This window comes from Carica papaya, chromosome 1 (assembly GCF_054855325.1).
Source record: "Carica papaya isolate Zhongbai chromosome 1, ASM5485532v1, whole genome shotgun sequence".
Taxonomy (NCBI): Eukaryota; Viridiplantae; Streptophyta; class Magnoliopsida; order Brassicales; family Caricaceae; genus Carica; species Carica papaya.
The window spans coordinates 27,224,066-27,282,591 of NC_142309.1; the positions used below are offsets into that span (position 1 = coordinate 27,224,066).

At 33.5% G+C, this 58,526-nt stretch overlaps 7 protein-coding genes, 1 non-coding gene and 1 pseudogene across 15 annotated transcripts; 2 read left to right on the forward strand and 7 right to left on the reverse strand.

Moving 5' to 3' along the window:
* Nucleotides 1-3,859: 3,859 nt before the first annotated feature.
* Nucleotides 3,860-5,705, reverse strand: LOC148270506 (polygalacturonase-like). Its single transcript, XM_088207038.1, has 4 exons — nucleotides 5,069-5,705; nucleotides 4,664-4,953; nucleotides 4,333-4,561; nucleotides 3,860-4,222 (listed from the first exon to the last, which is right to left on the reverse strand). Exons 1-4 carry the CDS (start codon nucleotides 5,531-5,533, stop codon nucleotides 4,001-4,003), a joined length of 1,206 nt encoding a protein of 401 aa, XP_088063164.1. The 5' UTR covers nucleotides 5,534-5,705; the 3' UTR covers nucleotides 3,860-4,000.
* A 1,594-nt stretch (nucleotides 5,706-7,299) lies between these two features.
* LOC148270507 (polygalacturonase-like) lies at nucleotides 7,300-13,638 on the forward strand (annotated as a pseudogene).
* A 427-nt stretch (nucleotides 13,639-14,065) lies between these two features.
* On the reverse strand, nucleotides 14,066-14,138 carry TRNAE-CUC (transfer RNA glutamic acid (anticodon CUC)). Its single transcript has one exon. It is a non-coding gene; the product is annotated as a tRNA-Glu (tRNA).
* A 502-nt stretch (nucleotides 14,139-14,640) lies between these two features.
* On the forward strand, nucleotides 14,641-26,352 carry CTC1 (conserved telomere maintenance component 1). Of its 3 annotated transcripts, none has more exons than XM_088207049.1 (16): nucleotides 14,646-15,986; nucleotides 16,122-16,240; nucleotides 16,553-16,627; nucleotides 16,719-16,797; nucleotides 16,935-16,997; nucleotides 17,096-17,173; nucleotides 17,306-17,503; nucleotides 17,779-17,880; nucleotides 18,009-18,287; nucleotides 18,472-18,954; nucleotides 19,101-19,715; nucleotides 19,796-19,887; nucleotides 22,851-23,058; nucleotides 23,165-23,279; nucleotides 25,142-25,476; nucleotides 25,964-26,352. In XM_088207049.1, exons 1-16 carry the CDS (start codon nucleotides 14,877-14,879, stop codon nucleotides 26,132-26,134), a joined length of 4,122 nt encoding a protein of 1,373 aa, XP_088063175.1. In that variant the 5' UTR covers nucleotides 14,646-14,876; the 3' UTR covers nucleotides 26,135-26,352. The 3 variants fall into 3 exon arrangements, with proteins under 3 accessions (XP_088063183.1, XP_088063175.1, XP_088063166.1); XM_088207040.1 differs by having other exon boundaries at nucleotides 14,647-15,986; nucleotides 19,092-19,715; XM_088207057.1 differs by lacking the exons at nucleotides 23,165-23,279; nucleotides 25,142-25,476; nucleotides 25,964-26,352 and adding an exon at nucleotides 20,188-20,234 and having other exon boundaries at nucleotides 14,641-15,986; nucleotides 19,092-19,715; nucleotides 22,851-23,015.
* A 3,814-nt stretch (nucleotides 26,353-30,166) lies between these two features.
* Nucleotides 30,167-33,708, reverse strand: LOC110824719 (Thioredoxin superfamily protein). 3 transcript variants are annotated; one of them, XM_022055253.2, is made up of 5 exons: nucleotides 33,521-33,707; nucleotides 33,119-33,161; nucleotides 30,715-31,247; nucleotides 30,434-30,581; nucleotides 30,167-30,361 (listed from the first exon to the last, which is right to left on the reverse strand). In XM_022055253.2, the coding sequence occupies exons 3-5, from the start codon at nucleotides 31,177-31,179 to the stop codon at nucleotides 30,270-30,272; spliced, it is 705 nt and encodes a 234-aa protein (XP_021910945.1). In that variant the 5' UTR covers nucleotides 31,180-31,247; nucleotides 33,119-33,161; nucleotides 33,521-33,707; the 3' UTR covers nucleotides 30,167-30,269. The 3 variants fall into 3 exon arrangements, with proteins under 3 accessions (XP_021910945.1, XP_088063191.1, XP_088063195.1); XM_088207065.1 differs by lacking the exon at nucleotides 33,119-33,161 and having other exon boundaries at nucleotides 33,521-33,708; XM_088207069.1 differs by lacking the exons at nucleotides 33,119-33,161; nucleotides 33,521-33,707 and having other exon boundaries at nucleotides 30,715-30,975; nucleotides 31,086-31,225.
* A 1,502-nt stretch (nucleotides 33,709-35,210) lies between these two features.
* On the reverse strand, nucleotides 35,211-36,234 carry LOC110824748 (uncharacterized). Its single transcript, XM_022055267.2, has one exon. It carries the CDS (start codon nucleotides 36,102-36,104, stop codon nucleotides 35,433-35,435), a length of 672 nt encoding a protein of 223 aa, XP_021910959.2. The 5' UTR covers nucleotides 36,105-36,234; the 3' UTR covers nucleotides 35,211-35,432.
* Nucleotides 36,235-42,820: 6,586 nt separating this feature from the next.
* On the reverse strand, nucleotides 42,821-44,020 carry LOC110824737 (MIZU-KUSSEI-like protein (Protein of unknown function, DUF617)). The gene has a single exon (XM_022055260.2). The coding sequence runs from the start codon at nucleotides 43,675-43,677 to the stop codon at nucleotides 42,985-42,987; it is 693 nt and encodes a 230-aa protein (XP_021910952.1). The 5' UTR covers nucleotides 43,678-44,020; the 3' UTR covers nucleotides 42,821-42,984.
* A 4,911-nt stretch (nucleotides 44,021-48,931) lies between these two features.
* AR781 (DUF1645-domain containing protein) lies at nucleotides 48,932-50,263 on the reverse strand. Its single transcript, XM_022055298.2, has one exon. The coding sequence runs from the start codon at nucleotides 50,238-50,240 to the stop codon at nucleotides 49,164-49,166; it is 1,077 nt and encodes a 358-aa protein (XP_021910990.2). The 5' UTR covers nucleotides 50,241-50,263; the 3' UTR covers nucleotides 48,932-49,163.
* Nucleotides 50,264-52,480: 2,217 nt separating this feature from the next.
* Nucleotides 52,481-56,167, reverse strand: LOC110824790 (transcription factor, putative (Protein of unknown function, DUF547)). 4 transcript variants are annotated; one of them, XM_022055314.2, is made up of 12 exons: nucleotides 55,878-56,167; nucleotides 55,710-55,781; nucleotides 55,245-55,346; nucleotides 55,019-55,135; nucleotides 54,650-54,896; nucleotides 54,413-54,564; nucleotides 53,978-54,336; nucleotides 53,786-53,885; nucleotides 53,615-53,674; nucleotides 53,325-53,408; nucleotides 53,127-53,243; nucleotides 52,481-52,863 (listed from the first exon to the last, which is right to left on the reverse strand). In XM_022055314.2, exons 2-12 carry the CDS (start codon nucleotides 55,767-55,769, stop codon nucleotides 52,564-52,566), a joined length of 1,698 nt encoding a protein of 565 aa, XP_021911006.2. In that variant the 5' UTR covers nucleotides 55,770-55,781; nucleotides 55,878-56,167; the 3' UTR covers nucleotides 52,481-52,563. The 4 variants fall into 4 exon arrangements, with proteins under 4 accessions (XP_021911006.2, XP_021910999.2, XP_021911011.2 ...); XM_022055307.2 differs by having other exon boundaries at nucleotides 53,978-54,345; nucleotides 55,878-56,165; XM_022055319.2 differs by lacking the exons at nucleotides 55,710-55,781; nucleotides 55,878-56,167 and adding an exon at nucleotides 55,530-55,666 and having other exon boundaries at nucleotides 53,978-54,345.
* Between the last annotated feature and the right edge of the window lie 2,359 nt (nucleotides 56,168-58,526).

Below are 58,526 nucleotides of genomic sequence, written 5' to 3' on the forward strand. Positions count from 1 at the left end.
TGGTAAATGAGAAAAGAATATGTTGTATAATGATTGAATTACAAAAGGCGTGATAAGTGCTATGTTTTACAGCTTATATTATTCCATGATTGTGATAATGTTATTATTTTTCTTATATTGTTTTCATAAATTCCACCGAGGTAAGTGGATGGTAAAGGTTTTCATGTTAATAAACGAGTTTATTGTAAATTATGCTCCATTGGTCTTTTTGTGGTTTTCTACCCACCTTTATCTCCGTGACGGTGAGATATCGTGATGTTCTTACTGGGCTAGTGTAGCTCACTCCTTAATTAACCATTTCAGATCAGGAAGACATGGTTCCCGAGCCCGTTCCGCAGGAGGACGACGAATGGGATGCCTAGAGACTCTGTAGTCATACGCATAGTTTATTTTCGAGTTTTCTTTCTTAGTTAGTTTAACCTTTTATATTTTAAGTACGTTTGTTTGGTTTTTCGTGTAAGGGATGTTAACTAAAATTTTGATCTCGCTTCCGCATTCGATATATTTAAATACTCATTTCTTTTTTATATTTTCCGGGGCCGTTACATGTTTTCTATATTGAAAAGTTAGGGTTCAATTTTTTCTAAATCCATTACACTCAGCTAGTGTGAATAATTTGTTTCTTTGTTTATATTAAATTTTATGTGAAATTAAAATAACCCATTACAGATTTTATGATTTTTTAGAGATTAGTGTATAAATTCATATAATATACAAAATGACAAAATTTCTAAATTGATTAAACATATAAGATTTTTTAGATTCAAAAAGATATATGTGGGATAAAATAAGAGAATCATGGCCAACCGTAGTGCTTGGCCATGTGACTGTTTTAACAGTGTGGTGGTCACATGGTAAGAAATGCTGTCAATCCGTATAAAGCCCCCACGAGATATTCTTTTTATCATAATAACCCATATATACATATATGCATGCGGCCACTTATTCGTACAAAATTCAGTACTTCATCAAAATATAGTCCCCCAAAACCCACGGATCAAAATAGGGTTTTGTGAAAATTTGATAATTATGGAATATTTGGCTTAAATATTTTGTTATTATGAAATAATTAAGGATGATATTTAAAAAAACTGACCTTTTCGTATAAAGATGCATGTTTATAGGGAAATAGGTGTGTGTGTGTGTGTGTGTGTGTGTGTGTGTGCATATATATATATATATATATATATATATGTATCAACAGTTATGACAACCAAAAATAAAGCCCAGCCATTGAAGGTTGGAGGGTAACAAGTCAAAGAGTCGAGAAATTTGAAGAAAAATTGAACGGAGCAAAAAAATGTGGGTAGAAAATTGTTGTGGGAGTTAAAAAGGCACATAAAAAATAAGCATCTAATTCAACTCCAAGAACTTTTGAGCCAATTAAGTCAAATGTTTATATGGGTTTGTACCAGAAAACACTTGGTTACTTTCTCATCACCATAAAACGTGTAATTAAATACCACATAAATACATCTATTTTCCACTAATTATAATGCCAAACAGGAATCGTCTCATCTTTTATATTTAAAGTATTTTTACTTGCTACATAAATTATACACACACACACACACACATATATATATATATATATATATCATTAAGTCCTTAGCGAGGAACTATTTTGATATATTTTGGAGGAAGGACTATATCTATCAACATTTAGGTATATCTGGGTAAAGTGCTAAAACCCATTCAAATATTTTAATTTTGTTTGTAATTAAATTTTTAATTCAAATATATATATATATATATATATTGTTAAACTAAAACATAACTAAATTTATGTAAAAAATTGGTAACATGCAGCGATAATACAAATTAATATAGAGATTGTAAAATTGAATTTAACATCATGGCATTTCAAATGGAACTAAAAATAGTATATGTACTTCTAATTTTATTATCTTAATGTGAATTTACAAATAAATTCCATGAAAATTTTAGCTTTCTTATGAGCATATAAGTCTATATGTTATGAAAAATTTATATTAGATTGATGATCGTACATGAGAAACATAGATTCATTTATTAATTAATTATATATATACATATATATACACTTGGTAAGTAATTAAAAGCTCACGCTACTAGGTTTGACAAGAACATAATGTGTTCCAAGTGTAATAACCAACAGTTGTCTCCATAGAAAAATTGAGGAGACAAAATGATTTCAAAAGCATTTGAAATGGTTTATGTTCATGCATTGCTGCTCTATAAATACCCAGGCACACCACCTTTCAAACACATCCCTCTTTACTTACTTAGCAAGCACTGAATTAACTTCTTCTTCTTTTTCTTCTCCTTCCCTTTCTCTCTCTCTCTCTCTCTCTCATATACAAACACACTCATAAACACATATATATTTACTTACATAAAATATAACATCTAGTAACAGATGGCTAGCTTGAAGAAGCTCATTTTAACTGGTATTTTTGTCATAATGATAATTGTTTCTTATGGATTAATTGTGTTGACAGAGGCAAGCAGACCTCTTTTGAAGGAAGGTGGCGAGCTTAATCATGTAAACTTGCGCCACAAAGCTGTGGGTGGACAAGCAGCTGCAACCTTCCCACGAACAATACATGCACCCGATGCGCCCTACGTTGCCGCTGAGACCGACGACCTCCGCCCAACCACTCCTGGGCATAGTCCCGGTGTTGGTCACTCTATCGGACCTTCAAGTCAGGGCCAAGACTAGATCCATCATCTCTCAAGTCAATACTCTTTATAGATTATATATATATCCATTATTATTAATTATCTGTGAAATAATTATTCTACGTAGGTACGTCTGAAATGTTTGATATATATATATATATGCGTATATACCTATGGATTGTGATAATGGTCAATCTAATTATGTGCCATAAAGTAATTTCAACTATTTAGTCGTGTCATGTACTAATTGTAATTTAGGAAATATAATGTAATCAATTATAAGTGGTTGTAAAATATAATGTAAATTGATAAACTATTACTTAATTAAATGATATCATCTTTTAAAAATATTACAAGTTTGAGTTAAATTATATTTTTATTTAAAAATTATGTTATTATAAGTGTTTATATATCATTTAATTAATAAATATATAAATTTTAACTAAAATAAGTATAATGAAATAATAGTTTAAATTATAGTTAAAAGCAAAATACTAAATTAATATCTTAAGTTTTACATTTGTTATAATTTAATTTTATTATAATTAATTTTTTTACGTTATTTATTTATTTCAAATATTTACTTATTTTTTATTTTCTAGCAAAACTTTAAATTAATTATATCATATTTGAGTACTTTAAAAATAGTTCAAAAGAATAAATTTTACTTAATAAATTAATAAAAGTATAAAGTTACTGTTACTATTAATTTATAATTAAATTAACTAGTCCAATAATTCGATTGAGCATTTAAAACAATCTACTAATTGAGCATTTAAAACAAATAAAAATTTAATGGTTTTGTAAATTATTTAAAAATTATCTACTTATTTTTAATTTTTTTTTATTATGATCCATAATTTTACTAAAAATCCGGTTCAACAAAAAACATAAATCCTCTCCCTGGACCCAGCTGCGGTGATGGTAATACAGCATCAGATGAGTCGCCTCAGCATTACGTTCCGCCGCCACCTCCGCACTAATTGCCCTACCACCAGTACCAGAACCACTCCCACACGGACAACACCCCCCAGCAGCACCAACAACAAGCAATTTTAGATGAGACTTCAAGTACTAATTTCTTGACATTTTATTCATTAAAAATGTTTGTTACACATATTCATTGACCTTATACATTGCTATAAATCTCGGCAATGATGCAAATATTCAATTGTAGAGTTTTATGAACACAAGTCTGTTGGAAATTAAATCGGTATGTATTTATTATCAGTAATAAATGTTTATGTTTGGGGTGATTATTTCACAATTTATTTACAAAGAATAAATTATATACTATACAATCAATGATATTTTTTTTTTTTTTTTTAAGATAGTGTAACTAAAAACAATCAACAATTGGTATAACCAATCCAAAAGACTTTCCATCTACATTGGTACAAGATGATTCAGCTGCTTCATCAAAATATGTCAATTTGACGTTTTGAACTCGTATGCCTGTACATGGATGAGAGGAGCTACAATCGAACATTATAGCTATTGGTGTTGTTGATGTTCCTTGAATATCTTGATACGTAACGTCTTTAATTTTTACGCCTGACACCTATTATAATAATTAAGAAAAATTATTAGAACTCTTTTTTAGCAATCAAATAAATATAAATAAATAGCTCTTAAACATTTGAAAAGCAATCATATGGTTAATTTTATTACCTGGTTGGGACAATTCTTATTGTGAGGGCAGTAATTTTGATCGATTATAATTGGATTTTCCACATTTTGCATTCTGCAGCTTAGAAATCGAATTCCCTGAACAAAGCCTGTACTGGGTCTGGCCCATGCTTTTATTCTCAGCCCATTTGTGGTACCAGCAAATACTGTCTGCTTCACTGTCACATTTTGAACTCCTTCCTCTTCAGCATCTTTGCCTAGACTTCCGATGCTGCACAATTATATTAATTTCACAATCAATAAATTTCCATTTTCATTTTCATTTTCTCATTATATAACGTAATAGAAACGTATAGATATCAGGGTAGTGTACCTAATTCCATGGCCAGGGCCGCATACTACTCGCTGAATCCATAGATTCTTGGTACCAGGACCGATGGAGATGCAATCATCACCAGTTTTTATGGTAGAGTTGAAAATGCCTACATCTGTTGATTGCTGGACGTGGATGCCGTCGGTGTTGGGGCTGTTTCCGGCCGCTATGACTTTCACTCCTTCAACTTTCACGTTTTGGCACTTGTTGATCACGATGTGGAACATCTGGCTGTTCAACGACATTAACCCTTTGATTCTAATGTTGTTGGAGTTTGTGAATCTCAGTGTCTACAATTCAACCATCCATTTCCAGTTAAATCATCTAATCACCCTTAAGTCATATGGGGTGTGTGTATATATATGTATATATATATATAGAAAATATATGTATTTATGCAATTACCGTGGCTCCCAGGTCAGAGCAGTTCCCACCCGCAGCCTTGCAAGCCCACAAGTCGGATCCTTTGGCATCGAGTTTTCCGCCGATGATTGAAACTCCGGTAACCTGATTGAAGCTGAGCCAGTTTTCAACCTGAAGAAGCACCCGGTAATCAGGTGGAACCATCAGCGTGCCATCAATTCTAAAAGTGATGTCATTTGTTTTGCAGTTTTCTCCTTTAAACTGCAGAGAACCCAGCAAGTACCTTCCTTTGGGGACGTATATCATGGCTGAATCTGAAGCTCCACATGCCGCATCCCATACCTCCATGAAAGCTTGAGTGGAGTCTGTTTTACCATCTGGCTTGGCCCCGAAGCTCAACACGTTAAGAGACGTTGTTGCAGATGATAGTAATGGTGGGTTCATGCACAAAACTAGAACAAGTAGAGTGATGAAGTTGTAAAGACAAGACGGAAACCATTCTGCCATTCTTGAATGTTATTATGGGTTAGCTAATAGGAATGAGTAAGATATATTAATATTGGAGAAATTAATTAAGGGAAGTTGAAGAGATGAAGGACGTTACAGTAAATGTTTATCGTCGCTGATGATGAGAACTAAGTTGAGTTGAATCTATATTTATAGAGGGTGTATAATGATAGAGGAACGAAATGAAAGAAAAGACTTAAGATGAAGAAGAGAAATACATGGATGGTGTAGGTTTTAAGAATGGCAGAGGATTATCAACGAAATGTAAAATGTAAAGAAAGCGGCGCGCCGTCTATTTGCATGCATGTACTACTTCGGTCATACTCAAACTAAATAGCCTACGTGTTGCGCCAACTCTATCTATATATATATATATATATATTATAGAATCGGGGGCATTTTACTTCTTTTATGCACTTCATATATACATAAAAAATTTAAGTTTGTTAAAAATTTTAAACAAATTACAACTAAAATAGTATTATTGCCTACACCATAACCTAATTTTAAATAAATTACAACTTAAATTATTTTGAACGAAAATATATTTTTTAAACTAATTTAACATAAGAGTCGATTTTAATAACATATAACCACTAGCTAATTCTTAAGAAATCAACAGAAAAAATAATTTTTATATAATCATAAATTAGTCTTAATTAACATGGTTACCATGTTAATTTTCTTTAAGACTAATTGATTATAAAGAAATAGTTTACTATTTAATTAAGAAGAAATATAACTTTTATGTCTTGATTAAACTTCTAAGAAACTCAAAACATACTCCTAAACATTGAACAAAGTCTAATGTACTGTCCTCTCCTCTCAATAAAACCATATATATATATAAATATTTAATTTTTAAAGAGAGAAAAAAAAAGATTAAGGAGGTAAACACAAGCTGTTAACGTAAAGATGGATTAATCACTTCAGGACTGAGTTGGATAGTGAAAAGAAATTGGGAATTACATCTATATATATATATATATATATTTGAACCATAGTTAAGCATGAATATAAAATAAGTATATATTTTATATTTGTTTGTCTTTTTGTCAGTACAAAATATAAATAAATAAAATTTTAAGTTAAAAATATTTTGGCAGATTTGCAAAAAACAAAATAGCAAAATTATATATTTTTTAGTTATTTTGATATGATTAAAATTTATAATTTATACCTTTAATAAATATGTAAATAAATTAATATAAATAAACTCATAGAATCTAATACTTCATGTGCAGTTAATTTAATACAAATTTCATTTAAAACCGCAACGAAAGTTCCAAAATTCTAAAAAAAAAAAATTCTTTTCTTAAATTATAACAATCTTGATAACCCCTAAAATATTTCAGTCTACGTAACTCTCGTAAATATAACATTTTAATTAATAAGGGAAGACTTCATGGATGGATTAATTATTAGTTCACAATTTAATAGCAACGCCGTACGGGGTTCCTCTTGCAAAATGAAGGCTCATCGTGTCTTATGTGTATACATATTATATATATATATATATATATATATATTGGAGGATAGTATTATAAATAGAAAATATTCAATTCAAACTCCCCTCCTAAAAGAAAGAAATGAAGTAAAAATTATAAGTTGGCGACCGCGTACGCTGTGAAGTAGGAAGAAAGTAATAGCCGCAGCTTTCTTCAGATTCCATTGCAGTCTCCATTCTCTCCCTCTAAAACCTTACTATCGTGCATGTATACATATATACATATTCAACTTATATAATTAATATGACTTCCGAAATTATATCTTCTTTTTGCAGTATCATTCACACCCTCCTCCTCCAACATGGCAGGGGGGTTTCTCTTATCTCTTCGCCCTCTCATTACTCCCATTTTCACTCTACTATTGTTGTGGATGAACCCACCATTACCATCATCTGCAACGTCGTCTTTTAACGTGTTGAGCTTCGGCGCCAAACCCGATGGTAAAACAGACTCAACTCCAGCTTTCATGGCGGCATGGGCGGCGGCGTGTGGCGTCTCAGATTCAGCCATGATATACGTCCCCAAATGATGGTACTTGCTGGGGCCTCCGGTGTTTACAGGAGACAAATGCAAAACCAATGACATCACTTTTAGAATTGATAGCACGCTGGTCGCTCCACCAGATTACCGCCTGCTTCTTCATTTGAAACTTGGCTCTATGAAGAACAACTAGCAAGAGTCGACTTAAGAAGACAAGTGTGCCAACTTGTCCAGGTCAGCGAAAAGTCTCAGTCTTCATGCCAACTCATCCCACAGCTCTTAGACAAACACGCATGGCCGACAACTGTTAACTTTGTATCAATCAAGACAATCTGTTTTCTTAACTAGGTATCAGAGCCAGAAAATGGTAAGAGAGAACAGCAACTCCTCAACCTTCAACCCATCACCTCAAAAAATTCAAACTTTGTCTATCAGTTCAATGAACTCTGTGTGTACTTTGAAACTCAATCATGATAACTACCTTCTCTGAAAAATTTTGGTACTTCCAATCATAAGAGTAAACAAACTCGAAGGTTTTCTCACTGGTGTCAAATCAAGTCCACCAGAATACACAGAAAGAATTGTAAAAGGAAGGATTGAAGTTGAAATCATAGTAAATCCAGAATTCAAAGACTGGTTTACACAAGATTAGATGCTACTAAATTGGCTTTACAGCTCGATTGAAACAAACATAGCCTCTGAACTGATGGGGCACTCAACATTAAAACTTCTATGGGATAAAATCCGAGATCTCTTTGCAGTAAAAACACGAGCAAATATAATTTATTACAAAAGAAAATTCATTAAAATGCAAAAAGGCAACTTGAAGATGGAAGAATACCTCAAATCCATCAAAGGAATTGCTGATAACCTTGCTCTAGCAGGACACCTTGTTACACTGGAAGATCTCACCTCTCAAGTTCTCGTTGGCTTAGATTCCTCTAAATACAACTCACTCATGTGCCAATCACGGAAAAAGAAAGCATAAGTTAGGTCAAATTTCAATCTCAACTGCTTAATTATGAAAGACAGTTGTAACAACTCAACATAACAACGACCGCTCTAAACCTCAAACGTCCCTCAGCACATTTCTCTAGCATCAGAAATAACAGAACTCATCTTCTCAATCGATTAACAGAGGAGAAAGACGCAACAGCCCCTTTAACAGAGGAAGTTGTCACAACATCAGAAGAGGAATAAGACTTAGTGGTAACTCCATACCAATATACCAAGTGTGTGGAAAAATTGGACACACTACCGCTCACTGCTATTATCGCTATGACAACAGCTACATGGGAACCATCCCAGAAAACTCCCTAAAGTCCTATCAAAGCTCAGCCTTTTCGGCCACTTCCGAAGACAACCTTGAAGATCCACTTTGGTATGTTGACAGTGATGTTAACAATAATGTAATTGAAGATGCAAACATACTGCAGTCAAAGCAACAATATGAAGAAAGTGAAAGTCTCATGATTGAAAATGGTGAGAAAATACCTATCAGATACATTGGTAAGACAAATATTTACACTCCCAGAAATAGAATTTTAACCTTAAACAAAGTGCTGCATGTACAAAAAATTAATAAAAATTTACTAAGTGTTTCTCAACTTACCTCCTCTAACAATGTTGAAATTATCTTTAACTTATCTCTTGTTTTGTGAAGGACAAGGCCACAGGTAAGGTGCTGCTGCTAAGGAAGCCTAAAGACGATTTATACTGCTTGGGCTCCTCAAGACCAACTTCTCTTTATCATCATTTCTGTCAAGCTTTCATCACTAGCAAAAACAACCAAACTTCTGAATCAAGAACACTGATGTGGCATAGAAGACTCAGACATCCATCTTCAAAAACCTTATCTGTCATCTTAAAAATATGTAAAGAACCATGTAAGTTCAATAAAAATATCTTTTGTGATGCGTGTCAACTGGGCAAGTCCCATCTTCTTCCTTATTCTCTATCTTTATCACATGCAAAAACACCCTTTAAAATTGTTCATACTAATGTCGGGGATCATCTGCTCTCTCTTCACCCTCAGGCCATAAGTATTATGTAATTTTCATTGATGATTATAGTCGGTTCACTGGGCTTTATCCACTGAAACAAAAATCAGAAGTTTTTCAGGCCTTTATTATGTTCAAACACCAAACAGAAACTTAGTTTGAAAAGAAAATAAAGTGTCTTCAATCAGACATGGGAGGAGAATTCACTAGCCTGGCCCAGACTCTTCAAAATAATAGAATTAAGATTAAATATTCATGTCCCTACTCATCAGCTCAAAACGGACGAGCTGAAAGAAAACATCGGCATATAACCGAAACCGATCTCACTCTCCTTACTAAGTTGGGTGTGCCATTGAAATATTGGCTTGATGCTTTTGAAACAACCGTATTCCTAATTAATAGAATGCCTAGACCAATCTTAAATAAGTCCTCGCCACTTGAAAGGTTTTACCACAAAAAACCTGACTACAAACAACTAAAAACTTTTGGGTGTGCCTATTTTCCTTGCCTACGACCATATCAGAATCACAAGCTCACCTTCCACTCAACAAAATATATTTTTCTTGGTTACAGTTCTCTACACAAAGGATACAAATATCTCAGCTCCACTGAAAAGACATATGTATCCATAAATGTTGTCTTCAATAAACTTGAATTCCCCTATCATCATGGTTTCGTGAAAACACATCAACCCGAAATTGTCTCTAGAGTCACATTACCTTCCTGCCTGAATATATCTTCCAACCCTACATTTCTTTTCCCAGAGAGTTCAAATAGATAAGTCGTTGAAGAAACTCTAGCACTAGCTTCCTCCCTTATGGTAGAGTCCTCACCGCAACACTCACCAAGAGATCCTCCGATCAGTGATAATTTATTGTAAAAAGAACCTATGTCTTCTCTCAGTCAGAGCGTAACACCATCAGATCAAGAAGAAGAGAAAGTACAAGCTGAAAATATCTTGACAGAAGCACCAAAACACCAGATGATGACCAAAGCTCAAGTTGGGATATTTAGACCGAGGAACCTGCCACAAGACTTCCAGTTATTCAAATCAGTCATCGTAAGAGATCTTACAACACCTACTTCGATCACTGAAGCAACCAGAATTCCCCACTAAAATTTGGCAATGGAAGAAGAAATATCTACCCTCATGAATAATTAGACATGGAAACTAGTTCATCATCATCCTGAAATGAACCTAGTTAGCAACAAATGGGTTTACAAAATCAAGACCAATGTCGATTGAAGCTTTTAACGGTGTAAAGCTAGACTAGTAGCAAAGGGTTTTCATCAAACACTTGGGATAGACTTCCATCAAACCTTTAGCCCAATAATTAAGTCATAAACCCTTCGAGTGATTCTAGTTTTAACAGTAACAAACGGGTGGAATATCAAATAGGTGGATGTGAACAATGCATTCCTAAATGGAGAATTAAGAGAGACAGTTTTCATGAAGCAACCTGAAGGCTTCGAAGATCCCAAATACCTTAACTATGTTTGTCAACTTAATAAAGCTCTCTATGGACTCAAGCAAACTCAAATAGCATGGTTTAGCAAGCTCAAAACCTCATTGTTCGAATGGGGCTCAAAAACTCACAAACAGATACGTCTCTCTTTTTCTTCCTTACAGAGATAACCAAACTCTTCATCCTAATCTATGTTGATGATATAATTGTTACAGGAAACAAACCAGAGATGATGCTAAGTGTCATCAACCAACTTCACAATTTATTTACACTCAAAGATCTTAGAGACATTCATCTCTTCCTCGGCATTGAAGCAATACGGGATGACACTGGCCTCTTCCTTACTCAAACAAAATACATTGAAGAACTTCTTAAAAGAAGCAACATACTCTTTGCTAAACCATGTCCGACACCGTCAGTAATCGGCAACAACTTATTCACCAGAGAAGAAGAAGAACTGAAAGATCAAACTCCCTATCGAAAAATGATAGGATCTATTCAATATCTAACTCACATAAGGCCGGGTATATCGTTCATTATCAACAAACTTAGCCAATTCATACAAAAACCAACTGATCTTCACATGAAAATCTTGAAAAGAGTTATCCGATATCTAAAAGGAATGACTGATGTCAGACTCCATATAAACCCAGTGACAGACTAAACATTGTTCGGTAATCGGATGCCGACTGGGCCTGCTCGAAGGATGATCGCCGCTCAACCTCGGGTTACTGCATCTATTTTAGAGAGAATTTGATCTCCTGGAGTTCAAAGAAGCAGAATGTTATATCAAGGTCAAATGATGAATCTGAGTACAAGGCCCTGGCTCATCTTGCTTGTGAAATCACCTGGCTGAAGTCCTTACTCAAAGAGATAAACATCACTGCTCCACAAACTCCGATAGCTTGGTGCGATAATATGAGTGCTACGGCTCTTGCAAGCAATCCTGTTTTTTATTCACGAATCAAACATATTGAAGTTGATTTTCACTTCGTTCGTGACCAAGTGACAAAAGGAGCTCTCGATATTAGATACGTGTCCTCATGTGATCAGACCGCCGATTGCTTCACCAAGGCCCTGTCACAAACACAGGTTAAGTATTTCAGGGAAAAACTTGGACTGGTTCATCGACTGCTTCCCTTGACAAGTTTGAGGGGGAATGTGAAGAACAACTAGCAACAGTAGACTCAAGTGTGCCAACTTTTCAAGATCAGCGAAAAGTCCCAATCAGCATACCAACTCATCTCACAGCTCCCACACAAACACGCATGGCCGAAAACTATAATACAATCAACCTCCTGATATAACAGAATCGTCCCTCACTGAAAACTGTTAAAGCTGCATATATTTTCTGGTTTCTTCCGCGTTAATTGACAGTGAAAGTTTGTTGTTTTTCTTGTGTTATTCTTATGTTCATCCTTGTTTCCCTATAAAGAGCTGTATAGCTCTATAAATGTATCACCACTGCTAACAAAATTGCCATGAATGAAAACCAAACTGATGTGAATTGTCCAACTTTTATATCAACCAAGACAATCTGTCTTCTTAACTGGCTCAGCTTCCATCAAGTTATCGGCGTTTCAATCATTAGCGAAAAATTTGATGTTAAAGGCTCCGACTTGTGGGCTTTCAAAACTGCACGAGGCAACTACTACGACCAGGGAGCCACGGTAATTACATACATACATATACTTTTTATTATATCATGTAACTCAAGGTGGGTAGATGAGTCGAGTTGAGTGAAAATGGTTGATCAATTATAAACTTTGAGCTTCACAAACTCCAAGAACATTAGAATGAAAAGAGTATTGTCATTGAACAACCAAATGTTCCATATTGTGATTAATTGATGCGAGAACGTGAAAATGGAAGAAGTGAAAATCATGGTTGCGGCGAACAGCCCAAATACTGATGGCATTCACGTCCAACAATAAAACAATGTAATCATCTTCAATGCTTCCATCAAAACCGGTGATGACTGCATCTCTATGGGCCCTGGCGCCAACAACTTATGGATTGCGCGAGTCACCTGTGGCCCTGGCCATGGTATTAAGTACCATCTCATCTCTTACCTCATGGTCTGATCGTAGTTATTAATAATCCGTACGAAAATGGTTTGTGGAATTAGTCAAAAATATCTTAGCTTTTTTAAAAGTAAGAGAAACAAAGTTAAACTTTAACTTAATTACAAGTGGTTCCGATGGTGCAGCATAGACAGCTTGGCGAAATATGCAGAAGAGGAAGGAGTAGAGAATGTAACAGTGAAGGGAACAGTTTTTGCGGGCACTACAAATGGGCTGAGAATTAAGTAATGGGCTAGGCCCAACACTGGTTTTATAAGAGAAGTCCATTTTACAAATGCCAGGATGCAATACGTCGAAAATCCTATTATCTTCTATCAAAATTACTGTCTTCATTACCTAACCCAGACAGGTACTATTTTATTATGAATATTAAAAAATATATTACATTTCTTACTCTATAAATTAATAAAAAAATTAATTAAAAAAATAATATTGATATTATGAATTATAATTTAGGGATCAAGTGTAAAAATCAGAGATATAACATAAAAAAAATTCGAGGAATATCAACAACGCCATTAGCTGTAACATTTAATTGTAGTCCGAGTTCTCCATGTAGAGGGATAAGAATGTAGAATATTAATTTGACATATTTTGATCAGATGGCTGAATCGTCATGTGCAAATCTAAATGGAAAAATATTTAGATTAGTTCTACCGATTGTTAATTGTTTATGATTAATTTAATATTATATTCTATTATGTTATAAGCAATTTTTTTATTTTTATTTTTAAATTAGTGATTATACAACAGTAAATATTAATCGGATTAAATGTATTGATTTAAAATTCAGAAATGTAATTTACACATGTTCAATTTAAACATTTTGATTTTTTTGAATATATAAATATTTCATTAATGTTAATAGTATGTAATTCAGATGCTTTTTAATATTTTGCCATCAAGTTGATAACTTAATTGAGTTCAAATTTATTCTTACGTCACTATTTCATTTAACATACCCACATATTGTTTGAAAATAAAAAGATTAGCTTTCCGTTGCCGGGACTTGAACCCGGGTCTCTCGGGTGAGAGCCGAGTATCCTAACCAACTAGACTACAACGGAATGTGATTAAAGAAGATATTATTTAAAGTAGGTTCTAGTTGCTAGTGATCCATAAATGAATACAAGAGGTTCGTTAATTTGTTTTATATAATTCTTAATTATTGGTGATGGAATTTAAAACAGGCATGTTCATTAAATCCTTTCGAGAGATCAATGAAAAAGTTCAATACTATTAATATCAAATACTCGTATCAGAATCTATAGTTAAATATCAAATACTATTAATCTGAAACAGTATATAACAAATATATAGACCCTTCACTTCTCTAATTTTTTTGCTGCATGGATCGTCCTGGAATGCAGCCATTGTTGTTGTAGTCTGCACCGTTTCGGATTACTAGAGAATGGGTTGTTGAGCTGCACATATGGGCCGACCTGGGTTTCATGTAAAGGGCTGCTTATGGGTCCAATGGGTCTCAGGCAAGTTTTGGGGTTTCCTATAATGATTTCAAAAATACAAATTTAAGGCATTAACTAATTTAAACAAAGATAAATAATAAAAATATTATTTTAACCTCATAATTTTTTGAGACGGTGGTCGTCATCTCGGTTCGGGTGTGGTTCAATATCGAGTTCCCGCGCTGCTGCCTCGCGTCATTTCTTTCTTCTCATTACTCTCTCTCATCTCCATCGGAAACAGTTTCAGTGCAGCAAGCAAGGTTGCGAGTTTCACAAAATTTCCTCCTTTACATCTTGATTCTTTCTACGATTAATACTTTTCTTTAGTAGGAGTACTCCATGGATGAACATTTGACAGTTCAAAACGGAAAACCAAAGTTTCTCACCATCTTGCAGTTAATCCAGGATGGCCGTGCTCTTACGGCCACATCATCTCTTCACTTCTCTCTCGGTCCTCATTTTCATCCATCGTCCTACAAATCAGTTCCTCGAGAACGGCAATCATGTCCCGGCCCCAGCAATGCAGGTCCTACCACCCCTCAAATCTTGGCCCCTTTGAACCAGCCGGCAATGTTAATCGGAATCCTAACACTCCCCACCCTGACCCTGAAATGCCCTAACAGAAGCTGCCTGCAGTTCTCGGACAATTCATCAACGATTTGCTGCGACATTATCGATTTCGACGCTCGCGTTATCGGTAAGAGAATTCGCGTACTGGCTTGGAATTTCATTCCCTCGAATCACCACGGTGGGTTCTTGGAGATCATCGAATGGAAATTACTAAATTCCGGAGTTGAACTTGGTAGGTCTTCGAGAGTAGAATCGTTCCCGCTATTGTCTGGTTCTTCCTGTGCGAGCGAATACAATTCCAAACACAGTTATTTTGTTCACGGCACCTTAGAATCAATCAGCCCTGTTTCGGTTGTTCCCTGTTCGTTCGGCAAGAGCAATAAAGTAGGGGATTCAAGTGCTCCGGTGAATATTCGAGGATTTCTAGTGAGAATTATTGCTTGTGAATGTAACTTATGTGCTTCAAGAGAGTTGATGGCGGTTTTGCATGACTCGACTTTCCGTCATTCGTTTACTAAACCATTGTTTATTTACTTTTGTGGTTCTGCTTCGTGTTGGCATCCTGTGATTACGAAGCTCGTTGGTGGTGTTGTTTCACTGTCTCGGTTGAAGAAAAAGTTGATCTTCATGGGAAAAGATGAGTCTCAATTGATGTTTGTAACTACGGAGAATTCTATTTTGCATCTGCCTAGTTCGTTTAAGAAACGGCTACCATACTTGGAAACTGTTGTTAAGGGGAAAGGTGAATCTAGTAACTACACTGGCATTATCAAAGGCGTGTACATGGAAGGCATGGTTATTGAATTGGATAAAGAGGCGTGGCTCTTACTGAGCGACAGGTTTCTTATACCACCGCATAGTCTCCGAGTGGGTGCTGTTGTAAGTACAATCGATTCTCTGTATTATTATTTTAGATAGTCGCAGATCATGATATAAATGGTTTTTGTTGCTTGGAATATAAGTGAAACGCTATCATTTTGAACTTTTTTCTGGTTTTCCTTTCTATTTTCTTAGGTATCTGTGAGAAATGTGCATTTTGTGAAACCTAAATTTTCTTGGACAAAAGTTCTTATACTCGGCGCTTGCTTCAGGACTAGTATAATGGTAGAATCATTCTCTCCTTTGGAGACAGAGTAAGGATTGCTGAAACTTTTTTCATGTTTCATATCCACTAGTATTTCCTAAATGCACGAGCTTACACTGAACTTTTGGATTTCTTATCCAAATTGAATTGCTCATTCCATTCTATACAATTGGGTGTACTTTGTGGACATGGCTGTTCCATGAAAAATGGAGCAAACTGGCCAATATTACTTATTGTGGTCATGAGCTGACTTTCTTTCCTTGTCCTTTTGAGTTTTGTTTAGAGTGCCATTAGAAACTTTCTTTCTTCAAGGCTGATCAACATGTCCTTTTATATAAGTTTCTCCTATTCAATATCACAGGCATTATATAGTTTCACAATCACAAGATTCGTTAGCAAAGTTCATCGAATCATTGGCTTTTCCTGCCAGATTTTGGTACGATATTATTATTCTAGTAAAAAGGCTTATGGTTCTCATTTGATTTTTATTCTCCTGTTGATTCACTTATCAGATGGTTGGCTTTCAGGGCACTGCTTGTCATTTCATGTTTCCGGAAAAAGTTTGCTGGTATCTTATCTGAGAAGGAGATCTTTGGATCAGAAAATGTGATTACCTGCTCTGGGTGTTGTATTGTGTTTCAAGTAGTTTGTTGTTTGTTCTTCTACCTTATAGCCTTTCTTTCTTGTCTGTTATCTTGTTGGTTCTTTTTTAACGTTATGTGGATATTGCAAGGTGTTATCAGAAGGAAGGACTGGCTAAGATGTATATTAACTCACATTTATCATCATCAATGTTTCAAGATCGGGTAAACTGTTAAGTAGGTGTTAGATAAATGATGGCAAATATATTCTGCTGATCTGGTAGTTATCCAGCCTAATGTGGTTTTTTTTAATTTCTTTGCAGCATGGAGTATTTGTAGAATTCTGCAGGCATGAATCATGTGGATGTAATAGTGAAATATATTGTTCAAACCTGAAATTGGTAAGCCTATGGTACGACTTCTTTCTTTCAGTGCAGTTAGATACACATGTTTTCTTAGTGGCTCCTCAATTTATGAATTTGGTGCCCTGTTGTATTCTTGGCAAATATCCCGAGTCATTTTGTTGTTTTCAGGTGGTACCTTTCTCGACTTTTATCCATCATGGTGAGGCTAAATGGATGAAAATGCTACTAAGATCTGAGAAAAATAATATATTTTGTGACAACAATTGCTCTAGGTTATTTTCATTAGAAGAGAAATCTTATAGCCCATCAAAAAGGAGGATTCTAATAAGTGAAGACCTTGGTTTCGTGTTACTTGGGCATTTAAAGGTTAGTAATTGTTAATTCCATTATTGTATCTTCAGTTTGGTTTTGGAATTTCTTTGTGCTGTTGTTACTCAATACCAGTTTGGTCAAACTCATATTTAGATTCACAGCCAAGTCTTGGCAGTCCATTTGTATGTTATTTTTTCACAGCTTTAAGAAATTGTAAACATGGAAAGGAGGGTGTCAGAGGGTATTTCTGAGTTTCTGGCTGTCACTACTTTTTCTGGATGAAGATATGATCTTTAAGATTTTAAGCATCGGTTTTATTGATTTAGTAGATTGCAGCTTCTGGAAGGCTGCAGTTGCTTGATGGGACTGGAAGCATTGATGTCATTATATCAGACCTTCGACCTGCTTGGGAGGAGAACAGCATTTATGAGGTTCTTTAACTCAAGTTTATTATCTGTTCACTAGCTGTTGCTGCTGGTGGAGTGGGATCACCTGCTATTAATATCTGTATATTCTTTTGCATATCTCTGGAATAATTGCCTTTTCTCTTGGCTTTCAGCTCCTTGACTATAGACTAATAGTTGACGGCATACCTGAACTGGTGGATCATTTGAAGTTGCTTCGAAAGTCGATCACTTGTAGGAGTGTCTTTCATTGCCTTCCCGTTACAAGAGAGAGGGCGGCCTCACCAATGTTCATTGATCTTTCCTTGAGGGGCTCAAAATGCAGGAATATTCCCTTCTATTCTTCTCTGGAATGGAAAAACGATTTATGTGAATTTGAAAGTGGAGCTTTTCATCTATTTTTGGTGACACACAAATTTCCAGCTCTTCTCAATGTATGTTAAACCTCAGAAATCAGTAACATTCACAAGATGCTTCAAATGATTTATGTTTAACTTATCACATTGACCATAAAAATACTAACTACATTTAGAAGCTGAGAAGTTTTTGTTTAAATAGGATTGCCACCTTTTACTTTCACTTGTTATTGATTGTTCAAATTTGTTTTCCCACTTTCAGAGTGGTCAAATGAGATCAAACATATCTAGTACATTTGTCGAGGCCATTATCTTGCCATGGGATCTCACTCTAGCTGGGAAAGATGGAGCTGTGCATTTAGCCAAGTTTTCAAGGAACCAGATAAGTGAACAAATGGAACATTATGCAATTGAAAGTAATGAACATGCTCCCATTAAGAAGCAAAGAACTTCTAACTTGACTGATAAAGAGTTAACTTCAGGTTTCTTGAATGATAATCTTGGGAGTGAGTTTAAGACCTCATGCTCTTATGGAGATGATACTCAAACGCATGGATGTGGAAACTTAAGTAATTCTCGTGAAATACGATGCATGGCCACTGTCAGATGTGTTAATAACAGTAATCTGGTAACTTCAGGAATTTTATATCATGCAAAGCTGAGTGCTAAGGTTAATGTTAATGGTAAACCACATGCAGAGAAGGTTTTGCTGCAATTCCAGTCTGAAAGTTCTGCTAAATATCATGTATGCTGGTTTGGTCTTCTTTCCCCCTTTGGTTGCTCCATCTATTATAAATCTCTTCAATGAAAGAGTAACGATTCTATAGTGTGTTTGAAGAGACAACCTAAAATTACTTTTGTTCTTAAGCATCTAATTTCCAGTGGTTGCAGATTGGAGGTTATTACATCATGAAGCACCACATAGAAGATTCTTTTTGTAAGGTCAAAAAAATTTATGAAGTCAACAGTGCTAGAGTTCTCAGTTCCACATCACGTATCTGGAGCCTTTGTTTATCTTTTGATTATGCGTTTACCAGTAACAAGTCCATACATGATACTGTAATGGGAGATTCTTCATTCAACAGGAATGATATTCTGCTGGCAGAACAAGATGAACTGCTTCTGCAAGGAGCTCCTGGAAGTTCTCCAGGAACTTTTTCAGATGTTTCACTTCATCTTCCTTCTGATGCCATTGACATCTTGCATGTAAAACTTAAGGAACTAGAAGAAAATCTTATTAAGCCAGCAATAAAACCAGAAGAGGCTTACAATTTTTTGTCCAGCAGAACACATTTGCACAGTATGCCTTCTGGGTCTTATTCCAACTGCCTGTTTCCTGAGGGAAATTTAGTATCTCTGAATGGCGATGTGATTGCTATTCATGGTCTTGGCTTCTGTACTCCGAGTGTTCAATCAAACTGTGAAGATCCTAATAATGTTCTTCAGCTGAGATTCCTTCAGGGACATGGAAGCAGTTGTATTCACGTTATGGTGGACCATCAAACTGTTAGTGACTATTACACTTTTTTCTTCCTTTCATTTAAATAAGTGAATGGCGTATCTTATTGTACTGACTTGATGACCAGGTGAAGATCTCTGGTTTCTTAAGTAGACACACATATCTTACTGGATTTGGGCCTGGTACAAATGCAACATTTCACCGAATTCTTGAAGTGGGGTATGCAAAAGGAAAAGTTAATTTGTCGTTTCCTTAAGACATTTGGCATCTCTTTTCAATGTTAATGCAAATTTTACAATCATGTATTTTCTGTAAAAATTCTAGGATGAGTGGGTTTATTTATCTGATTTAGAATATTAATTGGTGGGCAATTACAGAAACTTAGTCTTCTTATTTTTCCTTGAGTGTTGAAAGGTAATCACATAATTTCAAATTTATATACCAGGAAAAGGAGAATTAAGTTATTGCTTAACTGCTATGATACAACCAGTTCATCTCACCAACTTAATTTCTTTTCAGTTTCAGTTCCCTCTCAGCAACTCAGTTTCTTTTTTTGTTCTTTTCCAGTAAGTTATTTTCAGTTTTCCATGTTATATTTCAGGTTTTTACTCTTTAAAATTGTCGGTGGTTATTATTTGGTAGTGTGTTGTATATGGTTCTCCTTTGAGGTGGCTGTTGGAATAGTGTAGTGGTTTCATTTGGTGGGACAAATGTTTCCATTGCCTGCATGGGAATGAAAGTTTATGCAGAATTTGTCAAGAAAAGTAGAGTTTAATTATAAAGTCAAGAAATCATAGAGTTCTCTCTAACGATTCCTTACCCACTTTCAAAATGAATAAGAAGAAGGAAAAAAGCTGCCAAGTTCTCTAACCCTCTTTCTAAATTACCCACTCTCTAGGCCCGTAACCTGATAATTCACCTGGGACCCTAAACCTTGTAGAGAAGTTGCAGTTATGGCCAAGGATGACAAGGGAGTTAGCATTGGTTATTATCCAATTAGTTTTAGTCAATATCTCTTCCCTGTACAACTTCCTGTTCAGGTTGAGTAAATAAAGAAAAGTTAGTGGTATAGGGTTCATTTGTAAAGACTGCCATTTTACTGATACTCAGCACCTTGGTGTAAGAAGTAACCACCAGGTAGACTCAGCTTGTGCTACTTCCACTCCACAACCGAGATTCAAGCACTTCTAACCATTGCTTTGAGGGAGTTGATCTGGGAGGCATACTGCATCATTGGTTTCCTAGTGGCTCCACAGGCCAGATACTTTCCCTAGAAGGGTCAGATTCATAAGTCAGCTATCATGTTGGGAAGTATAGATGAATGACAACAACGTTTCACTTGCTCCACAGTTAATATATTTCACCACCATTGCTAGCATCAGTCAGTAATTTTCTCAAAGTTCCAGTGGCAAGTGGAAACAACATTGAACAATTCTGAGCTATACCAATCAATAGTGTAATTACAAAATTGTGGCATAGTCCGTAGGTCATTTCCTTTCTTTGATCCTTGGATAAATTACTGATTTTTGAATGATAAAAAGAAAAAGTAGGAAAGGGAACAAAGAGGTCAAACTGGTATGGCGAGAACCGGAAACTTGTTGCCTTTGGCTTTGCTGGAATTCTGGGAGTCTCTAAGCATCCAGTTCAGGTGGTGGGCAGAAGCACTAAAATATCACAGATCAAGATCTGTTGACAAGCCAAGAATTTAACTAGGCATCTTTTACAAATTCAGCAATATGTTTATCTACAAATATAAACATAGGATCCCGCTATAACCAGAACAAAGCAGATGACCCCTCATCAGACAACTCAGGATTTGGAACCAAGTGTCTTTAAATTTGTCAAAATTAACATCCTCAAAAGCCCTTCTGTTCCTTTCTTTCAATATGACTCAAAAGATGGCCAAAGGAATAAGGAACATAGGCATCTGTTGACTATTTGTTTATCAATTCAGCAATCGATCTCTCATGGACTCACTCAACCTCAACCGTAAGAATTTCTCATCACTCTCCCGATTCTCTCAACCACATATCTAGTAATTTTAAACAGAGAAAGATAAAATAGGGGAATCCTATATTGGATAGAAGTACCCACTACCAAAGGGTGAAAATAGCACTCTTTCAGCAATCTAGATGCTTAGAGACTCCACTCACAATGGGATTCCAAAAGGAGGCAACCCGAGTACTGTCTTCCTCTTACTGAAAGGCCGCTTTGAAAAGCCGCACCCAAATGACTCAGCCAGACCTCTCAAACTTCATTGTTAGCACTAAGACATGCAAGATTGCTCTTCCTAAGGCTGATCTGCAAACCTGAGATGGCCTGGTAGATATGCAGGATGCCAAGGACTGCACAGGTCTTAAAGGGGAAAATTACTGTATCATTCACAAACTGGAGATGGGAAACTTCCGATCTATCATGACCAATCCTAAAGCCCTCAAACATACCTCAATCACTACCACTAGAAAGCACATGTCCCAAGAAGTTAATATTGATAGTGAAAGGGAAAGGGACAAGGGGTTCCCTTGTCTCAAACCATGCTGCCATTCAAAATTGAGGTTAGTAATGGTGTAGATGTAAGTGAAGATAAAGAGTGCATTAAACATGTTTTCTTCTTGGAACTTGAGTTCAATTGATTATCCTTTCAGTTCTTTAGAAATTAGCAACATTAATAATAAAATTCTTGTTGTAGCTATAAGGATTTAAATCCTTGACTTTTTAGTGTAGAAAAAGAATAAGAACCAATAGAGCAAGAATACATTACCAAACTACTACTTACAATCCAAATAATGGACCTAATGAGTGGTTCAATTGAACTTTGGACCAAAATAACATACCAAGTAACCGTTCCCTCCTTTTGAATCTAAAAGTAGCCTCTACCATATTCCATGTGTCCCCGTACCGTAAACCAGACATGCCATGTTTCTAACTATTGTTTTATCATCCACTATTACTAAACCCTACTTAAAAATTTGCACCAAAACCATCTATGTCCTAGATTGCTTTGCTATTTAATCATGCAAGCATGGCAAAAAATGTGTTAATATTGTGTCTCTCATATAAGTACTTACATTTATTGTTATTGTTTATACTCCCTCTTCACTCTTGTTTCCTGCATTGCTTTCTTTGGAGTGAATAAGACAAATAACATGTCCTAATTTAACTGCTGCTACCTGCTTTTCCAGGGGTCAAGATAGATTGATGCTGACACCCATATCATTTATTGTGATAAATTCCTTAAGGGTAGTTGATGATCTATACAGTGAGAGGTGGTCCAGTTTTCCTGCCTCAGCTGTTCATGGCACATCATCTGTGGAAACTATTTCTTTTGGTTTGATTTCTGAACTGATACCAAAATGCATGGATTACAAACCCGTAAGGTTCCTCTGTAAGGTGAGGTGTATTAATCTATGAAACTTCTTTTTCTATCAATTTATGTCATCTCTATATGTATCCTTTCTCGTAGAAACTTTCATCTGTATCTTTGTTGTTGTGACAGGTTATTGCCATCAATCTCCTGGTTCTGGAGAAGTTTGAGAAATATGATAATTCAAAATCTAGTATTCAATCCAGGCCAGTTCCCATTGACATTCCACTTGCGGGTTTTGTGCTAGGTAATTTACTTGTCCAAAAAATATTGATGTGATAGGTAACTCTAACTATCTGAAAGAACTGTCAACAGAGGAAGGTCAAAAGAATTTTCCTTATTTTTTAGTAATTTATTCTGCAAAGACCTAACTCTTTCAAATTTGATTCATAATTGGAAGTTTCTATGACTTAATGTGAATATAGAAGTGACTTTTGGAAAAAGGGTGAATATTTTACTGCTGCTTGGTGCCAAAAAAACCTGCCTTGATCTTATGCTAATGCAAAATTTCATTATTCTTTCCACATAGCATTGCCAGTTCAAATTCTTTCATTAAATAATGAGCATTACCTCAAGTGCATGCTACAGTTCTTATATTTCTAAGTTTTTTTGGCCGTATGACAGTTTTAGCCTGATAATCTTCTTCTCTCTTCTCCTTGTTTGGTTTTGCTTTTGTTTCCGTTTCTCTTTCTCATTCTATCCTGCTTTGTCTTCAGTTGTCTCTCTGTACTTTTGCGGTTGAGCACAGGGAATTTTCTTACTTTATTGCTTGTTTTAATGATACTTTTATAGAACTGGTACTTGAAACAAATTGTTTTTTCCTATAAACTCCTTGATCTTGTTTTCAAATTAAACAATGATGTTAAGTTCTTTAACTCTACTCTCAAGAGTTTTGAAGTGTTTTGAAGCGATATAGTATTGATCTGTGAACATTTTAGGCCTATTTGTTTCAGTCGAAGGTATGCACCCCTTCACTATCTTTGGCCATAATCATGATTTATGATAAAAGTACTTATGTAATTGGTTGAAGGTCCTGTAGGTAGTACCATGGATTCCAAGAACATTGTAAGTCCAAGATTAGAAAAAAGTTTTAAGAATAAAAATTGATTACAAAATGTGACAAAAGATACAGATTAATAGTATAATATCAAAATTAATAAGATATGATAAAGATAATACAAATTTTAACAACAAGAGTTGTCATAACTACAATTGTAGGATAGTCACGACCATAATCATGAAGTTGTAACAAGAACAACCATAGAATACTTAATTAATGGTAGAGTATTTCCAAAAACTTTTATTCAGAAGCAGTTTGAATATGATGAATAATAATAGAGTATCAACCATTTGTGTTTAGGGTGTGTAAACATCCTAAACTATCTAAGATATTAAATAGAAAACAACTAACAAACTAAGATTCTTAACTGAAACTGAAATAATAGACCTACTAAAAAGACAATCCCGAATCAGTATCAAAATGCAGTTATTTGCATAAGAAATTACTGTGGTGCCTCAAGTCAAGGACTAGTCTAGGATTTTTCACTTGACTCGCAATAAAAGCTCCATACAATAAATCCTTTCTATATAATAAACTTGTTCTTCCAGTGAATACCTAAATTACTGTAGTGGCACTCACAAATGACTTAATAAGATCGGTCAACTTTTGTAAGTTGGCATAATGGATCCTGGCCTACTTGGATCAATAACACTCCCATTATTGATCTGTGACTGCAAATATATATAATAATGTTCATATCATTATGACCTCATCACAATGTAATGATCAGTGTATTACTAAAGAGGATTTTATTATGTTATTGAAATAAGTTTAATCTAGATAAAACAAAAAGTACACACATCAAATAATATTTGTTAAATAATATGTTTTAATAGAACTATTATAATAAAGTGTCTATTGCATTCCATTATACATATGATTGACTTGTAGATACAAATTTTTCTTTCAATATTGTGCAGGTTTATAATTTTTTGTGACATTTAGAATTTCTTGATATGAAATCTCAGATTTTGCTTCTATTCCGTGTTTTATAATTATGATTCTTGTTCCTGTAAATTATTTGGGCATTCCTGATGTTTTTATTTTAGATGATGGGTCGTCCACTTGTTTTTGCTGGGCTAATGCTGAAAGAGCAGCTACCTTGCTAAGGCTGCGTGAAGAACTTCCACAAACGGTTCTTGAATACTGTGGCTGCACATTAAAGTGGGTTGGTATTGACAAAACTGCAAGGGGCTCCATTATGTATCATCTTGGAAGAATTTTGGAGAAGCACAAAAGAATTACAGTAAAAACCCATGGATCAATGGCTGATTCCTCTTTTCCAGAGCTTACTGTCTTTGCCTCTTCTGATAATAAGCTCACCAGCTCAGATGAGAACCTCCTTAAGTTCATAGTCTTACATGCTTGCTTTTGTATCTCTTGGGTGAGTTTAGATTCATTATTGAAGATTCTGTGGAGTAAATTTATTGTCTTCAAATGCATAGAAGCAAAATTTTGCATTAAGACGGTTGGTGACGGTGTAAAAATCAAATGGATAAATTGAATTTAGTTTTGGAGTCTTGAAATTTGTTAGTTGTATTAAAGCTTTTGGTCAATATTCTGAACAGTGATTTGAATTCTTTTATTAATTGATCCTCTTTTCCTGCATTAAGAACCTAAGCTGAATGATTTTATATGCTTGCATGATTCTGTCTGAATCCCTTGCAAACAAGACAATTTTGAGCTCAACTTGCTTCATCTTATTTCCTTCCTGATGTTTCCTTTGTTGATACAAAATTTTTCACTCCTCCATAGGGTATACTTGCTCCTTGCTTCAGTTTGAAAAATAAACTTCTTTCTACCCTCCCGCAGTGTATTATCATCTGTTCTTACATGCTAAATGTTAAATAGATGAGGTGTTTTTCTTTCAGACTGTTGTTGCTTGCATGATGGATCCTGATGCAGTTAGGCACTTGGAGAGAGAGCACCTTGTAGAAGTGAAAACAGTGCATTCCGTGAAAAATATGTGGGCCAGAGAAGTCTGTCATACAAATTCTCTCACAGAGGCCAGGAACATCATCCAAGAATTATTGAACAGGTAAGCATTTGCATCGTTTGAGTTTGGTGCACATCATCTGCTGCCACATTGTACAACCATAAAAGTTATCCTGCACTGAACTGCTGGGAGTAGCTGTAAATGTTATAGCTTTAGGTAATCTTTTCCAACAACACGTTGACTTCTAAACATTGACTTGTTTCAACCACATGTTTAGACGGTTTGCTTTTGCTTAATTTATTCAAGTCATGGTTTTGCCGTTTAGTCTTTTGTTGTCTTCTTTGGTTTCTCAATAAATTGACATATATTTTTTAGTTATAGCTTAGGGCTATATGGAAGAAATGAACTTTGTTTGTGGAATTTATTTAGAAATCAATACTTAATTCTATGGACGGATGATAATCTCTTCCAAAAGGATGAAAATTGTGTTTGCAATTGGTCAAGTTTCCAATCAGTTTCCAAACCAATTTCTAGTTCTAATTCTCATATAAAGCAACATGATTTGTTGTGGTTGAATTACTGTTAAATTTAGTTCTAAACTTAATAATTAAGAAATTAAGTGTATAATAATTAATGACATTAAGAGGAGTTTTCCTGTTTAATCTTTAAAAAATAAGATAAATTATAACAAAAATTCAGGAATATTTTTACAATTTACCCTGATACTCAATAATAACGTCTGTTTTGAAACAAGAGTGATGTTTAGGCGGGTTTGGCGTAGCAATTGTAATTCATGAGTAATAACCCTGTCGTTGACTTCTTGTATTTTCCTGGTTAAGGTAGGTGTCCATGGCAGGCACTTGCCGTTAGGCAGAGTCCAACAGTAATATTAATTAATTATTTTTTATCGTTATTATTGGAGAAGAGAAAAAAAAGACTGCAAAAACCTGTCGATGATTCTGAAAAAGGCTTCTGCATCTGTGGTAAAGACTTTGGACTTTTACCCACCCCACCCTTTTTAGATTCCCTCCCTCTGTGCTTACTTGTTTCTTTTGCAGTCTCTATTTTCGTGTTTTTACTTTTTACGGCCCCTACTTTATTTTAACTTACTATTGTTAGTTCCTACTTCACGAGCAAACAAATAAAACAAGTTGGAGTTGAAGGAATACATATTCATCAAATTAGTAGGTGTATAAGAATACATGCCCAGATGGTTTTCTGTCTAAATTTTTACTTATCTCCTCTTCACAAAATCTCAGCATAAGAAACCCAGTTGCTTTCTTTCTTCCTTCTTCATCTCAGTACTTAACCTTCCCAATTCTGCTCCAAATAGATTTGATTTTCAGTTATTTCCTTTAACAATTCACCTCTCTCTGCTGCTGTCTAAAATTTTACTCATCTCCTCTTCCCTAAATCTCAAAGTGAGAAACCCAGTTGCTTTCTTTCTTCCTTCTTCATCTCAATACTTAACCCTTTCCAATTCTGTTCCAGAAAGAATTGATTTTCAGCATTTCCTTGAACAATTCACCTCTCTCTGCTTCTGAATCTGACCTTCCCCAAACCCATTCCTCGCCCCTTTATTCTTTAAAAGTGGTGAAGATGTCAATGCCACCACCATTGACAGTAACCCAGCAATCTTACAACGCTCCTCACTCTCCCCAGGCCTCCATCGGTCCAGTCATCGGAGTTCTGGTTGTGATCATGATCTTAGGCATGGTAGCTGTCATGGTCGGACGGCTCTGCGCAGGAAGGCTCATCATGGGCTATGATATTGAGAGATGGGCGGAGGCAAAATGTTCATCCTGCATTGATGGAACTATCAACTCCTCTCCGCAATCAGTCTCACTCCAACAGCTTAAGCAAGGAGATAATCTATCTTCTTCACCTGCATCTGCGCACTGACACCCACTGCTTACCTTCTAACAAAGTACGAATATCAGTCTTCTCCGCTGTCTGCCCATGTAGAAAGCAGTATCTTTGAAAGCATTTCCAATCGGGTAGTTGTTTCAAACTTCAAATTTAAATTTGGTATTTAATTAGTTTAATTGTTTATCGTCATTTAGCAATTTGAGAAACGAAGATATGAACGGATGAAATTTAACTTACCAACATGATAAGCCCAACCTAGCTGTGCTTTCTGCTGCTTCGTACTCTCATCTCATCTAATATTTTCCTTATCGCTATTGCTTACGATGTGATACGTTATGCCATTCAAGTTCTCTTTTTTTTTTTTTTTTTTTTCTCTCTGAAATAGCGATAAAATAATAAATATTAAATTCTATATGCACGCATAGGTACACGTATCTATGTATTTATATGTGCACATGCAGCAGCGCTGACACCCTTGAAACTCAGATTAGTAGAGAAACTTTGGCGCTTTTGAAAAAATTGCAAATTGAAAATCACGCTTTAGCTATATTGAATATTGAAAGTATCTTCAAGCCAAGATCAAAGTTTTTTTTTTTTTTTCTAATTACCCACCAATGCATATTCTGGATCATCAATATTGAATGGCATAGCAGGATATATATCTATTCAGCTGAATAAATATAATTACAACCTTCTCCAGCCATGGAATACTATTAATAAACTTCTTTCAAATGCGACAACTAAAAAAGAATTTGTTCACAGAACTATCTGATTTGTCTGAGAATGAAGGAGGAATATTTCCATTTACGAATATGGTAGAATAAAACAGAAATTTTGTTGGAAAACACTATCTATACATACTATGTTCAGAGGAAATATTCAAGATAATAATGTATTTTTTTCTTCTATGATATGAAGATCAATACACTCTAAATTTTCTATTCCTTTAAAAGTTAAAAATATTGCATGGCATCATTATTATGTAAATTCCATTAAATAACATTAATGAATTTGATTTTGTGTATGGATAATTGATCATTGTTAAAATACTGCATGGAATACTGAAACATGAAGGGTCCTCAACATTTTCAAGAATGCATTATTTTTTTCCCACTTTTGTCAAAAAAAAAAAGAAAGAAAAAACCCAACGGCTACCTATTTTCTTTACTATGGAATAATGAAAAAAAAAATTATTTAACCTAGCTCTGATACCTGCAGAACAAAATTTAATGCGGACAACATAAAAGATGTTTATGTAAGATTCTTACTCTAAGCCACATTTTGATGTTTAAAAAACAAATATTAAAATTTCATGCTATAGATTTGATCATTTTGATTTTCATAATGATACAAGATTAATGGTCAATTATTTAGGGATTTAAGGAGATCAAACAGTCTCACCAGGACATGCCTCTTTGTTTATTTAATCCTCATGCAATAAAAAAGTAAAATGATTATTTGGAAATTTGAGAAAATCACGGTTGTTTGTGTAATCTTATTTTGAACACTCCCAACTCAATCAGAGAATCATTAAGTTTTAACCTAACCTTGACTAATGTAAAAGTAATAAAATATTTTTTGTTTGGTTTAATTTACTCCTAATTTTTTAAAATAAAAATATCACGGGTACAACAATGATGACATAAATTATTGTCAATAATACATTGAAACGTACTAAGCCCATAACCTCCATAGAAAGATGGAAGTATTAACCAGTCAATCAAGAAATAAATGATGAGTTTGTTCACCCCAATTTGAAGAGACGAGTGAAGAGAAAGAAAAACACTTCAAAAATTTTCTGTGAGAAATTTCTTAATTAATTCTAAGTCACCAGTCTCTAAATAAGATGTATTATTTTCTTAGAAGAGAACAAGAAGTGTTACTGACCTTCCTTTTCCTCCATTTCTCTCAATCCAGACATAATGAAACTCTTGTTATTATTTTTCCAACTAATTTAAACTTATGAAATGCTTTTTTCTCTTCAAACGAAATTGAAATTGTCCTGGTAACACATTTTCTCTATGTTTGATCCTGCATTCTGACAAAATCCATACGGAACTCACTTATCAGTTGATTCAAAATATTAAATCACATCAATCTCGCTACTTATTTTAGCTTCTTGTGGGAATTTCATTATTCAAATTTAAACATTAAGAATTTAAATAAACGCAAGCTTCAAGCTTTTTATTTTTGTCTATGTATGTGTGTACGCACACATATATATATTTACTGCATTCACCAAAATTGACGTTAGTTATACCCCTTATAATTAGACCATTCCCCACCTGCAACTTTCATTAACTTGGTTACGTGTTCAAACAAGGCCCGCATGGACCACAAACAATTTACATTAAATTTTGCAGGTACTCACCTCATAAAGATGCACATGCTCTTCTCTTCCACGCTGGATCACTGACGTGCACTAAGAGTTCAACAAATAAACAACTGATTCCACAGCCTACTACTGCAAATGAGTCAGTGTTAATGCAGTGGACTCCAGAGGATGGAATCAAGAAAATATCAACTGCTTATTTACTCTCGGTGGGACGCTTCAGCTTGAGAACATGAGAAAGCCCTGCGACTACATGTAGCCGACTGCTTGGAACACCTGTTTTTGCCAATGCCTTCCCTTTTTTGTCCAACAATACAAAGCAAGGTACGTAAGTGATGTCATAATGGAGAAGCTGCATTGTCAATAATGTAACGAATTTAGCCATATCATCATGTCAAACTTGATCCAGAATGAAAAAAGAATGTCAACACAAGGGTGCTAAAATGGTAAAAACATCATACAATTAGAAAATTAAGCATTGATACCTCAGGCAGCCATTTCTCATTCTCTGCATCTGCCATGACAACGTTGAGCCAGCCCAAATTCCTACCCTCCACCTCCATTACAAAGTTAACCAATGAATTGCACAGCCTACACTTTGGTGAGTAGAACTCTATCACTGTAGCCTCTTTCCCGCTTGCAAGTGCTGCTGCAAATGCTCTCTGCTCTGCCTCCCCTTGCTCATCAGGAGTCAACATCTTTTTGTTCAACTTAAAATTATAATTTGGACTGCTTCCAGCAGTCAGCTGGAAGGAATTGAAGTTAGTGATCCACAAATGTGAGGATCCAGCAAATGAGTTAAAGGAATTCATAGCAATGGATCCCAGATTTTTTAAAGTCTTGAAAAGCCACGGACCCTCATATGTACAAGCATTTGGAGTTCTAGGATGTTGATCAACATTCCATGGCCATTTTAGGCAAAGAAAAGGTTGTTTCGGATCAGAAGCCATATTCTTGCTTAACGAATATCCAATCTGTAGAAGCCCTTGGTACAGATTAAGCCATGTGAAGCGAGTCCCTACAATGTAAACGAAGAGTACCATAGAGATGTGAAAGACAAACATTTTTTTAGTAAAACAGAACACAGAATAACTTATATTAAAAAAAAAAAAAAAAACCCTCCCAAAAAAAAAAGAACACTGCAGAAATCATGACCAGATAAATTGATGTTATCCTCAATATTTTGTTCCATCAGAACAATATTTAAAACTAGTGTTCACGCTCAAGTATTCTAAAGACTTTTACTCGAGGTCTTACTTTTTCATAAAGTAAAGACATTATAAGCAGGAAGGAAAATTCTACCTTCACCTCTATCCAAAAATGTGGTAAGTTCATATTTGAGGTCTTTAACTCTTGCTTATATTATGCATAAACTTTTCATTATACTAAAAAGCTATGTACTAACCTTATGTTGCTAGAAACATAGGCTGTTGAATGGTACTAGATTTATAAAAAAATAACTCATATCTGATCAAACATATTATGGTACAACTCAGCTTAAAAAAGTATTAAACGTGAATGAAGAAATTAAGATCACTTTATGTTCAGATAAGACTTATAATCAAGAAGACAAACACGGAATCAGATTTATGTGCACTAAGAATATTTCAATTTCAAAAAATAAATTCCAACAGTTGAGCATACAAATATATTGAAATATATCTAGCGAGGAAGATCGATCTTATATGAGAAAATGAGGAAATGTTTCTCCAAAAGTAAAATCAGAGGGCCAGTAAAACCTGAATACAGGCCAACTATAATCATTTATAATCCCGTTGTAAATTACTAGACCACAAAATCTAGCTTTCCTCTAGAATCTTCATATAAATCACCCACCTATACAAAAGCTAATGACATCAAAATTGTGTAATATATTCTCTAAAAAATGCCAGAGAAGAATACAGATTGAGGTAACATACTGACAAACCTTCTTCTCTCAATATTTTCCAGTATATACATTAATGGCCAAGATATGTTTGCTTGGACCAAAGCCCATAAATTGTATTTATGGTTAAAAAGAAGAAAAAAAAAACTAACTAACTTTCAGAAAAGCAAGACAGGTGGCCTTAAGAATCTAAACAAATGCATGCAAGAACCATGAAAGGATACATGCACGAGGGTTTGTTTCATCCCATGAAGAGTTATTTATATGCTAGAAGAACAATTAGAGCAAGAGATCAGACTGAATGGAAGGAAGGAAGGAAGTAGCAAAAGCTTTCTGTCTTCTCCATTTTAAAAGCTTCCTGGCATTTATTTATAGTGGAATAACAGGCAGTTTTCAACTTAAGTGCATATGGAACAGTCCTAGTCTCCTTCAAAATGATGCCAATATCAGAATCAATATTCTTGTTTGATTTTAAACATATGGTTAAATTGATGGACCATGGATAACCTACTGATCATAGTCTTGATGAAATGATTCAGTGACAGATTTTCAGCACAAAATAACAATGATCACTTAATTCCAAGCAAATTGCAGAAGGAATGGATGTTTCACATGAATCTGACGTGAAAAGAAGTTTATCACTATGTTACAATTCTATTTACTACAAATTACTTAAGGAAAACATAGACATATATTAAGAACACTTGAAGTAGGTGAATATTGCAAAATCATGGCCTCAAACCCAACGAGTTACCAAAAAAAAAAAAAAGCGGAGGACAAAAAAAGCAAGCAACATTTGTTAAATTTCTAATATTTCCTCAGTTTATTGTTCGAGTAAATACATATCAATTTAATCCACAATGTCGAAATACCGCAAAAAGAAAACATTTATGCAACACAAAATCAGATCCAAAATAAAAAATTTCCAGAGCTCAGGTTATAATGCTGATAGAACGCTTCCTTGCTACAGTGAGAAGAAAAACAGAAAAAATAAAGACCCGGACCTTCTATCCTTAACGATCGGATCTCCCTCTCTAATGCGTATACCTACAAATCAAAGAGAAAAAGACATAAATATAAAGAAAAGAGTAACCACTGTGACGCTAAACAGATGGAAAATGAGAAATAAATAAACTGGAAATGCTAAAAACGGATTTAGGGTTTCATTATACATTCGAGAAAAAAGAAGAAAGAAGAGCGACAGAAAGATGTTAGAAAGCATACGGACATCTGTGTACTTCATATAGAGGCATTTAAAGAAGAAGAAGAAGAAGAAGCAACAAGACCACTGTATATTGTGAAGATTACTGAGAGCGGCAAGTTGAAGCAAGCGAGAAATACGAAAAGGAATTTGCGAAGAATTCATCGATCATAAAATAGGAGAACAGAAAAGAAAAGAGCTTAACCTTGAATAGGCAGATTAGCCGGGAAGAAAACTGATTTCCTTTGCTTCGATAAAACAGCCGGGGATTTCAAAAGGAAGCTGATTGTGCTGAGGCAGGAAAACTGGAAAACGAAGCCGGGGGGGTAGAGTCCTGTTTGTTTTTGTTATTTTATTATTTTCCAAATTAGAGCTACCGTTTGTGTTATAAAATTTTGGTAATACTTATTTAATTTTAAAAATTATATATATATATATATATTGAAGGTTGAATTATTGTAGTCGTATACAGCTAGTAGAGAATATTAGTGAACAAAAAGTACGATAAAATGTAAATTGGTAATTGGTATTAGGAGCCAGCTGGTGTGATCCTTAAAATCTTTTTTTGCTTTTTCTAATTTGACAAAACCTAACCTAATTTTCCACATGTATAAAATGGTACGACGAGCCCATTGAATTCCCTTTGAAAATACCTTTTCAAACACACTTTTGTGTCCTCGTATCGTTGCCTTGCATTAATTTTATTTATAAAATTTAAATAAAAAGTATATCTATCTACAAGGGAAATAAATGCAAGAAGGTAGAGGTGTTTATCCTCTATTGTCAATAGTCTTATATTTTAAAAAATAAATAAATAAATTATATAATAATTACATCGTAAATTTTATTTTGAATATTACGTATTATATAACTTACTAAATTTAGTTACGATTTCGTTATAAATAAACATAAATATTTTTTTATTTATTTAGGTAAGTTATATTGATAGATTTTGATGTGGTATGAGATAAAATTTTATAAAAAATGATATTTGTAACGTTTTAAAAAAAGTTTTACGCAAATAATATTCAACTTTTAATTTAAGTAGTTATACGAAATTATTGTAAATTTAAAAAAAAAAAAAAGTTAAATATTTATTTTTAAAAAAAAGAAATTATAAAAACTCTTTTAATTTCTTTACTTTTTCTCAATAGCCAATAATAAAAAGTTTATTGTTTCACTTGAAGTTAAATGAATTAAGCATTATAAAGTGAGTAGAATCTCAAACTCGGGTAATTTTAAACACATCACATCAACTTTTTGTATTTGATTTCCAACAATTAGCTACTTTTTTCCTTCCGTCAAAATATATCTAAACCAGCAATTTCCATACGGGTGAAGAAAGCTAATCTAGGATATTAATTGGAATATCCCCCCGATATATTGATGGAGGATGAGGATATTATTAGTTCACCTTTTAATAAAGGACTATATTCATGTGTGTGTATGTATACATATATATATCTATGTAACTTTAGAAAAAGGATAGAAATGGAAAATAGAATATGGTATTGTAAAAGAAGAAAAAAATACATACATGTGTTTGAGTGGTAAGCAAAATATATGTTGTATAAAAGTGCCATAATGTATTTGAGGCGCCATTTAAGGTAATTAAATGATAAATTAAACCATAATGACTTGTGGTTTTTTCTTTTCATTTCATCAACTAAAGTAATTAATTATTAACGAATAATTCATTGAAGTTAACCAATGAAACTTTAGATTTTTACTTGTTTTGAAGGATGAGTTTTTGATAAGATAATGTTTTAATTAATATTAAGACTAGTTTTTTTTTTTTTTTCTTTTCCCGGGTTGTTTAATTATTATTGTAAACTATACTACTATATAACAACTGTAAATATATATATATATATATATCTATCTAATTTGATAAGTGACAGAGAAAGAAACTAAATTTGTTTTTGGGTATGTCAGAATGTCTGGAGCTCAACCAGTACTCATAACCTTACAATTTAGCTTCCTCGAAAAGTGAATCCCCAAAAGGGAAAACCACCGTATTAACACCAAATAAATTTCGGAAACTAATTAATGTTTTTAGAACATAACACGCTGAAGAAAAGGGCGTGTTTAATTTTAATTTTAATAATAATAAATGGTCAATGCGATTTTGAAGAATCAGTCAACGAGGATGTCACATAATCCCTCACCTCCCTAGCAATCACATCCCTCATCGCATCCCAAAACCCAGCCGGAAAGTTCTCCCTCCTCCTCTCCTCCTCTTCCTCCACCACCAACCCCCCGCCGCATCCCCTCCTACCCGGCGGCGCCAGAGTCAACGCTGTCAGCTCTTCCTCCTCCATCGATCCCCCCGTCATTACTTGCTGCCGTTGCTGAGGTAATAACTCTCTTGCTCTTCTCTTCAACGTAGAGTTCCAGTGGTTCTTGACAGCATTATCGGTACGACCGGGGAGTAGGCGGGCAATGGTGGCCCATCGATTGCCGTAGCGGGCGTGGGCGGCGAGGATGGTTTCGTCTTCGGCTGGAGAGAAGGGGCGGTGTTGAACATTGGGACTGAGCTGGTTGCACCACCTGAGCCTGCAAGACTTTCCGGAACGACCCTTGATGTATCGGCTAATGAGAGACCAATTCCTGGGACCGTACCGGTCGACGAGTCGTGTAAGAATCCGATCCTCTTCGGCGCTCCAAGGACCCTTGATCCTGTCGGAGTTGGTTGGGTCTCTGGGCGACTTGGAGGAGAAGGAAGAGTCCGAAGAAGAAGAGTCTGAAGATGATGTAGAAGGAAAGCAGGTGTAGTTAATTGGTTCCATAGTTTACAGCGGTAGTACTGCGAGTAGTGAATGAATGGAAATAGTAGAAGATATGATAGGGGTTTTATATGTAGAGAAAGAGAAACGAGGGTACTTCCTGGAAACAGGCCTTTCGTATAGTTGGTAGGGGGTCTATGGATAGATGTACTGCACCTCCTCCCCTAATTCTTTTTAATTTTAAACAATTTCTCCATTCTGGATCTCTAATATTCTATTTCCTTTTCATTTTCTTTTGTAATGAGATATATATATATATATATTATTATTATAGTAGTTGTTTATTAATAATGCATCTGGAAGAAGGTTTCATTTTTGGTAAAACAAAAAGGAGAGACAAGGGGGTTCTCGGCAGCCAACCATTTAGTGTGTTAATTGCCAGGAGACATCCTGCGCACATAAATGGTTCTTGGGTACAACTTATTCTTTCATGCTAGAAATCAATGTGCAGCATTGAAATCAATACTACCTATATATATATATATATATATACACACACACACATACGTAATGGTTATTCAACTTTGTACCATAATTTGGGGGGAAGAACTGGCATGATATACGTATAAATTTAGATTAAAAAAAATATCAGAATGTGAAAATTTTATTCAAAAGAGTAAAATAAAATTTTAATAAAAATTTATTTGGTAGTTAATCATTAATAAAGAAAGTACAAGAAGACTTTAAATCTATTGATTAGAGAGAGTAAATTAGAATATGAATTTTATTAATTAGAAAAAACAAATTTAGCTCGTAGCAAATTAAGTATATATTATATATAGATTAAGGTATATATTTAAAATATTTAACTTTGAAAATAGATATAAAGATTGAATTTCTAACGAATTTTTTTATTTATTTCTTAAAAATGTCACTCAATAATAACATAATAGAATATTTTACACGAAATCCAACTTAATCATTGTATTACTATCAAATTAACAAATTTTATATTTTCAATAAAATTTAAATTCATAACATTAAATTATAATATAAGAATTTTAATTATTAGATTATCGTATAATTTGTAACTTTAATAAAAATAATTCGGATTTTAACTTGTTGTCATTATTACAACTATCAAAATTTAGTTATCTCATAATATTTATTTCGTTCATAAATATAATAGATTTGCTGATATTAAATTTAATTTAATTACCTTAATTTACCACCGTATTATTAAGATAAATTCATGATTGTATTTAATTAATAAGTTACTAATATTAACGCATGATATACTCATAAATTAGCAAACTCTATATTCTCTATGAAATTCGAATGCATGACTTTCAAATATAATATAAGAATATTGAAAATTAAACTGTTGTATTATTTTTAACTCTAACAAAATTTTATTTCAATACATAGTTACATATGCAAGTCTTGTTATAAACAAGAGTTCAAACTTTAATTTTTATCTTAAATTAATACTAAAATAATTATAAAAATAAAATTTGTTGGTTACTCTTAACAAAATTTTGTAGTTATAACAATAAAATTTGAAGTTATAATGAAGAAAATAATTTTAAAAAGAGAATACGATCAATTTAACATGGCGCAAAATTTACATATATTATCTTATGCTAAAAAAAAAATCTGACCCTTTAGTTTAATTGAATAAAAATATACATAGGGATAAAAATAGAATTAGCATATAAAATAAAATAAAATCATTCTCGTACCCATGCAATGGTGTTTAAAACATGACAGGAAAGGCCGTGCTGTGGATCACATTAAATGCGAATAACAAAAATGTTTTAAAACGGAAAGTGGGGCCAACCCCTTTTTGACTAACCCGGATTTACAGCTGTAAGTCCAAATCCGTAGCCTCAGTCCATCCAATCAACGGCCAGTAATTCACTTAAAAAAACTAGTTCGAAGATGACTTCAACGTCTTCCATGTAGGACGGGCCCACTCCCAGGCTGTAAGAATCTCACGTGATTCGTAGTTGAATCCCCTTGACTTTGTAACACCACCAGCCGCTCCACTCGTCTTTTAGGAGCGTGTGTCTCACCATTATACTGCTGCTTGTCCCCTCAATTGGTTAATTAATTAATTACAAGACCTTCACTGTTTTTGGGACAACAAATCAATTCATTTTTCAAGAAAAATATTCCATCAATGATGGCATGTCTAAAAATTATATTTTAAGATTGTTAATTTATTTACGATAATCCACCGTCTGGAGAGCACGCGCTTTGTATAAGCCGGTTGCCGTGGATAAATAAGAACGGACGGTTATCATCAATGCATCCTAGCCGTCCACGTGTCAGTATTTATGTAATTTGGAGGCTTATGGTGGACCCGTGATGTAACTTTAGCAAGAAGCAGTTAGGCAGTTGACACCACACAGCTGGCATCAAAACCCCGTTCACATAAAATAAAAAAAATAAATAAATAAATAAAACCATCACCGACTGGAAAGGAAGAAAGAAGTCTTAAGTGGGTGTGGTAAGCGAGGACCGATAATAATTGTCTACTGACGGTTACATTGTCAAAGTGTGGGGACCGTGTTCAGTTCGCAGATTTTAATTGGCGATCAAATGGACTATTAGCCGTTTGATTCAGGTAGAGGGACCCGCACTGCTCCCTTCCTACCCGTTTGCCGGTCGGTTTGGCTGTATCAGGAAAAGGGGGAGTTGTTTAAGCTAAAACCGTGTGGGAACAGGGTTAGTTTGTCGTTTGTCTACTGGTTGGGTTGGTTAAGATTTTTTGTTCCTTCTCCTTCTGCCTCTCATAAATTATTCATTTCCATTTTTTGACCTTATCTTTCATAAAAGATTTTTGGTTTTTAGTTTTTGGGACTACCTTGAAATGTATTTAGTATGTGGGTAGAAGGTGTTTGTGATAGGCTAATAAAGATATATATATTTACCCACTAAGAAGTCTATAAAATTATTATGAAGTATATGAAATAATTATATTTCGTAATGACCTAAGTCTATCTTTTTCAAAATTTTCACTTTGACTGATTAGTTGACCAGCAAATAAATTCAAAATAATTAAAAAGTTCATATAAAAGGAAAATCCACTTTAACATTTTAATAAATATGCGTGCTTTCTTTTGGGGTATTTATTATTTTAAATAAAATAATATTTGTTATAAATACGACTTTTTTTTTATTTACATATCTTATTTATTTTCTTTTAATTCATTTTCTCACTTATTTTTTCCAGTCACAAATTCATATCATCTTCATATTTTGAACAAAATTATATTAACTAATTAGTGATCTTATTTAAAACATGTGAACAAATATGGTAACAATCAACTTAAGTACGAAATATATATTTAAATTTTTTTTACGAAAAATAAAATTTATTATCTTAGTTCATCATTTTTTTTTTTAATAGAACCCAAATAAATTTATGATTTTCCCAAATTTTGGCCTTTTAAACTTTGTTAAGCGGACCATCAACTTGAAATCAAACCTCTTAATCATGTATTTATGCCATCTCCCAAAAAAGAGTGTTATTGAAAACGTGAAATAAATTGTCTTGTACTAGATACTAACTTTGTAACATCTTATATTTCTTTTTCTTTTTTGGAAAAAAGTTAAGGCTTGAATAAATAATAACAAAAAGACATTATTATTATTATTTTTTATATAAAAAATTTAGATTGATTTATATATAAATGTACTTATCTGGACGTGCTTCAAACAATATTAATATAATGTAATAAATTATTTTGTACTAAAAATAAAAATTATATTAATTGAGTTATTTGAAAATGAAATGCAACAATAAAATATTTGATAAAGTAAATTTAATATGTAGTGTGACTGTACCAAACTTGACTTATGAAAGCAAGCAAGGATTGACATATGAGAATGAATACAAATAAATATGAACATGTGAGATTGAGAGTACATGTTGATCGATGAAAGTGAGTGTCGACAAAACCATATATTTCGATCTGTTCAATGAACAAACAATAATTTTTATATTTTATTCCAATGATAACACTCTAACATTTAAATCAATAAAAATAATAAATTAAAAAAAATTATTTTATTTTTTTTTATAGATAGTTAAGAGTATATAAACTAGTTTTATTAATTTCTTTAGTCCATAATGTGCTATTTCAAGAGGATGCTATTATGACATGATTATGATAAGGGCATAAAACAAGAGTTAGGACATGATAACAAACTTTATCTTTAATGTTTAAAGTCGTAATAATAAAGTATGATTATTCTTATAGTTGTAAGGTTCTGACGTAATTATTAGATATATTCACTTAACTGTCAAGTATTCTAACTTAATTCTCAAATATTTTTAAATTTAGTTACCAATTGTTCTTAACTTAGTCGCATATGTTTTCCACTTACTTATTTTTCATGTGTATTGACTTAGTTGCCAAGTGTCTTATCCCCTACTAACTGTCATGCCATCTACATTATACTCTACCGCATGTTAATGCTACATATATTTTCATTTTTAGATATATCAATACTATTTTCAGAATCATAAGATTATACAATTTAATTTGATTTAATATTAAAAATGATTGAATACATTAGGAGAATTAGTAATGTGTCAAAAAAAATCGGTACGAGAAGCTATAGATACACTTCTTTATAATGAAATATGTGGACAACCAATAAGCCATGATCATAATAAGGTTTATAAGTCATTTTCAGATGTAACTGAAAGAAAAGAGAAAAAATTTCGTGAGACTTTGCCTGACAAATGGGTTGATTATTCGGGGTGTTCTGTCATTATTATTGATTTTTCACTTTCATTACATCGTTGTGATTTATTTTGTGAAATAACAATAGAATTTTTTCAAATATTTATAATTTGTAATCTAATTAGACAACATCTTATTTTTTGGTAAATTCATAATTTTTTTTATCAAGAATTGTATATGAATCATGCTAATCGAATTAATCGTGCATTTCCCTTTATTTTTGTTGAAGTTGGGTTTAGAGCATATATAGTTGGAATTAGGAAATGAAAAATAAAATAAAATAAAATAAAATATTATTTTTTAAAAAAGTTCTATATAAAAACTGAAAAAGATTAATATATTTTTTTAATTAAAAGACTTTCTATTTTTTCCTCAACTTCTCAGACTTATTATTATTTTTTTTCTAAGAGAAGAACTTTATATGTATATTTACATGCTTTATTTGTATTGATTTAAAAATTATATCGAAAATGTTACCATTCTTTTATCTTCTACACTTTTTATAAAAAATAAAAAAATAAAACTCAATTCACAAGGAGAAAATAGTTTAAAAGGACCAACAAGGAAAGGGCAATGGATATGATTGACTCGATGGACACGAACAGACACCAAAACTATGCACTAAAAATTAGATTAATTGCATAGAAAATCTCTCAATCCCACGTGATTACGAACCATTAAAACAAATATATTTGTGAAAATTTTCAAGATAACTTTAGAATTATATATCAAATATGTAAGTTTTACTCGTATTTTCAACGATCAAATTAATTGAATCAAATAAGATTAGACCAAATTCTAAATGAATATATGTATATTTACATGCTTTATTTGTATTGATTTAAAAATTATATCGGAAATGTTACCATTATTTTCTCTCCTACACTTTTTATTAAAAAAAAAATTAAGACTCAATTCACAAGGAGAAAATGGTTTAGAAGAACCATCGAGGAAAGGGCAATGGATATAATTGTCTCCATAGATACGAACAGACACCAAAACTATGCACTAAAAATTAAATTAATTGCATAGAAAATCTCTCCATCTCACGTGATTGCGAACCATTAAAACAAATATATTTGTGAAATTTTTCAAGATGACTTTAAAATTATATATCAAATACGTAAGTTTTACTCGTATTTTCAAGGATCAAATTAATCGAATCAAATAAGATTAGACCAAATTCTAAATAAATAAAAGGAAGTCCAAGAGTGTTAGCATTTTATTTATGGGCTTTTTGAATGAGGCCGCAGACCCACTAAACCTCTCTGCCACCTGTCTTTTAATTAATTTCAACAGAAAAATAAAGACTCCTTTAATAATTAAAACTGATCACCCATACCCTCATTTAATATAATAATTGAAATAAATTTTTATATTTTACTTAAAAATTATATTTAAAATATAAAACTCACTACTTTATAAGTATATTATTAATATATGGATAAGTAAGATAATTAAGTTGAGTTTAATTCTAATAAACTATGAAGTATTTAAAAAAAAAAAAAACATTTTATACCAACTATATTTAGCTATTTGAAGTCATAATCCGATCTTACTTATTTTATTTTTTTTTTTTAATTCGCATTTAAAACATTAGTAATCGGGTTAAACCCACAAATTATACGACCTTAGTTACATTGAGAATTTTATGTTCTCGACTAAACTAAAATAAAGTGTATGGGTTTTAATTGCATAAATATACGAATGTTGGGCTCTTATATGAACAATTAATTATAAAATTTACAAATAAGTTCTACAACATCTCTAGATTTTTCTTCCAAATAAACCCTTAAAAGCATTACTTAATTTTTACATATCAAACTAAAGTAACCTTAGATTTGGCTTACATACAATTCTCCAAGAACAAATGGCATGAATCCTTTTCCAAGTATGAGTAAGTGGCTTAACCCTTTCTCACTATAATTTATTATGCAACTCTTAAAGTAATTAATTTGCACAAAACCTTGGAACTAGGCTTATATATTTATATATATATATATATATAGCAAAGAAGATGACTGTCTCTTTTTAAAATTTTAATTTTAATAATTTACAAGCAAAAACCTTGAGAAATTAACACAATCTATGAGAAAAAGAAAAAACAAAAAGCATGAGGAAAAAATATGTTTTAGTACTACTCTACAATATAGTATTGAAGGCTGAGTGTTGCAGAAAGTAATTAGCTAATGAGTCCTAACAAAGAAAATACTCAATTCTGGTCCCTGTGCACCATCTGGGTTTATCATGTATAAAGCTTCAGAGTCTTTAGACCCAATCACCCTCTCAAATCTTGCTCTCATGTAAGTCAACTCTCCATCTGCCGTTTCTTTCTGGTCATTTGGGCCTGGAAGCACTCCTGCTCCCATTGAAACTCCCCTCAAGACCTGCATAACATGAAGCTCATCATCCGACATTTGCTTTCTCCGGATCGAGTACCCAACTTTTCTTCCATTGCAATAAACTGCCCATACGAACTCCTCCAGCAGTTTCTTCCTATGCGTCTTTGTTTCGCTCTCCAGCGCAATCCTGACAATGTCCGACGCCATTTCCTTCTGAAGTGCAGTGGTGAGCATCGGCAGCTCTATCACGAACATAGGCACGCAATGAGGATCTTCTTGAATTGCTAGACAAACTCGGCCTTTGCGGTAGCCGAAAATTGTACCGGTTGTGGCATTGTCTTTGAGCATAGGCTTTCTGGGTCTGCCTAACAAAGCAACCATCTTGCACCCTGAGGTTAACATGGGGAATAGCTTGAACATCTTGAGTAACCCACCGGAGGACTTGGACGCCCGCTTCTCTCCTGGACCATGGCGGAGGAGAGACAGAATTGCCGGGTTGTCCATTTGGAAAAATGGACTGGAATGGACAGACGGCATTTTGGGTACTCCGGTTTTCTTCCTTGGTAAAGGTTTAAGTTGAAGAAGCAAAAGGGTTATTGAAATTTGATTGAAGGAATCAAAAGATCAAATTCAGAGTGTAAAAAAATGATGAAGAAACAAGGGCAGATTGGCGTTTTAAAGGGTGTAAGAGGAGATAGATATAGAAGTTGTAGGAGGTTAAAAATGGAAAAAGGGAAGGTGGTTGTGTTGTCCTTGGAATCTTTTGAAGTGGGGAATTGAAGAAAGAGAGAGAGAGAGAGAGAGAGAGTGTGAACAAGTTGGTTAAGAGAAAACAGAGAATGAGATTGATAAAGACCATGTTTAGTGATGAGATAAGGGAGAAGGGTCACACCACAAGTTGTGGGGGAAGGAGGAGGGAAGGGGGAGAAAAAAATAGCTCAAAAAGATTAAAAAAAAAAAAAGAGAGAAAAAAAAAGTTAAGTGGTAATGTTTGGTTTAGCATGTGCAACTCTGATCATCACATACCGCATCAACATCATTTGCTTTATACTTTTCCAAAAAACCCATCACAACTCCTCACTAATTATTGAAGGTGCACTTCATCTCTCCCTCAAAACATCTCCTGTTCATCCATCCATGCATCCTCTTTTTTTTTCCTTTTGCTTTTGCTTCTCAAACTCTCTCTCTTTGCGCCTCCATAGTTCAGAGTAATTGTCATGTGTTCTAAAATCATTAAGAGATTTTGTTAACTAATCTATGTTGTTGAGGTACCTAGATAGATTCATCTAACTTTCTTTCTTTTAAATCTGTGAGCCCATTTTGCTTTGTTGGAGTGAAGGCAACAGACAAGTGCATGTATTTCTATATTTCTTTGTTGTTTGTTGATTTATCAATCTTGAGTTTGGTTTATAATTGGGGGGGGGGGGGGGGGGGGGGTTCCTTGTCTTTTCATGTTTTCAACTGTGAGTCCCTCCAGTTACTGATTTCTGGTCTAAATACTCTCAAGCAGTCACTTTTCATGCCAGTTTAATTACAAGGATGTGCAAACAAAACAGGTCAATTTTTTCCATGTTGACAAGACTAATTTAAAAGGGAAAAAGCATTGTCGGCATTCTCACACAACACTCTTTCAATTCTACTCTCACCCATTTTCTTAAAACCAGTTTCTATGTAATTTGAAACACAATTCATTACAAAAAATTAGTACCCACATCAAAAGTCTACCTTCAACTCTCAAATCTGGTAAGACTAACCATGTTCATGATTTTTATATTATAAAAAAAAAAGAACCCAATGCTAATCAGCCTTTTAAGTTACCATGGGTGAAAATGTATTTTGCTTTACCATTTTAGAGGAGGGTGAATGAGTATTTCACTTACAATAATTGAGTAAAGTAAAGTGTACTTGTAAAGAAAACACAACTGCAATAAATGATTGATGATAACACAAATAGCTGTCCCAGAAATACAAGTGATTGGACGTGATTTGGAACTTTGAAAATCATCCTAACCATTCTACTTTTCACCTGCAGGCCCCCCCCTCTCCCTTCCTCCTGACCAAACATGTTGAATCACCAAGCCCATCTCAATAAATATATAATTAATTATATGTCAATTCTTCACCCTCTTCTCAACTCTTCCATTTAGGCTGTTTGGCGGCCTATGGTTTTTAGCTACATAATTATTTTTTAAGAGTAAATTTGCTTTTCAATCACTAATGGGAATTTGATACTTTTAAGCTTTGAAAATACGAAGATAGAAACTTTTCCATATAATTTATTGCATTCTTTTGGATTGCTTTTTTAGCCTTTAGCATAAGCTGAGTTTGACATTATAATAATTAAAATTAAATCAAGGGGTTAAGTATGGTCTAAATGATTATTTAAGCTTAAACTGGTTTTTTGCTTCCTTCTAACCATTGTCCGTATATTATTATTGGGATTGCGGCCTCATAGTTGTTGATTTATCTACAATTACAAATGGGATTTAGGGGGGAAAAAAAAGGGAAGAAAAAGAGATTAAGTATCATTAAGCCATGATTAATTAAATATAAAAAAATCACAGAAAAAGCTCAACCATGTTTCTTAGATGCTGACCCTACATTTGATGAGTTAAGTTCAAATGATCAAGTATAAAATACTCTTATTCCTTCTTAAATATAAAAGATGGATATGCTAATATAATCTTACATCAGGCTGACTGTCCAGATTAAAATAATCCAATTAAGTACGATAATTAAACTTTAATTAAAACCCTGCTAAACAAATTTAAAAGAACATTGAAAAGTGGGTCAGCTTGTATATATAATATACACATGCTAAAATAATGATTTGGTTGATATATTATTAACTTTTATTCAAAATTTAGTGTATACTTGAATCTGTTACTGTAACTTTGATAATTTTCTCACGCTATAAAAAATGTGCTCTGCACAAACACCTGCATGTTCGTGAAATTAATTAATCACGTAATTTACTATTGTAACTATTTTCACCACTGATTATATATAGACCTGGTGGCCGAAGCAAATCCCAAGAACTTGCTTCTCCACGGTTTCTAGGACTTGGAGGAGAAAATAGAGTTTGAGAATCTGGCAATCGTTGGTATAGGTGTTTTGAGGGCTGCCGCTAACGACGAAGCCGTCGTAATTATGGAGTTCATTCATGTCGGATAACTCTCCTTCTACCATTCTGAGCATTTTCCACTTTTCTCCTTCCCAAATGCTCCCCGAAGATGTTCAAATAACCCCCACATACTTTCTTCACGTAATCTGAATCCAGAAGCCTGAATCGTCTCTAATATATTGATTCTCGTCGATGAAAATAGCGCAGGCCGTCGTGATACACTGCTTTCCAGAGAAGGGTCTCGTGGATTAATCTGAAGACGAGAAAATTACAGGAGAAGGAGCATTTCCAGAGGATGTAGGAGATGAGTTTGAGCTTGATGTATGCCATGGGGGAGGTGAGAGAAGTAAGAGAAAGAAGAACGGTCGGGAAACTTGTTTTGGGGATTTGGAAAATTAAAAGTGTATTAAATTTAATTGATTTTTTTTTTTTAAATTTGTGAATTAGTTTAAGCTAATTTACATATAAAATTTTTAAATATCACACTTCAGATATTAGACTAAATAATTTTTTTTTTTTAAATATAATGATTAAATTAATTAAAAATTAAAAAAGAGATTAATTTATACAAAACTTAATAATACAAGTATCATATCATCATTTTAGTGTGTGTATATATATATATTTCAACCAAAAAGCGTGCTAATGAATTTGATATTCCAGCATGGCTACTAATAAAACAATAGTGAAAGAATTGGTTTCACATTTAGATGTTTATCTCGTAGACATTGAAGGTGTCTTCTTCTTCTAACTCATGTGCATTGATTTTTATAATTATGAATTCTCTTTCTTTCTTTTTTTTCTTTCACAAAAATTTGTGTATCTACTTTTTTTTTTAAAAAAAAAAACAATAATTATAATATGTATTTAGATCACTTTTGATACATAAATAGTATTATAAATTGGGTCCAACAAGATCAAAGTAAGATTTTTATTATATTATACATTTTGAATGATTAAATAAATAAATTAATAGTTTAATATTAAAATTATACTACTATTGTTTTAAAATTCGTATCCACAAATTATAATTATGGTAATAGTGTGGTAATAGTAACAATAACAATTGTAAAAACATCAATATAGATACTTACTACTATAGTAATAGTGGTTGTGACCATTGTAATAATAGTAACAATAGTTACAACAACTCTTACAATCGTTATATTTATAATTCCAACAACAGTGACAAAAAAAATAATAACAAAAATAAAAATATTAATATTTTAAACGATATTAAGAATATAAAAAATGATAGTGACGATGAAAGTGGTAGAATAAAAGTGAATGTAGCAGTGATATGATAATAATGATAATAATAATAAGAAATTTGTAACAACTGTGCAACAAGAACGATCAATAATAGCAAATGTGGAGGAAGTAACTGTATTAACAACAATACTAATAGGCGTATCAGTGTAACTGGGTCAGTTAAAGTAGTAAGGCGATAGTAATAACAATTTTAAAAGTACGTGACAATGATAAAAAAATTGACAACGAAAATAATAAAAATAATACGATGACAGAGGTAAAAAGGTAAAAAAGTGATGATGACATGTAATCATTTATAATATTTTGTCATGAATAGATATATAGAAAAAATATACATAATCATTTTAGTACTTTTTTGAAGTAACATGCATGTAGACATTAGGGGTGATGGAATGAATAATACTACTTACGGCAGGTAGTGTTCTACCTCACCAAAATGAATGACTGAAAACAAAATTTACCAAAAACCAAAATACTAAACTGAATTGAAATGGTATAATTGTGATTTTTACCAACATTATATATATATATATATATTTTTGGTTGAAAATGAAGATAAAATAATAAAACAAAAATTAGTTCAGTATAATTATTTTAATTTGTAAAAACTATAAATATTAACTATTAATTCTAAATACGTATTATTTTTTAGTATGTAACTTATTAGTGTGTGTTTTATCACTGAAATTTTATTTTATTTTTATAAAAAGAAAGTATGTAAATTTATTTCATTTTCATTTAGACCCATTTAAAAAGCATAGACAGAGCCCATTACAAGTTTTTAAAATCCATTTTCATGGAAAGACTTCTTCACCCTAACCCAGCCCATATTTTCCTCCTGAATTTGTTGCGGGTATAACCCAAATAAAGTATTAGAGAAAATCCCATTTTCAACTTAAAATTATGATATAATTCTTTATAACTAATTATTTTAAAACCAATTATTTAAGACTAGAATACCAGTAGGAGACTAATTAATAATGGCCATTAAGCGACCCCTAAATTGTCTATACCGATGAACCACATCCGCTTATGGAATGAAGTTGACACTCATTTTTAATAGCCGACAATTCCTATTTTACTGACAAACCTTGTTAATATAATTAAAAACATAAAACAAAATACATTTTTCAGGTTTAATTCGATGGAAGTAGCATTTCGTGTGCCTATATATATATATATATTTATATATGTTCGCTCCACACGTGGTTGCATGTGTTGTTTTTTTTTTCAGACTTTAAAATATTTTTGGTTAACCATCAGGTATTTTGAAGGTTGAAAAGTCTTACGTTGCATTTAAGTTCAACAAAAATTCTTACTTTTAACTTTTACAAATGCTAATAATTAATTATGAAAACATGATTAATTAAACAAATGAGCGAGGGAGAAGAGACAAGTTTATAAATCCCTTGATTGATGTAAGTTGACAAAAGACAGCACGGACGGCTATAATTACTTGTTTGTATATCCAGCTATATATATATATAGTTAATAAACATACACAAGACAATAATCGTGTACGTTGAATTACAAAAATTAATCGAATTGCCTTCAATTTCTTACATTTGAAAAAAAGAAAAAAAAAAAAAGAAAACACAGATGATTTATCAGGCAGGATTCAGGAACGTCAACGTGTAAATGATCCAAACCTAAGCGCATGAAGAGAGGGACTGAAAGCAAAGCGCCCCAGAATACCCTGTTTGTATGGCAAGAATGTTTTCTTCTTCAAATCCTCCGATGCTGCTTTGTTCGCTGTGTAATGCAACTCATGAGCTGAAACTCGGCCTCTTCTTTTTGACCCGGAGGCGGATGCAGAGTTCTCCGTCGACCGGAAGCTGGTATTCTTGGCATCTTCAGGTCTCCTCAGGAAACTCGATGAATACTTCCTCAATGGATCTTTACCTGCTGCTCTTCCCTCAGATGCACTCCGAAACAGCAAGAAATCTTTAAATCTCCATTTTCTTGAAGAAGAAGAAGCCTTTGAGGAGGAAGTTGATGAAAGCGAATTGGAGGGTACGGATTGTTTGGTGGGTTGTTGTTGAATCTGCTTATAATCTTCTTCTTCCTCCCATGGATATGCAGAGACTCGAAAAGGAGAGAGTGATCTTGTATGTCTACGGCTTGAACTAGTTGTCAAACCTTGACTACCTCTATCTCTCCCTCTTTCTCGCGTTGCTCTGTTTCGAGTACTATTTTCGACGGCAGCAGCAAATGGGTCGATGTCTTTCTTCTTTCTCGGTGAAAAAGCTTCGCGAATCATCTTCCTACCCTGAGAGAGAGGGGATCTTGGAGAAGTTATTGGTGATGGAATAAGAGGGGTGGGCATGTCGATTTGGAGCCGCGGCGGGGGTTTCAAGGGTCGGATTTTGCCTCCATCAAAAAGCTCCTCCGCCGAGAGAGACGCCTTCTGTAGCTCCCCGCTAATATCAAAAGCGAAATCATCTTCTTTGGGTGATTTCGGAGTGCCTGGTTTGTCCTCCCAATCAAAAGGTACAGAAACATATGAGTTCTTGTCTGTCTCGTCGATCATGGAGAAGTTGTCGAAGTGGCGATAGAACTCGGACAGGCGGGTCGGACTGGTTGGGGCGCTGAAAAAGCAGTCGCCATAGCCTCTGGGAGTTGGGGGAGCAGTCAAGTATGAAGGCGATCTGGGTGTGTTGAAATCCAACTCCATTTTCTCCTGCGCTAAAACCATCACCTCCATTTTGGTTGGTAAGGAAAAGCGAAAAGGAGAAGGAATATATATAAGGAGAGAAAATTAGAAAGAGAGAGGAAGGAGGGAGAGAAAGCGAGGGTGAGGTAGAGATTGTTGACCAGTAAGTCGTGGCTTGGTAGCCGCCATTTAATACCTTCACATAAATAATAAGCTATTGGGAGTCATATGTGGGGTATTCCTGTCATGGTCACCCACTCGGGTGTAGAATTTGACATGAAAATTAATTCATGTCATCATCAAAGTTTAATTTAATAAAATTTGTTTTTATGTGTGGCTTACTCCCCAAATATTACTTTTTAATAATGTCGAAATTTTGCACGTGAATATAAAGGCTAAACCCTTTTTTGTTCCTGAACCCGGAAAGTAACAAATGGAGGCATGACAAATTGGAAAATATTTAAAACGAAAAATATAAAGCACATGATGAAAAAACATAAAGGAGAAAGTTCTTTCATTAGGTAACTTGCGTCTTTTATATAATTTTAATTTTCGTAATTAAATTCTTTAAATATATACAAAATTTTTAAAATATCAAAGTATGAATATTTGACTATTAAAATGCTAAAATCACAATTCAAAATACACACAACACACCGTGCATTCTCTCTATCCATGTGTTTTCACTCTCATGTTTAATTAGACATATGTATAAGCATATATATATATAATATGCAGCTCTGCAGGTGGCAACTTTTGCATGGAGTTTTATTTTTCACGAAAAGAGAAGCAAATAAACTAATTGCAACAAAGATAAAAGAAAATAGGCAATGGAGAGGACGGATTTAACCCAAAACCTATACAATACGAACAAAACACTATTTCTATTAATTTACCTTAGTATCTATCTTGGGGTAGGTCTGGTTTTTTGTGTTGATAATATCATGAGTATAATAAATTGGGTGTGTGTCTGTATAATTTAAAACATACTCATCAAAGGACTTGGTTTGAAAGATTTGAGTAACTTTTGAAAAGCAAATCCCTCTCGTGATATCAATTTCATTAAATATCAACATCTATCAAAAACTTAGTGGGAAATGAAATTTCATGCTTCATTTGTTCAAAGAGTAAGGTAAATTCATATTAAAGTCTTTATAATGCTAGCTCTTTTAATGGTTGTGTACGTGCGTGCGTGTGTATATATATATATATATATATATATATATATATATAGTATTTATTGGAAGAGTTGAAAGTTTTCAGCAAAGATTTGTTTGTCTTATTATTATTATGAATATAATATTTGGTTCCTTTCTTCTTACACAAGAACCTTCAAAATTGATAACTTCCATTTATTATATTCACAATTTGTTCTCCCTTTCTGATAATAACTATTAAATTACATATTTAATTGATTGTGTTAACTTTTATTATACACACACACACACACGTAAGGGTGATTTTGAGTGAATACTAATTTAAAGGCGAGTACTAAATTAGTAGTCAATTTGGTTATGGGTTTAGTATAAGGTAAGACGTGCGAGAAAATCATACTGGGACTAATTCATGACTTCTAGATGATTAAGACTTTTGGTAAAGCACAACCATAACCTTTTTAATTTCTTGTATCATCAATCAGACTGTTGGGCAGCTAATCTAACGTCAAAAATTTAATGCTGTTTAATTATTGTTTTTCCTGCATATTACATCATGAAGATAAACCAGCCTTTTGATGGCATAGTTGATATGTCCAACATCTCTTAGAGGATGTGGGTTTGAATTCTATTTTATGTGTTTCTTGGGTTATGCAAATATATTGAGAGTCGGAAACCAATCATAAAAGCTTTATTTGCCGAAATTAGGAAATGAGCCGGCAGATCCAGTTACTCGGCATTGATTAGCGGCGTGTGAATTGCTCCCTCTCTCTCTCTCTCTCTCTCTCTTATAAAAAGAAATTGGACCACAAGCTCTGAAGTTTTCACACCAATAACTTGAATTTCAGCCTCACCACCTTCATTACTTCACTTGGAACTCTAACCCTCTTTCTTCTCTTTATAGCCAATGCTCATGAATTACCCACCACCTCTGTACAATTCCGGACAGAGTAATCACACCTAATTTTCTTTTACTCATACTTCCACTACTTCCCTCTACTATCATCATCACTCCACTCTATTGATGACAAGCGATGTTTTAATGCATGGTAAACTTATATCTCCTATAATGGGTATCCACATGATTTGATGGGGAGTATGCTGCTTATGTTGCTTGATCGATAGATAAATCGGATATATGTAATCTTGATTTGTATTCTATTGCTGTATACAACACCCTCGACTCCAAACATAACGATGCAAAAAAAAGCAAAAATAAACTATGTGCACAGAAGGTACCTAAAGCTAAATTCATATGGCATAATTTGGACAAACTGGGATGGAAACTCACTATTACCCTTTTCTACACACTTAATGGCCTCTTTGGCTAGATCACTTGGTAACTGAAGGCAGATCCAATCAAGCAAAGAATCCAAGTCCTTTGCAAAGTCAAGTAAATACCAATCCAACAGCTTTGGGATTGCAAATTTCTTCGACGAAATTCCAACAGCAGCCTGTAAGTACTCTCTTTTTGCCACCTCCAGTTCATTCTCGACCTGTGCTGATGTATACACTCGTACCTTCATTTGACAGTATTCAAGAATCAGTAGCTACATAATCATAGTTTTGTCGGACATTAATTAACTATACGTACTAACTAATTAATTGGTACCACCAATAGTTTGGAGTTCTTGATTTCAATCAAAAAATTATTAATATAAAGAGGTGGAAGATTAATATTGCACCGAATTTGGGACCACCATGTTACGGTTATTCATGAATGAAGATGAGGCTAAGGACAAAGATAAAATCAAGCCTATCGGATTTATATGCATCAACTTACAGCAGGTGAGGACCAACTTCCACAGGAGAGGGCAAATGTTACCAATGGTTCAGATAATTCCAATCCAAACTTGCTCCTTGCTGTCATTTCGTCGTTTTTCATCCCTTTTTGGAAGGGCTGTCAAGCACTCAGGAGTAAGAACTAGCCGAAGAAAGACTAGAGAAGACTTTGACAAGAAGCTAAAGCGACTGAACTTACAAATTTTGAGTGATAAGGCAATCTGAGGATGAAATGTTCGATGGTTATTGCATTTAGCAAGTGTCCACCAACGTTTATCATGGCCTGAGGAACAAGAAATGGATAATTATTGATTATTCATGCGGGGTTACAATTTTCATGTTAATACATATTTTTGACGAGGGAGTTTGCCAAGTTACAATCTTCATGTTAATACATATTTCCAATGAGGGAGTTTGCCAAGTTAGCCAAGTTCTCATAGATGTCTTACATCTCACACTTATAAGAGAAAATTTGTGAGTAGTCCTTACCTTTCGCATCAATGTCATCACCACCTCAGGACTCTCCGGTACTCCATTTTCTAGGATTGCCTGCATAACATCAATGGCTCAATTCTCTAAGAATTGATTGGTATCCAGGATACATGAATCAAACAAGATATGGAGAGAAAATTGTTCAAAAGATAGATGAAGCTAACATACATTCATCATGCAGGAATTGTATACATTTATCCAGAAAGCGAGCTTCTCCTGATGAGTGAGGTTCTGTAAGTTAACACAAGCAAGTTTGCCTAGTAGAAGCCTGAGGAATCAGAATATTAAATGATCACAGGTTTTTTCAATAACAAGAGGACAATTGAGACAAAAATGGAACTTCAGTTGCAGAAAACATACTTCAATCTGTGTAATAGAAACAAAGAATTTGATGTTCGGTTTGGATTGATTGAACCAGCTTCAAGTGCAAGCAAATGCTTATATGGACCAATATTTCTCCTTCCAAATTCTGAACAAATTCCATAAGGATCTTTATATTCTGTTTCGTCAACATGTTCTTGAGACACTAATGCTGACAAGTAGGATATATTTTCGATAGTGCCTCTATTCTTCATTGAGCTCATTCTTAAGAAAATACTTGACAAACATTTCACTATGTCCTCAGAAACTTTATTTGGGCTATCTGGTGACATTTTATCATCCGAAACACTAACAGCCGTTGTTTCTGCACTATCTTGATCGCGTAGACGTTTTTCTTGCTGGAAATTCTATAAAAATCATATTCAGTTCATTGTCATTGAGGAAAAGTATTATAATAAATGCACTACTACATACCTGTAATTTCTGAGAATCTAAACGCTTCTCCACTGGTTTCCTGTCAAGAGCAGGTTTTCTCACCGGTGTTCTGATTGTTTGGGGTTTATCTGATTCCTTGTTGCTCTTCAAAGACTGGGCACTTGACTGGGTCTCTTTACCCCTCCCATCATCTCAAGAAGAAATTTTTTTACAACATTTTTAGAATCCATACCCATAAATAGAAGCGTGTTGTTTTTGAGAACAGAAAAACCTTACCAGAAAAAGAATGCAATTGGGTTGTTGCAGAATCACCCACATTTCCAGCTAAAGACTTGGGTTGCTCTGCTCTTGAATTGTTATTCACAGACGGATCATGGAAGTCAGCTGAAGTTTCCATGTTCTTCTTGGAGGAGGATATATACACTGCTTCCTGATATAGATCCTGCCTAAAATGTACAACCTGTTCTTCAAGCCGAACAACCTCCTCTTCCAAAACAGCCACTTCCGCAAGAAGCTCTAGTGTCTACAAGAATCAGGTTACAGCTGCTTAACAAAATTTCTTCATCTAATTCTGAAACTTTCAGCCATTGATCACAGAAAAAGAAATAAATTAAGAGGAAGAGAAGGGAACGGTGAATTACTAACAGAAGGTGGGAGATAAGGAGGAAGGCGAGGGAGAGTTCCCAAAGGTCGAGTGAAAGCTCTCTGCAACGCCCTATGGACATTCTCTTCATGTCTAAGCTTCTGCTTCAACTTATCCACCTTCATAACAATTAGAATTTTGAATAGAATGATCAGTAAACTAAACCCTTAATCCTATATTTGGCATTCAATCAGTGCATTATTGAAGTATAAAAAGTAAGATCCATACATCTTGAAGCAGAGCCATTTTCCTCTCCTTGTTAGCAGCTCGACGATTTATAATGCCTTTTGCACCATCTCTTAACTTGTTTCCCTGCATTTGCACCTTCTCCTTTGAATTGAAACAGAGCAGTTAGTATGAAGAAACAAAAGAGGTAAGACCCAGAAAGAAAAACAAAATAAAAACACAGAAAAAAGGTGTCTTCAGAGAATTTTCAAGGAGAATACATAAAAAAGAGTGAAGTTTGAGATATACTAGGAAAACCCATATAGGATTCTCGTTAAAGAAACATACTTTTTTTCTAGAAATTGTTGGAGCCTTCAGTTTCTGGAGCGTCTCCATCGAAACTGAAGCCAGAGGTTTTGTTTTTTCCTTTTGGTTTCTTTCGGTGAAAACTTAATAAAATTACACCGAATAGCACAGTAAAAACTGTTTTTTCAAAAACATAAACTAAAACTGTTTATAGCTTTTTACTTTTTGAGGCGTCACTGGAGTTTTCATTGACCGCTTAGACGTCCTCTCTCTGGTATTCATCCTGTCATCAACCTGGAAATCAAATTCAATCATCTCAATACAATTATATGAACAAATGAAACAAAACTCAAACTAAAAGATTTGAGATTGTACTAAAAGACAGACTACCGGATTCAAGCCTTTACAGATGAGATTTCATTATGAAGAGTAGAACCGACAGCGAAGTGAAACAAATTCTAAATTCTCAATGCCTCTGACGTTTCCGGGTAAACAAACAAGACAATATAACGAGTGGATTTGGGTTTTAAATTGATCAAAAGAAACTCAAAATTTTCCGCACAGACATCAACACGGGAGATGCTGGTTCTAAGATTATTTAAAGCAGAGAAATAGAGTGAAGAAGCCGAAGAAGAAGAAGAGAAAACTGGATTGATGTTAAGAGTGTTTTTTAAATAAAAAAGCAAAAAAAAAAAAAGCAGGATTTGAAAGAAAAAGGCAAATGCGCACCTTGGCGCAAGATAGCTGCATACGCAAGCCACTATCCCCTTGCTTCTTCACAATCATTAATAAACGTGCGCGCTCCATTTCCTACTCGTTCACACATTCCCAATTTATTATTCCCAAAGTGCCCCCTTTATGTCCTCCAAATTACGGGATTTCCCACAAGTTTCATCCACGTTCGTAAGCCTAAAATTAACCTCCAATTTGATTTTCCATAATGAGTTGACTCGGCAAATAATCAAAGAATTGGTTATTCCCTAACGAGGTGAGTAGACGAAGATTAACTTTTTTAGTTTATAGTTTTAAGAGGCAAAAGCTGCATTAATCACATGTTTGCCAACTAATTAAATGTAATTACTGGAAAATTCAAAACAATAATTAATAGTGTTTGGATATTAAATAAGTTTTCATAATTTCCATACATTGCCAACTCAATTTGCAAATTATGGCTGTCTATTAATTCAAAATTTGACCAAATACGAGAAATTCTATCCTATTATATATTTATGTATTTTCTTTTTCTTAAAAAGTATTTCCTTTTTCAGAAGCAGACATATATATATATATATATATATGTACTTATATACTCAAACAATTATTTACATATACGAAATGGGTTTTCTGTATAATTAATTTATTATCACCCTAAATGACAGGTGTATTGCATGATAAGGTAAAAAAAAAATATGAATGTTAATATATATCCTGTCCTAAGAAAACACTAATATGAGAAGTGAGAATAATCTTCCTTAATTAGAATGTAATTAATTAATTCTTACGAGTTAAAGATTTATAATTAATTTATACACTTAATTTTTTATTTAGATGGTACTTTTTTAATTTTCATAAAAATAAAAATTAGATGTTAGAATTATTGTCTTTTAAAAATTAAACCAGTCATTGAATTGAGTTAAAATAAAATTTAATTAATTATAGAAATAAAAAAAAAATAAACGTTAAAAGTAACGGTAACGGTCTTGATCCGGCACACTATAAACCCCTCGCCGCATGCACTGTCTTGCGTTCTTCTTAAGCTTTCGTCTATTATACTTTATTCCTTAATTTTTTTTAATTAATAATTAATTTTCTCTTTTTAATGATGACATCTGCTAAATATTCACTATACAAATTTAGTATATTATTATTTTAATTAAAAATACGGTGACACCTGTTAAATATTAATTTTATATATTTACTATATATGTATATATTAGCTCTTGCCCTCTTGAGACGGCCATCATGTTATATATATCTATATATATATATAATATGTATTTATATTATAGATACACACGGATTGTGATGGGGCCAGAGCGAAGGGGTAGAGGTTATCATGATGAGCGGTGTCAGATCCTTTGAGTAACAAATATGAAATGGACGCACCATGCATGCCTCCACGTGACAGCATCCTAACTCTTTTACACCCCTGCCAATTATATATTTATATATATATATATATATATATATACACACGCACACGCACACACACACACACACATACATGTATGCCGATAAATATTAATACCCCGTGTTTTTTAATCATAATTAAAATTTTACAATAATCCCTATTAATTAGCACCACCCATGCTTGATTATGATCTAATCACTCTCTACACAACAAACAAGTCTCAACTTTATTAATGATGGGTTTAATTAATTTTATGATCGAAAGCATGACAAGTACCCATTAAATGATTAACACATGAAAAGACGTTACCCATTTTATAATTAAAATAATAATATTTTAGATTTGGATTAACAACTCGATTGACTAATTAACGTACTAATTACTCCAACATCGAATGATAATTTACTTTTGACCACTATAGGAGCTCTACTAAGAGTTTGAATTATCTTAAACTTTTGCATATAATAAAATATGAATTATCAATTTACTCCTATAGGGTAATAAAATATGTGAATTTTAAAAAATTATATCCAGTCATTATAAATTAATTCTTTTTACTCTATTTTTTTTTATTACGTTAAAAATTATCTAAAATGTTAATTTATGGATTAGACCATAATGTTTTCTTAATTAAAACTATTTAAAAATATCTATGTATATATTGAGATGCATCATCTAATCTTTAATTTAATCCACTTTTGTTTCTCTAAACATGCGTGTAAGAAATTATGTATGTTTAATCATGTTAATTTTATTATATATAAGAATCGAAATTTGAATCTTTTTATTAAAATTAAAACTCAGATAATTGAATAATGTTTATTGTATCTTAATTGCACCTAATGTTTTGTATAGACAAACCGACCATACGTACTTATATACCAAAATATAAGTACATATAGAATTAT

Excerpts from the sequence above, each read along its gene's own strand:
- LOC148270506 (XM_088207038.1), bottom strand. The coding sequence starts at position 5,533 with ATGGCAGAATGGTTTCCGTCTTGTCTTTACAACTTCATCACTCTACTT. Across the intron at positions 4,954-5,068 it reads GCTCTGACCTGGGAGCCACG|ACACTGAGATTCACAAACTC; the intron begins GTAATTGCATAA and ends GTTGAATTGTAG. Across the intron at positions 4,562-4,663 it reads GGCCCTGGCCATGGAATTAG|CATCGGAAGTCTAGGCAAAG; the intron begins GTACACTACCCT and ends ATAATTGTGCAG.
- CTC1 (XM_088207040.1), top strand. The coding sequence starts at position 14,877 with ATGGATGAACATTTGACAGTTCAAAACGGAAAACCAAAGTTTCTCACC. Across the intron at positions 18,955-19,091 it reads AAAGTTCTGCTAAATATCAT|TGGTTGCAGATTGGAGGTTA; the intron begins GTATGCTGGTTT and ends TCTAATTTCCAG. Across the intron at positions 23,280-25,141 it reads ACTTGCGGGTTTTGTGCTAG|ATGATGGGTCGTCCACTTGT; the intron begins GTAATTTACTTG and ends TTTTTATTTTAG.
- LOC110824719 (XM_088207065.1), bottom strand. The coding sequence starts at position 31,179 with ATGGCTTCTGATCCGAAACAACCTTTTCTTTGCCTAAAATGGCCATGG. Across the intron at positions 30,582-30,714 it reads ATGAGAAATGGCTGCCTGAG|CTTCTCCATTATGACATCAC; the intron begins GTATCAATGCTT and ends TTGACAATGCAG. Across the intron at positions 30,362-30,433 it reads GCTGAAGCGTCCCACCGAGA|TAGTAGGCTGTGGAATCAGT; the intron begins GTAAATAAGCAG and ends ACTCATTTGCAG.
- LOC110824748 (XM_022055267.2), bottom strand. The coding sequence starts at position 36,104 with ATGGAACCAATTAACTACACCTGCTTTCCTTCTACATCATCTTCAGAC.
- LOC110824737 (XM_022055260.2), bottom strand. The coding sequence starts at position 43,677 with ATGCCGTCTGTCCATTCCAGTCCATTTTTCCAAATGGACAACCCGGCA.
- AR781 (XM_022055298.2), bottom strand. The coding sequence starts at position 50,240 with ATGGAGGTGATGGTTTTAGCGCAGGAGAAAATGGAGTTGGATTTCAAC.
- LOC110824790 (XM_022055307.2), bottom strand. The coding sequence starts at position 55,769 with ATGAATACCAGAGAGAGGACGTCTAAGCGGTCAATGAAAACTCCAGTG. Across the intron at positions 54,565-54,649 it reads CCAATTGCATTCTTTTTCTG|ATGATGGGAGGGGTAAAGAG; the intron begins GTAAGGTTTTTC and ends TTTCTTCTTGAG. Across the intron at positions 53,409-53,614 it reads TGATGACATTGATGCGAAAG|GCCATGATAAACGTTGGTGG; the intron begins GTAAGGACTACT and ends CTTGTTCCTCAG.